Source organism: Rhinatrema bivittatum, chromosome 2 (assembly GCF_901001135.1).
Source record: "Rhinatrema bivittatum chromosome 2, aRhiBiv1.1, whole genome shotgun sequence".
NCBI lineage: Eukaryota > Metazoa > Chordata > Amphibia > Gymnophiona > Rhinatrematidae > Rhinatrema > Rhinatrema bivittatum.
The window spans coordinates 351,896,262-351,968,350 of NC_042616.1; the positions used below are offsets into that span (position 1 = coordinate 351,896,262).

The following is a 72,089-nucleotide window of genomic DNA, read 5'->3' on the forward strand; positions in this document are numbered from 1 at the left end:
CAGGTCTAGGAACGGAAGGCCCTAGCGATCCACAATCAGCTGAAATGCCTCGGCAGAAAACACCCACTCTCCTGTGTCCTGACTCTCCCTACTGAGAAAGTCCACTCTTATGTTGTCTTTTCCTGCAATGTGAGAGGCCGAGATAATCTGCAGATGACCTTCCACCCATTCTATTAGCTGGTCTATTTCCTGCAAAACTTGCTGGTTCCTAGTTCCTCACTAGCGATTGATACAGGCCACCGTTGTTGCGTGTCCGACATCACACGAACCGCTTGATTCCGCAGCCTGTGGCTGAACTGCAAGCATGCCAGCTGTACTGCCCATGCCTCCAGGTGATTATGTTTTAGTGGGACTCCAGCATTCCAGCGCCCCTTGGCCATTAACTCCAGACAGTGAGACCCCCCCCCCCCCCAACTATGGAGACTCACATCTGTCTTGAGTACCAACCAGGCCTGAGAGGACAAGGGAATTCCCTATCTCAGATGATCCTCCTGCAACCACCACTGGAGGCGGGAGAAGATTTCCATCAGCAAGGGGAGCCAAACTGCATAATCCTGAGACTGAGGGTTCCAACTAGATAGCAGAGAGCACTGAAGAGGATGCATATGAGCCCTTGCCCAGGGCACCACTTCCAGGGTAGCTGCCATCAAACCCAGTACCTGCAGGTAGGACCACATCATCAGGCATATGGTGTTCATCAACTGATGCACTTGAGACATCAATCACTGGATCCAAACATCTGGTAAGAAAACTCTGTCCTGTGTCGAACCAGACCCCCAGATACTCCAACAACCGGGATGGCTGAAGATGGCTCTTGGTCAGGTTCACTATCCAATTGAGCTCCTGCAATAAGGAGATCACCTTATGTGTCACCAGGCAGCTCTCTTCCTGAGACTTGGCTCGAATCAGCCTGTCGTCCAAAATATGGGTGCACCAGGATTCCTTCTTTTCGCAAGGTCAATGCTACCACCACCATAATCTTGGAAAGTGTTCAGGGAGCGGTGGCGAGACCAAAAGGCAGCACCCGAAACTGATAATGGTGCCCCAACCCCGCAAAACGTAGAAAGTGTTGGTCTTCCAATCAGAAGGTAAGCCTCTAACAGATCCAAGGAGGTAAAAAATTCCACCAACTGCACCACCATTATTACAGAGCATAAGGTTTCCATTCGAAAATGAGTCACCTTCAAGTGACGGTTGACCCTCTTGAGATCCAATATGGGACAAAAAGAGCCCTCCTTCTTGGGCACAACAAAATAAATAGAATACTTTCTTGAGACGTGGGCACCGGAACCACAGCCCTCAGTCTGAGGAGCTTTTGAAGTGTGAACTCCACTGCCTGCTTCTTCTGCAGGGAGTGGCAAGGGGACACCATGAACTCGTCCCAAGGAATACTGCGAAATTCCAGTGCATACTGCATATCACCTCCAGGACCCACTAGTCTGATGTGATCTCGACCCACCTCTGATAAAAGAGAGAGAGACATCCCCCTATTTTTGTTCCGGATGGTGGGTCAGCAAACCTTCACTGGGAACATTGGGAAGGTCCATCACCCAAGCCCGCTCCTCTCTTGGGCTGCCGGGGATGAAAGGACTAAGACCTACTGAAAGGCCAAGACAGCTGAAAGGTCGTCCCTCTGTAAGTACGAAAACGTCGGGAATCGACCCCTCCTACCAAAGGGGCACTGTAACTGTTTCTTATCCTCTGGCAACAGAGGCACCGGCGTCTCGTCCCACTTATGGCCAGTTTCTCCAACTCGCTCCCAAACAAGAGCAAGCATTTAAAGGGCAGCCTACCATGCAACTTGCAAGAAAAAAGCCTACGCGCAGGGCCTAATCCACCAGGGGCTGCTCAAGCCGCCAGGTTGCCTAGCTCCCCAATCCCAATTGGAGCAGAAACAAATGTTGTCACGGCGCACCAAGAACAGAGACTGGAGGAAGTCCTGAAACCCCTCTGTCTCTGATTCAAGTAAAATTTTCTTTTTCTTTTTTTTAAAACCTTACCTGAGCTTATTGGCTGAGTACAGAGATGGTCTCCGGCTGTGGGAGGAGAGGGCATTTGCCATCACTGCCGCGCTCAGCCTCCTGCACCTGCTGCCTTTCAGCTGAACTAACAGCTAAGTCCACGCCAGGAAACCTAGCTACCGGACCAAGGCACACCTCTGAGAGACCATGGAAATCGCCTCAGGAATTCTCAAGGGGGGGGAGGGGCCTTTTGATATCACTGCAGAAGAGTGGGGCTTTCTTTTCCTGAATTCAGAATTTCAGATTTTTCCTTTCAAAAAGCTCAAAGCAATCCCCACAGGGAGATGCACGTCCACCATCTGCTGGAGACGGAGAATACCGGCAGATTGGGATCACTGCTGAGTTATGTATACTGTGATGTCAGCTTGCTCCGTCTCCTTCTGCTGGCAAGGGAGCATAAACCCACTGGTCCTGAGTCCATCTGTCTACACACTAGGAAAATACAGAATGAGCTCTTGTCATCAGCAGTCTGATCTAGTTCTGGTTTTGACCCATGGCATCTATGGCAGGGTTTCCTAAACTTTTGGACAATGTGACCCCCAGATGGTGACCAAAATAAACTAGCCGAAGTGTGGTCACTCTCCAATAATCATGCCATCTGATCTTCTCTCAACGTCCACCCTCTCTAATTGCTCCTCCCTCTCAGTCACCATTCTCTCCAGAGGATCTCCTTTCTCAACCTCCAACCCCCCCCCCCCCCCCCCCCACACACACACACCAGCTGATCCCCTCTTACACCCCATCTCCTTTCACATCCCCAGCCCATCCCCTCTCACCCTCTTCAGCCTTTTTCACATCTAATCCTTTCCTTCTAACAGCTCTTTCTCCAAACATCCCCTGAGCCAGGCTCAGTGGCATTTTTCTTTGGGTCCTGGGCCAAAGGTGGATGACAACTGGTTAAACGAGAGGGCAAGCTGAACAGTGGTAACACTGCTCTGTTGAGTAGGTTCAGTGGTGGATGAGGTGAGAGAAGCTGTAGCAATCTTCACCAGCTTGTGCACAACTAGCCCTCCCTTCCTCTCAGGGCTGCTTCCAAAACAGAGAGTGACTGGCAATCAGCAGCACCATTAGTAATGAAAGTCGGCACGGGGTCTCTGAACCAGTGCAAGCTCTCAAGGCCTGTGGATGTGTGCGGGCTCACATGGCACATGCTACCTTTCACTACTAAATGCTGCTGCTTCTGGAGCCTGAAGCATACTGCCATTTGAAGTACTTGGGATCCCATTTGGGGTTCCGACCCAGTTTGGGAACCCCTGATCTATGGACTTACAGCCTTGCCTTTCCTATAGCAACTAGAACAAGTCTATTGGGCAAAACCAGAATAGGGCCAACCCATCAGGGATAAACTTGGGCAACTCATCAGGAGCATCCCATTGTTGAATTTCTATACAATATTTCATCTGAGTTGCCAAAAAATCCCTGTATTCTTGGGGGGAGACACAGGTCATACTCCTGGCTCCCGCTCCTGGAAGTGCACATCGGTGCCTGCAGAGCTGATTCCAAAAACAAACAGCAAATTACAAATAAAACAACCACTAAGAAGCAATTTAAAAATAAAATGGGTCAAAAAGCTTCCCCTCAGAACATGAGTCACTTCGCATCTGCGTGACCTCCTCCTGATCCTGCCTGCAGGACACCAGGGAGATATTGGAGATCTAAGGCCCCACCCTAATGAATTTTATTTTCCTTCATAGGAATCACCGTGAGACAACCAGTCACGCGCCCCCCACCCCACGTCGTTCCATTCCGTTGTTAGGTCCCTCGCCTTCAAAATTCCGTCCTTCGCCGGAAGCCCAGTCATGGGATTGCCAGACCCAAACGGGAAGGGGGTGTAGCGGAGAACATACTGGTCACGTCAGGCGGCACGTTCTTCCGCGCGTCAGCGTGCCTGTACGCAATGGGAACGTACCCCACGCGCTGTCTTCTATTTATAGAGGGAAGGGGCCCTTCTCTGTCTGTCAGTCACCTGCTCGCGGCTATAGGGTTGGGTTGCGTTAGGTGGAGGCGGTAATGATGATGATGCTATTTATATTTTCCGCCTTACACTATCTTTGCCTAAAAGAGCGCGGTTCAGCGGAAGAAAAGGCGTGGTCCAGAAGTAGATAGGGGAACACATGGGCTATGTTGTTAAAGGTCTCCTCCCACCCTCTAGTGATAAGCTGAGGCTGAGTGTAGTAAAAACAGGCGCGTACGCGCTCAATGTATCCGTTAACTGTTTATCTGAGGGTAGAAGTATTACTTGTGTCGCGTGATTGGGGGCTCGTGGTGCTAATACGCGATTTTTCCGCGAGCTTCGGCTCAGGGCAGCCTTTGCAAGTGCTGAGTTCCCTTTACGAGAGTGTCAGACCCGGCTGTATTATCACAGCAAAGGGATTTCCCCTTAAAATCATACTTGCTACTGCACTCATTGATACATTTCCTGTCCGCCGTTTCCGAATTTTTTTTTTATTCTAAAGTTTCTTTAGGTCTCTTTAATATAATCGTATTTTTATTCCCTTTGGTAGAATTTGCTTCTCTTATGTCGACTCTGTCATTAAACAGTTTCTTTCTCTGCACCTGTTTTTTTAACTATAATGTTGTGCTTCCTACCCTTTTTGTCTCTTTACGGTTCTGTGTTATAGGCAGAGTATGAATTTTGTCTGAGATTGAGAATAATCGGGGAGAGAGGGGAATCACCCTGCTACCTGAGTCCTCCTAGGTAGCATGAAACGGGACCTTTACTAAACCAGCAAAATTAAACCTCATTTAAAAAAGTGGATGAGTGCTTGGGACTATTGGGCACAGTAGTTTATTGGTTTCCTAGGTGCCTTATCTGATAGTGAACATGATTTTATGGCAACTCTTGTTCACACTAGAAGCAAAGAAGAAAAAGAGAAGCATACCATATAAGTAACAAATACCTAAATGTGCAGGATTTTGGAGTTCTCTCCAGTATTAAATTTGAGCACAAATGAACACTAATACACATCACACTAACACACAAATGAACACTAATACACCACCCCTGTTTAGGTGTGAAGCAGGGGTGGTTCTATAATGAGGCAGGGTGAGGCAGCCGCCTCAGGTTGCAAAATTTTGGAGCAGCAAAAAGGGCCCCCTAAACACCTGGCGACTGCTTCCAAAAGGGCACTAAAATCGTCAGAAAATGAGAAGCTGCATGCCGCCATCGGAGCCCAGGCCGGCGGGGGCCAAAAAAGAAAATGAGAAGCTGCGGGCCACTGTTGGAGCCCAGTCCAGCAGCGGCCAAAAAATAGAAAAGCTGTGGGCTGCTGGCCGCCATAAGAGCCCAGGCCGGCAGCGGCTGAATAAAAAATGAGGCTGTGTGTGAGAAGGAAACTGCTTTTGTGTATAGGTGTGTGTGAGAAGGAAACTGCTTTTGTGTGTAGGTGTGTGTGAATGTATGTGTGAGAATGAGCAGAAGCCTGCTTGTATGTGTGTGTGAGAAGTAATCTGCTTGCCTTTGTATGTGTGTGTGTGTGAGAGAAGGAGCTTGCTTGTGTGTTTGAAAGCAAGAACGAACCTGTGTGCGAGAGGAAGAGAAAGATAAGGAGCGTGCTTGTGTACATCTGTGTGTGTGAGAGAGAAGAGCCTGCTTGTGCGTACTGTATGAGAGAGAGAGAGAAGGAGCCTGCTTGTGGGGCCGATGCAATAATTTTCGCAGAAAGCAGGCACTGACTTTTCAGCGCCCGCTTTCTTAACTCATGCATGGCGCCCGCAAGGGGGGTGCCATGCAATATGTAAATTAGGGGGTCGTGCTAGGCAGGCGTTAACTGAGTGATAAATGTGTATCTATGAGACGCACATTTATCTTTTTGCATGCGGAGTGAATGAGTAATAGGCTCATTCACATGCATTTGCATGTGATGAGTGCTATTACATTCACTCCGCGTCTGACACAGGTTAAATAGGTGCTAATCCCTCTATTAGGGGGTGGATTAGCACCTATTTAACCCGCATCAGAGTGCGGGTGATACACTGTGCTGGCTGAGCACACTGTATTGCATCGGCGCGTGCATGTGTGTGTGAGTGTGAGAGAAGAGGAGGAGCCTGCTCGTATGTTAGAGAGTGGGAGTGAAGAAACCTGCTTGTGTGTGAGAGAGGGAGGGAGCTTGTTTATCTGTGTGAGGAAGGTGAAAGCTTGTACATCTCTCCTAATCCATGACATTCTTAGGATGACTGGAAATCAAACATTCCCAGGTATGGAGAGCATGGGATATTTTTTTATCCTTTTTAATTATTGGGTATTATTTGATGTGTCTACCAAACAAAGCCATTTGAAAACATTACTTTTTTAAAAATTTTGAGTGTTTATTTATTGGATACAAGCCGTTAAGCCCGTTAAAACGGGCTACATCCCTCTGTCTCTCACCTCCCCCTCATTCTCTCTCCCCTCACTCTTCACCACCCCCTACCTCCCTCCCTCTCACCCACTCCTCCCTCTCCTCTCACTCAGTCCCTCCCTCCCACTCAGTCTCACTCCCTCCCCCTCTCTCCCTCCCTCTCACTCACACTCAGTCCCACTCACTCTCCCTCAGTCCCACTCCCTCCCCCTCTCCCTCAGTCCCACTCCCTCTCTCTCAGTCCCACTCCCTCCCTCCCTCTCTCTCTCAGTCCCACTCCCTCTCTCTCTCAGTCCCACTCCCTCCCTCCTCTCTCTCCCCCCTCCCTCTCTCCCTCAGTCCCCCCCTCCCTCCCTCTCTCTCCCCCCCTCCCTCTCTCCCTCAGTCCCCCCCTCCCTCTCACTCAGTCCCCCACTCCCTCCCTCTCACTCAGTCCCACTCCCTCTCTCTCCTCCCCTCTCACTCAGTCCCTCCCTCTCTCTGTCAGTCCCTCCCTCTCTCTCTCCTCCCTCGCTGCCGCCGCCGCCGCTGCCACCCGACGCCGCCGCTGCCACCCGCCGCCACCGCCGCTGCCACCCGACGCCGCCGCTGCCACCGGACGCCGCCGCTGCCGCTCAACGCCGCCGCCGCCTCCCGACGCCGCCGCTGCCACTGGATGCCGCTGCCACTCGACGCCGCCATTTTTTTTCTTTTTTTCTGGCTCAGACCGACGTGCTCGCCCGCACATGCGCGGTAGAGCTGGTCTCTACTGCGCATTTGCGGCACGTCGGTCATCCTTCGTTTATTAGGTAGGATTCTGTTCATCGGTTGCTTTTAAATAAAGTATGGTTTTACTATTACATTTTATTTTTTGATGTTTTATGAGGAATAGTAATGTTTCTGTTTTTTTGTATATGGTGTCTAGCTTGTTGCTGTTTCCAGTTTAGTTTTTATCTGCACATTTCTGTTTATACTTTGATCTATTTTTATTCTGAATTTGGTGAGGGTGTGCCTGTGTTCTTCTGCCTGTCTCAGACAGAGGTGAAGTATTCTGTTATGGTGTTGCTGTGTAGGGATTTTTAGCAGCTTTGCTTCTTCTGTTTTCTTAATAGGAAATGTATTGATATTTTAGGGCTTGCAGTGTTGACTTTTCATAAGTAGGGTTGCTACTATTTGAGTGTTGGCAGTTAGTGCTGTGGTTTACTATATTATAATTGTAATTTATTTTACTCATGGCTTTCTGAGGACTAAGCCAAAACTCAATATGCATTAAAATAGGCCTAATACCATATGAGTTCCAAGTGTCTTTTTTAATTTTTTGCAGGGTTTTCTGGTTGGCACCACAGTAATGCATGCAAATATAGCATACATGTGATATTTTTACTTCAGAAGATTGTACTTTGTCTTTTTTTTCATGTTAAATTTTATTACAAATGCATAATTTTTAATTATATGGGTGTGTATGTACGGTGGGGCTGGGGGTTCCAAGGCTGTAAGCTTTGCCTAGGCTGCCTAATACTCTGGCACCAGGCCTAGCTCTACATTGTGGGAGAGCAGAATTTGATTTGGAGCTATTTTGTCATGGTCTAGGCTCTCCTCAGTCTTGGCTGCAGCAGTGATGCTTAGTATGTTGGCTTAATTTTCTTTTTCTTAAGTCCTGGAGAAAGGCAGAATGGATCGCTTCTAGTCTTCTCTTCCCCAGGAGTCAGTAAGCAGAGCAAAGTCTAGGGAACCATATAAGCAGCTGACTGTAGCACACAATCAATGAGAATGTGCTGGAGTGGGGAAGGCCCTGAGAAATGGAGCAAACTACTGTCAGAAAGGGAGAGGATGAGCAATGTCAGTGAGACTTTGTAAGGTCAGGCAGGTCCCGTACCTGCCTGGCCACTGTAATATGGTGCCAGGCTATTAGCTGGCATGCCGGGGGTTAAGAGCTGATGGGGGGAGGTGCAATGGCCTGAACCCGGGCTCGTGCCACGTGACGAGGCAGAGGGGGAGCGTCGGAGGTTATTTTCAAACCTCTGAGTTTTCTGGGAGCCTATTGGTTCCCTTCCAGCAGGGGCAGACAGGTATGGGAGGAGTCGGGGAGGGTCCTGGGGGTTCGGCAGGCATTTGAATTTACCTGCTGATTGCTGCCAATTCATCCAGAGTCTTTTCCGCTGCTGGGCTTCCGGTTCCAGGAATCTTTCTACTTTGACAAATGCCTGCCTATGGGGTGCTGTTCCTATTTTGAAACATTTAGTTCCTTTGTGCATTGGGTGGTGGCAGAGCGGGCCGGAGTGGATAACATCGTGCAATACTTGGACGATTTTCTTTTTGTGGGGGACTCATCTTTGTCGACGTGTTCGCATCTAATGAATTGTTTCCGGAGCACTGTGGCCGAATTCGGCATCCCGTTAGCTGAGGAAAAGACGGAAGGTCCCTGTACGCACATTACATTCTTGGACATCGAATTGGACTCGGTCGGGATGATCTCTCGCTTGCTGATGGATAAAGTGGAAGCAATGAGGGATTTGGTGGCCAGGGCATTGCGGGCCAGGAAGATGACACTATGTCAGATGCAATCCCTTGTGGGCAGCTTGAATTTCGCGTGCCGCGTGATGCCTATGGCTAGGGTATTTTTGAGAAGTACGATAGGCTTGCGGAAGAGTGGCCACTGTATTCGCGTTACGGAGCGGTTGAAGGAAGCTCTGCGGATTTGGGATCGTTTCCTGTTGGGTTTCAATGGTTCGTTACTGTGGCAAGATGATTCAGTGTCTAATCACGATTTAGAACTATTTACAGATGCAGCTGGGTCTGTCGGTTTCGGCGCCTATTTTCAGGGTGCTTGGTGTGCATCATCTTGGCCGGAGGATTGGAAAAGGACAGGGGTTACCAAGAACATTACGTTCCTCGAATTGTTCCCCATTGTGGTAGCGGTGTTCCTATGGGGATCACAGTTTCAAGACAGGAGAGTATTGTTTTGGTGTGACAACCAGGGGGTGTGACAACTAGGGGGTGGTGGATGTCACTAACAAGCGGTCTGTGGGAGTTCGTGCTGCGCTGTATGGAATTAAATATCACTGTATGGGCTAGACATGTTCCGGGTGTTTCTAATGTCATTGCTGATTCTCTTTCTCGTTGCAAGTGGTCCTTGTTTCAGGAGCTCGTACCGGAAGCGGATCATCAGGGAGCATCAGTGCCGCATTTCCTTTGGAGTCTCGGTTTCCAGAAGCATGGAAGCTGCTCTGGTCATTCCTAGCTCCGTCCACCTGGAGCAGTTATGTGGCATCTGCAAACAAGGTGGTGACCTTCCTGGCAGGTTTGGGTTGGCAGGGGGGGTCCCATATCGGACAAGCACATGGTACAGTTTATTGAACAAGCCAAGGAGAATGGGGTTTCCAGGGCATCAGTGGGCAGGCAGTTATCCGGATTCTCCTTCTTTATGAGGGCTCACGGCTGGGGCTTCCCTGTCGGGAGATTCCTGGTTTGTCGGTTGATGATGGGATGGGCCCGAGGGTCAGTAGTGGTTCCTGATAAACGGCTCCCGATTACTCATGAGATTTTGGGTAGGCTGTGGGAGACACTGCTTGTGATTTGTAATAGCAAATATGAGTGTTGTCTGTTTCGGCTCGCATTTGTGTCCGCCTTTTTTGCGCTTTTCGCATCAGTGAGTTGGTAGCACGAACTTTCCAGGGGTCCGAGGCTTCCAGCCTCTTGCTTAAGAATGTGAGCATACGGGAGGATTTGGTGACCTTGGTTATTCATAGGTCCAAAACTGATCAAGCAGGTAAGGGGTCGATGGTGGTGTTTCATCCGGTTCCGGGATTGCAGACTTATCCTATGGCGAACGCACTGGCTTTTGAGAGAATTCGACCAGAGGGAGGAATTCATTTGTTGGTGTACTGTGACCTGCGGCCTCTGACGAAGTTTCAGTTTGAGGCAGTTCTGCGGACGTGTTTGACTGCTCTGGGGTTGGATACCTCGCGGTTTGGGACTCATTCCTTCCGGATTGGGGCAGCAACGTCCGCAGCGAATGCAGGCTTGTCGGGGGAGGGGGGGGGGGATTCAGAGGATCAGTAGGTGGAAGTCGGATGCTTTCACTGGATATGTGCGGCCTGGTAATAATTAAGTCGTCCAAGATATTTATCCCTTTCTCTTTGCAGATGCAGCACAACGGGGGACGGTGGTGTGGATTGTAGGGCATTCTTACATTGCCTGGGCACATTCCCACGCTTGTGGGCGTCCAAACGGGCCAGACTTGGAAGGACGGGGGGTGAACAGTCGCTGGTTGGGGCAACGGGGAATGCGCTGGACGGAGTTGCTGCCTTGTTTACAAGAGGAGCTCAGCCGTCTCACCCCGCCGAATATCTTAATCATTCATCTGGGAGGGAACGACTGGGGTAAAATGTCGGATCGTAGGTTCATTGGCATGGTGCGCAAGGACCTGGCAACTGTCTCCTGTTTGTTCCCGAACGCTGTTCTTTGCTGGTCAGACATTATTCCACGTCCTGCCTTGCGAATAAGGTCTGGTGCCGTTGTCGGACCAAGGTGAACCAGCAGATCAGCTCCTGGTTGGCGGGTGTGGGGGGTTTTCATATCCGCCATGACTGGGTTTGGGGCCTGGAGCCAGGGTTCTTTAAGGGGGACTCATTTATCTTTCGTGGGTTTGGATATGTTTTTGAATGCGCTGCAGGAGGCCTTGGAATTGATACTGAATGTGGATCCTGGCCGCACCTTTGGGGGTCGCAGGTAATTTACCTGCGCCTGTGGTGTAACCCGAGCCGATTGGGGGATTATGCAGTGGGTATGAGTGTCTGACTTGACAGGTGTTAGGTTAGTGGTTCCTAACTAACAACTGGGTGCAGTTCTTCATGGTATGGCTCCTTGCTTGGGTGGTGGCGGGGGTCGAAGTGGTCAGCCCCTTGCTTGGTGGCGGCGGGAGTCGTGGGGGAAATGTTCATGATGTAACTGCATACAGGCTGGGATAGCCTCGGATTGCCCATCTTGCTGGCATGTGACTGGTGGGGGAGGGTTAATTGGTTGTTATGTTGAACCGGCTCAGGCACCAGGATGTTGTTAATAAAAGCTGCGGCCTGTTGATCCCAATCTGTGTTAAGTGTATTTACTGGCTGTAAAGGACGGGCGTGGGCACCATTTCATCCCTCGCCTCAGGCGGCAGATTGCCTTGAGCTGCCCCTGGTGCGAAAGATTGGTAAGCAGCAAAACTAATTAAGGAATAGGAAAGTATTCAATGTAAAAACAGAATTATAGAGGAGTCACGTGATGTGGTGAGTCGGGGTAGCAGCTCAACCCTGTGTTCCGGGTGCCTCCCCCCGAATAACCTTGAATGCCTTAAGATAATCCAGCATTTTTTCATTGCAGCACCTACCTGACAACTTTATTTATAGTGTGGCCCAATTTTTTCTCTTGACGGGGACTTTTAACCTGCAATGACCACACACCTTGCTAAAAAGGAAAGAGAAACTGTGAGAGCTGGAGGATAAGATGGCCACCGTTCCGGACCCGGCTCCCGTGCCTGCTATACCAGACTCAGTGCTCACTACCCTAACGTCTATGGTGGTTGCTGCTCTTAATTCGAGATTTGACGACCTCGCTGCTCAAATGGCCTAAGTTAAAGCCTCACTATCTGAGTATCATTCTCAAATGCAGTGGTTCTCAACCTTTTTCCCATCGTGACACACCGGACAGGCCACGCTCACATGTGTGACACACTGCTCATTACAATTCACGGCGGAAATAAAAAGTAAAGGTCCGGTAATTATTTTTATTGTTTAAAATGACACAAGGAAAAGATACATATTCTGTCTGAACAGAAATTGCATAAATAGTAAACATCCCACACCAAAACAGCACCAATTTCCAGCACTTAACAGTAACCACCTTACCTAAGAAAAGGCAACACTGAAATATTACACCAGGCCTTAAGACAACAATACATCTCCTATTAGGAAAACGGATCAAGTCAGGCTGCTATAGAGCCCTACACAGAAACCACACACCAGCAGAAAACCTCACCTGAGTCACATGTGCTGACCCTCACCTAACAAAGAATAAAGAGACCAAAACGCATAACTAGAAGCATGCAGAAAAAACTGAATTGGAAACTGCAACAAGCCAGAGTCTCTGTATGCAGTGTAATAAAGGAAAAAAGAAACATCACCCATCCTTATAAAACAAATCAAGAAATATAAAATCAGTAGCAGTAAAACCATACTAACAAAAAGAACAGATTATTTCGAAAAGCTGATGAGTGAAATATCCAATAATTAAAAACTCATAAAAAATTTCTAGATACCAATAAAATATTTCAAAATAGCAGACACAAAGATCCAGTAATGAAAAATAAGGATACAAAAATGTTTTTGCTCTGCATACCTGGAAACGTTTGATATCCAGGTGTCCTGAGATTGTTTTGAATTAGCAGAAGGGGTGGTTTGCTTGGAACTTTCTCCGCTCTCTCTCTCACACTGGCTCTCAATTACACACCTATACACACATGCTCTCAGTCACTCACATATACACATGCTTTTTCTCTCACTTATAGAGGCTCTTAATTACACATTTACACACATGCTGTCTATCTTTTCACGCTTACAAAAACAGGCTTTCAATCACACACATATATGCTGTCTTTTTCTCTCACACACAGACTCTCCTTCACATGCTTACAAACATGCTCTCTCTCTTTCTCTCATTTACACACAGGCTCTCAATCATATACTCATATGCTCCCTCACAACACACAGACACACATGCTCTCTCCCTTACTTATACACACAGGCTCTTAATCCTACATACACATGATCTCTCTCACACACAAAGGATCTCAATCATACACACATACTCTTTCACACAAACAGGTTTTCAATCACAAACTTACACATACAGGTTCCCAATCCTAAACTTACATTCATGCTCTCTCACAGGCAGGCTCTCGATCACAGACATTCTCTCTTTCACATATACAGGCTCTCAATCACACACAATCACACATGCTTGCTTGCTCATTCACACTCTCTCCCTCCCCCCGGAACTGGCGGCAGCAGCAGCCTCCTCCTAACCTCCTTCATTTTCATTTTCAGCCCTCGCGGAGGAGGAGTCCCATCGGCCGCGGGGGTTGACACTCTTCTTCATTTTCCTCCGAGCCGCGCTGCACATTCTTCAGACCGCGCCTCTCTTCTGTTCTTCAGTCCGATTCTGACCACATTAGCATGGTCTCTTCTTCCCGCGCATGCACCTGATGCTCACCACTTCCTCTTCCGGGCCGCGGGGGAGGGCGGCGGGAAGAAGAGACCATGCTGATGCCACTGGCTCCAGCTGTCCTGCCGCGTTCCGCCCGGGCTGACAGCATTTTAAGCCCGGGCGGAGGAGGACTGGGGAGCAGCTGGGTCAGCAGGGGACCGGGAAGTGTGGCGACACACCTACGTGTTCTTGGCGACACACTGGTGTGTCGCGACACACCAGTTGAGAACCGCTGCTCAAATGGACACTGTGGAAGGCCGGGTAAGTGTAGTGGAAGATGACACTATGGCCTTACAAGTAAAACTCGCTAAGCTGGAAAAGCTCGTGACCATCCAAGATGCTAAGATCGATGTTGAGAATAGATTGAGGCAGTCAAACCTGAGGTTTGTTGGCTTTATGGATTATATCTCAAACGTTAACTCGGACATTAAACTGCAAGATCTGATTGAAACATGGCTGCCTGTGGAACTGGGCCTCACAGATTTAGTAGGTCACTCAGAGTGGAGTGGGCACACCGCGTTGGAGCGCTGGTGGACGGGAAGAGTAAACCCTGCATGGTGATCATAAAAATCCTCAATTATGCGCATAAGGCTCTCCTACTGCAAGCATATCATTGCAAGAAAGAGCTTATGCATGAAGGGTGAAGTCTCAATTTTGTAAGACTTGTCACTCAGAGTTTCATCACTATGGAGAGAATTCTTGCCAGTCTACACTGAGCTTGTCAACTGTAAGTTCCAGGTTGCACTTTAGTACTCTGCTCACCTGAAAATTTGGGCCAAGGATGGAGTCCAGTTCTTTGAAGCGCCTAAGGCAGCGGCAGAGTTTGTGCATATGCTTCAGACCTCCATGACCTGAAAAATAGTTGGACTTTTCTGCAGGCTTCTTCAAATTGCTGGATCACCTGTACAGAGGGATCTCTGCAGTTCATTTTAAATGTTTCAATTGGACTTTCTTAGAGTCCCACATTTCTCGGGATGGTAGATAGGTAATGTATGAGAAACAGCTATGATGGTTTAGATATCTTTTAGGCATTAGTTTTTATAGCTGGAAAAATGGTGTTAGGGGGAGGCACCTGAGCGTATCAAGGTATCTTGAGCTCTCTGATACTAGAGAGCCTATATGTTGATGAGGAGGAGATAGCTATTAGGATAGATAGGGTGGGGGGAAGGGGAAAGAGGATGGGGGGACTTAGAAGGTGGGGACTAGATCGGGGTTTCAATCCTGGATTGATTATTTACTGGTTTCTGATTTACTTTTTCCTCAACTAAGAGGTTCTGACATTGAACCTATGGTGGTCTAGGATCACTGTCCGGTGTCCTATACTTTAAACAGATCTGGTGGTGTTCGTGATCTTTCCAATTGGCAGATGCCTTCTTGGTTTAGAGTTTAAAGATTTTTTATTATCTAAATGGCAAGCTTTTGAGATGCATAAAGCTAAACACGTTTGAGCCGATCCTCTTTTGGGAGACAGCTAAGGCGGTACTCTGGGGTGAAATCCTAGGTTATTCCATCTGCTGTAAAAAAAAAAAAAAAAAAAAAGAGCTGGATAGAGATATCTTAGATCTTACCAACTGGATCTGTGTAAATCTGCTCTTAACATTCATTCAACCCCGGGTCTGCAGCGGGAATTTTGCTATTTTTATGGAAAACTTGAAATGACAATTTGCATAAGAGAGCAATATCTTCTTTGTTTTCAATGAAACATAAATTCTTTTTATTTGGGAACCATTCTGGTAAGCTGTTGGCTAATTTGATGAAAGGGGAACGTAACAAGGTCTATGTTTCCAGTCTCCAGGATGCAGGAGGACATTTGGTTACTTCCATTACTGAGATAGTCAAAATATTTCGAAACTATTATCGACAGCTTTACATTGCTGACTTAGAAGATCTTGCTGCTCGTTCTCAATTTATGAAAAAAATCTCATTAGCTACTTTGACTTCTGAGCAGTTGGCTACTTTAAATATGCCCCCTCAGAGTGGAGGAAATCAGGTTAGTTATAAAGGAGCTCAAAAATTGTAAAGTGCCTGGTCCAGATGGACTGCCCTCTTTCTTTTATAAGACACTAAGTCCAGTAATATTGTAGAGCTTAAAGGGGTTGTTCGATGCTATAGTTGAACAGGGTGAGATGCCAGATGCTTCCTAAACCTGGGCGAGCCCCTGGAGCCCTCTGCCTATCAGCCAATCTTACTGCTTAATAAACTCTTGGCTAATTGTTTGGCCGATATCTTACCATCTCTGATTTCCCCAGGGCAAGCTGGTTTTGTCAAAGGCAGATGGTCCAGCATTAATATTCAGTATCTTTCCCTATTGCTGGATCTTTGTAAACAACAACAACTCATGTGAATCCCAATTATGATAAATACAGAAACTATGGCAAAAGTTCAAACATGATAATCCAAAATGCCAATAGTATGTCACAATCTAAAAAGACGCTTAGAAGTATTAATGACCTGTCATAATAGGCTTCATCTTATGCATAGATATGCTGGATGAGTGGCCTTATATTTAATCATAGGTCAAAGTCCAATTTTTTTATATATTTTTTTCTTGTGCAATGTGCAAAGCATGCAATTTGTATAAATTCGACAACTTAAGTTAAGAACTTCGTTGAAGCCAAGGACAGTAAACATGCCCGACATGGAACCATGTTTCGAACTCCCGTTGTTCTTTCTCAAGGGCTTAGTTCAGCGTTGTATTTGTAGTTCGTCTTGATTTAAACGCCATGGTTTAAATCTCAAATCTCTAAGGGTGCTGAAAATCCATTTCCCAGCATGTAGACAGATGGACTCAGGACACGTGGGTTATGCACCTCTACCATCAGATAGAGATGCAGCAAACTGATGTCATAGTATATATAATCCTGCAGTGACATCAGCCTACCAGTATTCTCCATCTCCAGCAGATGGTGGACGTGCATCTCCCTTCTGGGGATTGCTTCAAACTTTTAGAAGGAAAATTTTGAAAGGAAACTTGATTGCCCTGCTCTCCTGCAGTAATACTAGATGGGCCTTCCCCCAGTTGAGAATTCCTGAGGTGATTTCTGTGGTTCCTCAGATGTATGCCTTGGTCCGGTAGCTGGTTTTTCAGCCAGCGTGGACTTAGCTGATTGTACAGCATAAAGGCAGCAGGTGCAGGAAGCCAAGCGCAGCAGTGACAGCATATTCCCTCTTCCCCCGCAGGTGGAAACCGATTCTGTACTCAGCCAGGAAGGGCTAAGCTCACATTAAGTGTTAAAAAAAAACAAAAAAAACAGAGATAGTGAAGGTTGTTTTCAGGGATTCCCTTCTCCGGTGTCCAAGCTTGACGCGCCATTCTGACTTTCGTTCCAACCCGAGGGAGGTTCAGGGGCAGCCTGGCGGGTTGAGCAGCCTCTTTTGGCTAGGTCCTGCTTTGAGGCTTTTCTGCAACACGCTGTGTGGTAGGCAGCAACAGCATTTTCATGTGCTTTTGCATTTGCATTCAACTGCCCTCTTCTGGATGTCAGTTCCGCAAGGTTTCTGGCACTGTGCATCCAAGTTGTGCGTCCAGGTTTTTTGGACGCTTAATTTGGGCGTCCAAGTTGTGGCGACATCCGGTTTGGACGTGCACTTATTCTGGGTGCACTTATTGGCTATTTGTGTTCTCTTAGGTTGGGACACCTAATATTGCAGCACCTAACCCTTAAATGCCTAAAATTTGGACCCCTAAATTTTAAAAGCATTTAAAAAAAAAAATATATATATATATATATATATATATATGGCGCCTATATCTAAGAAACCTAAGTGTCTTGCCCTGTGTGCTGCCTGTCATATACGGGTGTCTCAGCCTGGCATGCCCTCTAACTTGTGCCAGGTCTTTGTTGGACACTCCCCTCGACTTGATTGACAGATTTTTTGGCACGTTCTTCAGTCTATTTAAAAAGCCTTCACGGCGTCTTAGTGCTACAAAGGTTTTATGTTCTTGAGCAGGAGACCGTGCACTTTCATATCGGCATTTAAGTAAGTAATTGTTTTCGAGAATAAGAACTATAGGTGTTTGCGAAACAGCATGTTTTCGGCTCTATTTCATGTCTTTATTCGGGTTGGATAGATCGGGATAAGATTAATTGTGGCAGTATGGTTTTTAACATCAAGCCACAGTTTAATTAAATAATACAAATGAGGTACTGTATATTGCAAATTAAATACAAAACAATTTTCTCTTTGGTATTAGTAAAATACACAATAATGTGCTATATAATGTTGTATAGAGTTACTATCAGACTTTTTAAAAAATATGCCGGCATAACATAAAGCCCGATGTTATTCTTTCTTTTTTCTTCTTCATAGTCATTATGTAGTCTTAGTTAGTTCACATTTGTGCAGAAGAGCATGACTTTTTGACACTAAATGTGTGTCCACATTGACCATGTATTTAAGAATTTGCCGCGATATATTGTCCTTTGTATTTACCCACACCAGGTTTTGGTTTTATAACGCTACTGCATCATTATTTTTAAATCTTCGTATTTAAAATTATTATAGTAATACGGTACACACATTTTGAGAGTGTCTATTATAAAAGGGGCTTTTCCTCTCATAGTTTGTTGGCGCGATCCACAGCCGATTTAAAAAGCTATCACGGCGGCTACACGTTTCAATGTTTTACGCAGTTGAGCAGAAACCGTGCAAGCATATATCGTTTTTTAAGCAAGTGTTGTTTTTTTAAGAAACACGAATAGCCTCTTAGATAAAATATGTCATTGTAAGATCGGGTTATGAAGATTGGCAGCAACCGAGACAAGTTACAGTTGACGCTATAAGAAAATTTTTTTTGACATGTGTGGTATATTAATCATGTGGTTATTCAGGTTTTGATAATGTTATACAAATATTAAAAAGTGCTTAAATAACGCATGTGGCGGATACAGTTTGGCTTCAGTTCAAACACAGTAATATTATGCCATATTTTTAGTCCTTAGCCACAATTGTTGTTGTTTAAATTAAATATGCCAACATAAAGTCCTTTTGATTGGCTTACAAAACTTACTTTTACATCCGTTATGCGGTCCCGGTTGTTCACAATTTGACAGAAAACACGCGGACTAACTTCAGTTTTTGTGCCTACCAGTGATCATGAATTTGAGTTTTTTGCGTCAATACATTGGGAAACCAGTATCATTGCTTTTATATTTGGGTCTAAATTACTATATTAACATGGTACATATATTCAAAGTGTCTCGTTGGTGGATTTGATTTTTAATAGATGCATGTTTCCATTAGCTATTTAAAAGGGAGCATAATATTTGGTAATTTTTTTTAAAAACCTATGAGGTGCTCTCAAATTATAATATGCTTTTGCCCGTAAGACATAAATTATGTTTTATCTGTTGCCCATACAATTATAGACATTTTTGTTTATCTTTGTTCCATTATTTTATGTACAATATCATTGCATTTGCCTGCTATAAAAAATTTTTTTTCTGTTCATTTATTTCCAGACTATCATATAATTGACGTTTAATATAAGAATATCTTTTATTACTTAAGAGGACACCTTCACACAGGTACAAACATTTTTGCTAAGGATATCATATCTTTTAAAGTATATAATTTTTTAATAATTTATTTTGTATTTACTTTTGTTCTGTGGTACCTTTATATGATTTTTCAATTTTAATTTGTATTTGAATTATTTATGTATGTATGTGTATTTATATGTTGTATTTGTTATTCTAGCCCCTGAGGCAGCCCCAAGTGGGGCGAAACTCGACCCGAGTCGGGCGTTTGTATGAATTCCTGTCTCCACTCAAATAAAGATACGTTTGGACTATCCTTGGTGTCTAATCCATACTTTTGCCCACACGGCGTTCTTAGACAACCTACCCTCTTGCTTCATCAGTTCTCTTAGGTTGGGACACCTAATATTGCAGCGCCTAACCCTTAAATGTCTAAAATTTGGACCCCTAAATTTTAAACGCACAAAAATATATATATATATATGGCGCCTATATCTAAGAAACCTAAGTGTCTTGCCCTGTGTGCTGCCTGTCATATACGGGTGTCTCAGCCTGGCATGCCCTCTAACTTATGCCAGCGCTGTTTATAGGCTCAGGGAGAATTACCTTCCTCTGATTTTACTAAGCCTAGTTGTTCTGAGCTTGATGATATTATGGGTAAAGATGTGTCCAGAGCAACGCCTAATACTGGAACTCTGGCTCCTCAGCAGGAGATGGCAGCTCAGTGGGCGTCGCACAAGTGCCTCCTGGATCATTCTACCTTTTCTTGGGCAGACGTTTTTCAGGGATTACAATCCTTCAGGCGCAGACTTCAGCCCCGTCCAATCCTGTCAGATCAAATCCTTAGACGGTGGCCTCTCCCTCCTCCAGTACTATGTTTAAGCACCGAAGTACACATCTAGCTGCAAGTGTTCCTGACAGGAATCTGGAGGGCACTGATGATGAGGCAGTTCCTGACTCTCTGGAGGATAGGGAAATCCCCCCCCCCCCCCCCCCCCCCAGGATTGGAACTGTATAGGACTATGTTGCGGTTCTTTCATAGAGATGAACTGCCAGCCCTGATCTCCTGTACATTGAAGATGCTGGGAGTCTTGGTGCAGATTCCATGTTTGAACCAAAGAAAAATCCCATTTTGGGGTTTTTTTTCCATAAAGCCTCTTGTTTGTTTCCAGTTATGGAGGCCATTCAAGAGTTGATTGATCTTGAATGGAATGCCCCAGAAGCAAGTTTTAAAGGGTTTTGGACCTTGGAAGGCCTACATCCCCTGGATCCAGTGGTGAGAGAGCGCCTGCATTTTTCAAAAGTGGATGCACTTGTCTGTGCCATTTCTAAACGGATGACTATCCCTGTGGAGGGAGGAGTGGCCTTGAAGGATGTGCCTGATAGGAGAATTGAGGCCATCCTTAAACAAGCATTTGAAGTAGTGGCAATGACATTGCAGATAGCTTCTGTTAGGAGTAGAGCGGGATGCCACTTACCTGCAGTGATCCCGCGGTGCGGCAATGACGGTCAGCAACAGCTGCCTCCCAGAGGAGCGTGGCTCCGCCCCGCCCCCCCCCCCCCCCCCCCAATCATGCTGGACGTCCTGGCTGGAAGTTCCCACAGTAAGAGCGGGAACAATAGGCATTTAAACGCCATTCCTGCCTTACTTCTCTGCCTCGGCAACAGGCTGCTTTTGAGTTGGTTTCACTGTCGGTGTTCTTCTTGCTCTGCCTTGACCCTTGGATTTTGGATTGTATGGTCTGCTGCCTGCCTCAACCCCTCGCTGAATTCTGGATTTGCCTTGTCTGCTGCCTGCCCTGACCCCGGACTGGACTTTGGTTTGCCTCATCTGTTGCCTGCCTCGACCTCTCATGGGACTTTGGATTTGGCTTATCTGTTGCTTGTATCGATCCTTGATTGGACATGGACTGGTTGCCCGCCACTGCTTTGTGTTCCACGGATTGGGGTTGGAACTTCTCTTCAAGCACTATTTGGTCTACGATTAAGGTAAGGCTGTTACCTCCTTCCTTGGATCCACACTTCATAACAGCTTCCTGTTGTTCCCTGGTGGCTCGCTCTTGTTTGCTTCTCTCACAGGAGGTTGATGACTCTGGATTGAATTCCAGGGCAGTTATGGAACCTGCCGCCACCTTTTTAGCTGCAATTTGGTCTGCACTTCGGCCAGATGAGTGGCTTCATAATAGCAGCCAGACACCAGTTATGGCTGAGGAATTGGTCGGCCGATGCATCCTCAAAGGCTAACATTACGAAATTGCCCTTTAAAGGCTCGCGCTTGTTTGGAAGTGAGTTGGAGAAGCTGGCCAGTAAGTGGGGCGAATCTCCGGTTCCTCGGTTGCCGGAAAATAAACAGTTACAGCGTCCCTTTGGTATGAGGGGTCGTCTAAGAGGTTATAAGCATTTTCGTCCCTCCAGAGGAATCACCTTTCAGAGGACACGGCCTTTTGGTAGGTCTCAGTCCTTTCATCCCAGACAGCACAAGCGGGGCGGGGGCTCGGGTAGTGGATCCTCCTGAGCTTCCCAATGAAAGTTTGCAGACCCACCCCCCAGGAACAGCAGACCAGAGGATGCTTCTCTCTCTTTTATCAGATGTAGGTTGAGTTCATATTGGACTAGTGGATCCTGGAAGTGATACAAGAAGGATATGCGCCGGAATTTGAAGTGTTCCTGGTCTTGCCCTGCAGAAGAAGCAGGCAGTGGAGTCTACATCATCAAGGCTCCTTAGTCTGAGGGCTGTGGTTCCAGTACCCATACAGGGCGATGGCGATTAATTTTGTTATGCCCAAGAAGGAGGGCTCCTTTCGTCCCATCCTGGATCTCAAAGGGGTCAACCGTCATTTGTGGGTGACTCATTTTCACATGGAAACATTGTGCTTAATGATAATGTCCGTACAGTCAGGGGAATTCCTGGATTACATAGTAACATAGTAACGATGGCAGAAAAAGACCAAATGGTCCATCCAGTCTGCCCAGCAAACTTCCCACGGCAGTAAATGCCGCTCCGTGCAGGTCACCACCATGATTTTGTTAAGGGTAGCAACAGCCGCTCCGTATAGGTTACCCCCAGACCCACTACCCCCATGCTTTTTTCATTCCCATCCTCTAGCCTTTAGTGATCCACAGTGTTTATCCCATACCCCTTTGAAATCCTTCACGGTTTTAGTCTTCACCACTTCCTCCGGAAGGTCATTCCAGGCTTCCACCACTTTCTCCTTGAAGAAATATTTTCTGACATTGGTTCTAAGTCTTTGTCCCTGGAGTTTCAAATCGTGACCCCTAGATCTACTAAATTGTTTCCTATGGAAAAGGTCTGTTGTTCACCATAGATCATTAAAACCTTTCAAATATCTGAAGGTCTGTATCACATCATATCTGCCCCTCCTCTTGTCCAGGCTATACATATTTAGATTCTTCAACCTCTCCTCATAAGGCATTCAATGGAGAACACCCACCATTTTGGTCGCCCTTCTCTGGACCGCCTTCATCCTGTCTCTGTCCCTTTTGAGATACGGTCGCCAGAACTGAACACAGTACTCCAGGTGAGGACTCACCAAGGATCTGTACAAGGGAATTATCACTTCCCTTTTCTTACTAGATATTCCTCTCTCTATACAGCCCAGCATTCTTCTGGCTTTAACTATCACCCTGTCGCATTGCTTTGCCGACTTCAGGTCATTAGACACTATCACCCCAAGGTCTCTCTCCTGATCTGTGCACATCAGCCTTTCATCCCCAAAACATACAGTTCTTTTGGATTACCACACCCCAGATGCATGATTCTGCACTTCTTGGCATTGAATCTCAGCCTCCCTATCTTCGACCACTCTTCCAGCTTCCTTAAATCCCGTCTCATTCTCTCTACTCCTTCCGGCATGTCCACTCTGTTGCAGATCTTAGTATTATTCACAAATAGACAAACTTTACCTTCTATCCCTTCCGCAATGTCACTTACAAAGATGTTGAACCGAACTGGTCCCAACACCGATCCCTGCGGCACTCCACTTAACACCATTCTCTCTTCAGAGTAGGTTCCATTTATCATTACACTTTGTCTTCTATCCATCAACCAGTTTCTAATCCACGCCACCACTCTGGAGCTCACCCCCAAGATTCTCATTTTGTTGATGAGTCTTCTATGTGGGACCGTATCAAAAGCTTTACTAAAATCCAAGTAAATTACATCGAGCGCTCTTCCCTGATCCAGCTCTCTAGTCATCCAATCAAAGAAATCAGATTTGTCTGAGAGGACCTTCCTCTGGTGAAACCATGTTGTCTCTAGTCCAGCAATCCTCCTGACTGTAGATAATTCACTATCCTTTCCTTCAGCAGGGTCTCCATTAATTTTCACACCACCGAGGTGATGCTAACTGCCCTGTAGTTTCCAGCCTCTTCTCTGCTCCCACTCTTGTGTAGCAGGACCACCACCAGTCTTCTCCAGTCACTAGGCACCACACACTTATCCCAAGGATCTATTGAACAGGTGACACAGCGGACCCTCCAGCACATGTCTGAGCTCCCTCATTATTCTGGGATGAACTTCATCAGGCCCCATGGCTTTATCCATTTTCAGTTTTACTAGCTCTTCCCATACATTCTCTTCTGTAAATGAAGTTTTGTCTACTCCACTTCCTTCCCAGCAGAGCCCACCCCGAGCCTAAAACGCGGCCTACTTTCACTGACCCGACGATCGGAACGCCCCCTCGGCCGACATCACATCCGGTCCAGGAGGACCTTTAAATGTAAGGAACTCACCCGGAGCCGTCCTTTCTGCCGCGCTGCCCGCTCACTGCTCTGACCCCAGCCAGCTCGATGTAATTGGCGCAGGAGACCTATCAAGGCCCGAGCCCAGCAGAGCCCACCCCAGGCCTAAAACGCAGCCTACTCGCACTGACCCGACGATCGGGACGCCCCTTCGGCCGACATCACATCCGGTCCAGGAGGACCTTTAAAAATAACGATCCCACCCTACGGCGTCTCGCGCCGGGCATTTCGTGACAAAGGAGAGCAACTAAGGGGCCTGCCCCTTAGTGTGCCCCTTTGTGCCAACCTTGTGCCCACCCTTATTTTCACAGGTTCCTCCTCCCCCTTAACCTTGCCTCTCTCTATTTTTACCCTGCAACTTATCCACCTCTATCTTACCACTCATCCAGTACACCACACCTGCTGAGCTAATACGCCCACCCGCGCATATCCACACTGCTCCCCCTCTTCCTACCCCCAACAGTTGCCCTCCCTCTCCAGTACCCCCTTACCTCCTAGCCCACATCCCACCTCCCTGCTCTCCAACAACTCTGTAATATACATTCCACAAAATGTAGCCTCTCCCTAGTCCCATCCTGAAACACTATACCACCCCCATCTGTGCGCCACAGCCCACTACCCCCCATGACCACCGCAGATCCCTCCTCCCTATCATGACCTCCCCTCTCACCCAACTAATTGGCCTCACAACCATTACAATCCTCCTACTAAATGCCCAATCTATTGTTAAAAAAGCCAGCTTACTTAATGATATCCTCACCGATGATTGCCCTGACATCTGCGCCATTACCGAAACATGGCTAAAGAACTCAGACACAGTTCTCATAAACCAACTTCCAACCGACCAATACAACATATTCTCCATTCCCAGAATCAAAAAAAGAGGAGGAGGCCTCCTGCTCGCCACCAAAAAGAAATTCAATCTATCCCTCCAACCCGTCACCTCCCCCCACAGACTCGAAATTGGGCTTTTTAAATCACCCACCCTCCAAATCTGCCTAATTTATGCCCCACCTGGGCTCCTTGAAAGCGACCTATCTCCTCTGATCGAACACATCACCAAAAACCTGGACATAATCTCCCCTACCATTATTCTCGGAGATCTTAACCTCCATGTTGACAATATTCCCCTCACTTCCTCATGTGACTCCCTTCTCATATCCTTGGATGCACTAGGCCTCAAGCAGATCATCTCCAATCCAACCCACAAGGCAGGCCACACCCTGGACCTCATCTTTACCAATTCCCTGATCCAGCCCGACCCCCCCCCCTCCCCCCCACATGCCAACCCATCCCCTGGTCAGACCACTTCCGCATTGAAACCACCTGCTCCATTAAATGCACTCCCCCACCCACTCCCTCAAAAACTATTCACTTCCGAAAACCCTGCAAAACAGAGGACCTCATTGCAGCCCTCACCGACGAACTCACAAAACTAGATCTCTCTGATGCCGAATCCGCACTCTCCTCATGGCATCAGCTCACCAACACCAGAGTTAACACGTTCTGCCCGGAACAATCCAGAGAAATTAACCTTGCTTATACCAAAAAGAAACCCTGGGACACCTCTGAGCTCAAAACAATGAAACATCACCTCAGGAAACTCAAAAAAAGATGGCACAGAGAACAATCCCCTGCCCTCCAATCCACTTTTCGATCCTACCTCCATTCCTATAAGGAATCCATAGACAAAGCAAAAAGGGACTTCCACGCCCATAGGATCCACCATCTTCAATTCAACGCTCGGGCCCTCTTCGAATTTGTCGCCTCACTCACTAAAACCACTACCATACCCCCCCCCGACACAGACCACAAATCCAAATGCGAAGAGCTCGCCCTTTATTTTCACAAGAAAATAGAAACCATTATGTCACTTTTCCCCCCCTCCCCCCCAAGCACCCATTACCCCACCACAAAACCGACTGTCCCCTCACACACAAACCCTTTCGCAACCCCATACACTCTCACCACAGCACAGTCAGCCAATACCTCCGCAACACTCAACTCATTTGAGACCACCACACATACCGAGATAGAATCCATTCTGAAGAAAATCAACCCTGCAACTCACCCCACAGACACCATCCCCACCAAAACCCTCCTTTCTATTCCCAACACTATCTCCAAACCAATTGCCAACATCATTAACAGCTCTATCTCATCAGGCACAGTACCCAGCCTACTCAAACAAGCCATAATTAAACCCATTCTAAAAAAACCCACACTCGATCCAACAGACCCAGCCAATTACCGCCCAATCTCCAACCTTCCCTTTATCTCTAAAATATTAGAAAAAATTATCAATAGGCAGCTAACCACCTATCTAGATGACCACCACATCCTCTTCCCATCGCAATACGGTTTCCGCCGACATCACAGCACTGAAACCCTCCTCCTCTCCCTCCCTGACCACATCCTGAAGGCCCTCGACAAAGGCCAAACATATATCTTTGCCCTCTTGGACATATCCTCCGCATTTGACACAGTCAATCACAACATTTTAACTGAACGTCTAAGAGAAATTGGAATATCCGGCCCCACACTCTGTTGGTTGCAATCATATCTATCCAACAGACAATACCGAGTTAAAAGTGGGCACTGCGAATCCAAACCTATCAATCTGTTGCAGGGTGTTCCCCAAGGCTCCTCTCTTTCCTCCACCCTATTCAATATATATCTCCTTCCCCTCTGTCAACTCCTATCCCGACTTGGACTCCCGCACTTTATTTACACGGATGATGTTCAAGTCCTCATTCCTGTAACTGATACCATACCCAAGGCATTGAAAACATGGGAATATGCCCTCGCATCCATCAGCTCCCTGCTTGCCGACAACTACCTTGCCCTTAACACATCCAAAACGGAGCTCCTATTCATCTCACCCCCCCATAACAACCTTAACCCCACAGCCAATCCTCCTCTCCCCACCACCTCCTTTGCTCAACACACTCGCAGCCTTGGTGTCATCCTAGATAACCACCTCAACCTGAAAAAATGTATCAATTCCACATTGAAAGGCGGCTTTTTCAAGCTCCACATGCTAAAAAAACTGAAACCCCTGCTCCACATTAATGATTTCCGCACAGTCCTCCAAGCCACCATATTATCCAAACTTGATTATTGCAATGCCATCCTCCTAGGCCTCCCTAAATGTGCCCTCCGGCCCCTTCAGATGCTCCAAAACTCTGCCGCACGCATCCTCACCAATGTCCATCTTGGCAACCACATCACCCCGGTCCTCAAGCACTTACACTGGCTGCCCATCAACTCCCGGATCATTTACAAATCGCTAACCATCATCCACAAAGCCATATACAACCAAGACATGCCCTGGTTCAAAGAACACCTCCAACTCCATACCCACGACCGACCCACCAGAGCTCAACACCTCGCCACGCTGCACACGCCCTCACCTAAACTGGCCAGACTTAAATCCACCAAAGAACGTGCCCTCTCCCTCGCCGGACCCACCCTCTGGAACAAGATGCCCCCTAGTCTTCGCCAAAAATCGTGCCCTAAAAGATTCAAACTGAACCTCAAGACCTGGCTCTTTAAACAGGCTTACAACTGATCCTGAGCTTCCCGCTATTACCCCCCCTGCACCCTCCCTCCTCTAAATATGCCAAGCTTAAATATCGTTGTAATTATGACCCAGATATATGCCTTGTAATCCCCCTGCAAATTCCCTCCTTTCACAGTCAACCTAATCATTACTGTATATAAGCCTCTTAAATGCCTTTTGTAAATATGACTCATATATATGCCTTGTAATCCCCTCTATAATTCCCTTCTCTTTCACAGTTAATACAATCATTACTGTATATATGCCTAGTAATTCCCCCTTTATACTCCCTCCCCTTTCACAGTTAATCTTCTCCTTATACATATTGTTATCTGTTTTTTGTAAAGCTCCTTGCTGCATCAAGTTATCTTTGTTATCTGTTCATTGTAAAGCTCCTTGCTGCATTAAGTTAACTGTAAACCGAGATGATGTTCCCAACGTATTCCGGTATATAAAAACCCTTAAATAAATAAATACAGTTATGTTAACAAGTGACAGTCCTTCTCCAGGGTCTTCCTTAGTGAACACTGAACTGAAGTATTTGTTTAGTATTTCTGCCATGTCTTCATCTCTCTCCACCCATTGATCTTTATCATCTTTCAATTTCACTATACCGCTATGGACCTTTCTCCTATCTCTGATCTTGGATCGGTCTGAGGCATACCTCCATATTCCTATCTGATTGGAAAACCAGCGTGTTCTCAGGCACTGCCTCTTGGCCTAGCCACCACTCCCAGAACCTTTCCAAGGCTATGGTGGTAGTGGCGGCAGAGCTGAGAAAGGATGGGATCCTAGTACACCCGTATTTAGACGACTGTTTGATTCGGGCCAAGACTCTCGAAGACAGCCATCTGGTGTCCCACAAGGTTATATCCCTGTTGCAGAACCTTGACTGGGTGGTGAACCTGGTCAAGAACAGTCTTCAGCCATCTCAGTCACTGAAGTATCTGGGTGTGCAGTTCGACACAAAGCAGGGCAAAGTTTTTCTTCCAGAAGTTCGTATTCAGATGTTGATGTCCCAGGTACGTCTCTTGGTGAACACTATATGCCCGACAGTATGGTCCTATCTACAGGTGCTCAGTTTGATGGCGGCTACCCTGGAAGTGTTTCCGTGGACGAGGGTGCATATGCATCCATTTCAGCGCTCTCTGTTGTCTCATTGGAACCTGCTGTTATGTTTGAACTTGGTTTGTGGGCCTTTGGTCATGGAGAGAGCTGACTCCATCCACAGGGAGGAGCCCTGTGGGGACTCTCCACGACAGGCGGGGTGTCAGCAGTGATGGACACCAGGAATCAGAGAATATTTATTATACAGCAAAGAGAAACCCGAGGAGCGGATTATTAAACCTGGAGTAGGAAGACCTAGGATGGATTCTCCATATCCCGCAGAGCAGGGTAACCCAGGGAATACTTGCTTCTGGCAGCCCTTGTGCGAGGTAGCTCCGGTAGTGGTCCACAGCGCGGGGTAGGCTGGAGATAGATGTTGGCAACTGGCATAAGACAGCGTGGATCCGGTAGTGGTCCACAGAGCGGGGTAACCCGAGGATCCACACAGCAAGATGGAAGCCGTAGTGTCGATGATGCAGAAGAGAATATGTAGTAGCAGCAGTGGAGACCCGAAGCAGGAACATTGAAGGGTCGTCCGAGGAAGCAGCGAGAGGAACTCAGCTGGAAAAGGTGAGACAGGCAGATAATGCTCTTCGAGGAGCGGATAGCCCTGAGTGTAGTAAGGCTCCCGAGGAGCGGGTATCTGAGTCACTCAGTCAGGAACACAGGAACAGTGAGGCGAAGCATCTCAGAGGAAGTACTTGAGCAAGATGGAATCCTTGCTAACTCGTAGGTAGGAAAGTCCGGTAAGCTTAAATACACGAAGGCAGTGATGTCATGCAGAGGAGATGCCTCCGAGGTTCCTGCCATGACGTGCATAAGAAGGAGGCAGGCGCGCGCATGCCCTTGGTCACACCAGATTCAAGATGGCGACTGGGATCGCCCACGCCATCCTGGGAATGCCAAGGAGGTCGCAAGCAGAGGCGGCCATCTTAGCCAGAATCGGAGCTACTGGGCAAATTAAGGTGAGCAGCAAAGGTCGCAGCCATCTGCGACCGGGCGCAACAGTACCCCCCCCCCCCTTCTTAGGGCCCCTCCCAGGGGGTTTCGCTTTCCTTGGGTGAGTTAGATGGAAACGATGTAACATGTCTTTGTCTAGGATGTTGATAGCAGGTTCCCAGCTGTTTTCTTCAGGGCTGTATCCTTCCCATGAAATTAGGTATTCCCAAAGCTTTCCTCTTTTATGTACGTCCAAGATGTCATCCACTTTGTTTGCGATGTCCTCTTCAGCATCCAGAGGCTGTGGATCTGGAGTCTTGCGAGAGAATTCTGAGAGGATGGGAGGCTTCAGCAGTGAAACGTGGAAAACATTGTGTATTTTCATGGACGATGGTAACTTCAGGCTGTAGGTCAAGGGACAGAGAAGGGTCCAATGTAGCATGGAGCAAATCTGACTGATGGCAGCTTGAGGCGGAGGTACTTGGTACTGAGCCATACCTTGTCTCCTGGCTTAAACTGAGGTGCTGCTCTGTGATGAGAGTCGTATTGCTTTTTGGCCCATTGTCCTGCTTTGTGCAGAAGGTCTTTAGTTTGAGTCCAGAGTTGATGAATCTCTTCTGCTGTAGCCTGAGCCACTGGTGATGTACCTGACAAAGGTATTGGAAGTGGTGGCAATGGTTGGCGACCATATACAATCTGGAATGGATCCAGTGGCAGAAGCAGGATGAGAGTTCAAGGCGAACTCAGCCCAGGGTAAAAGTTCTGACCAATCACTCTACCTAGTGTTGACATAGGCACGAATGAAATGTTTGAGAGTCCGATTCATTCTCTCTGCTTGCCCATTTGATTGGGGGTGATACTCTGATGTCAGATCTAATGCAATGTCAAATTTACGACAGAGCGCCCTCCAGAACTTGGCAGTGAATTGAACACCTCTTTCAGAAACAATGTGCTTCGGCATCCCGTGCAGGCGGAATATATGTTGTATGAACTGTTTGGCAAGTTCTGGAGCAGATGGTAGTCCGGGTAAAGCCACAAAGTGTGCTATTTTTGCGAAGCGATCCACTGTGACCCATATAGTATCAACGACGAAATCAGTCGTGATGTGCATCCATGGTTCATCTGGAACTGGTAATGGCTGTAGGAGACCCCAAGGGCGACCGGCAGGAGGCTTTTGTCTGGTGCAGGTAGCGCAGGATTCAATGTATGCTTGGACGTCCTTTTTCATAGAAAGCCACCAATAAAAGCTTTGAAGGGTGGCAAGTGTATGGGCCTGTCCTGAATGACCAGCTAACTGGGAGTCATGAGCCCAGTTCAGAAGTTTCTTCCGAAGAGTTTGAAGAACCACTGTTTTCCCGCTGGTACAGAATGGGTAGCAGCCAAAACTATCTTCTTTGGATTGATGATGTGACGGGGTACGTCAGGAACATCTTCAGGTGTAAAGGAGCATGAGAGGGCATCTGCCCAGACGTTTTTATCAGCAGGACGGTATTTGAGCAAGAAATCAAATCGGTTGAAGTATAATGACCATCGAGCTTGGCGATGGTTGAGTCTCTGTGCATGACATAAATATTCCAGGTTCTTGTGATCAGTGAACCCTTATCTGGTGTTGAGCACCTTCTAGCCAGGGACACCATTCCTCAAATGCAAGCTTGATAGCGAACAACTCTTTGTCGCCGATGCCATAATTTCTCTCGGCTGGCGAAAAACGTCTTGAAAAAAATGAGCAGGGATGAAGAGTATGCGTATCACTGTGCTGACTGAGCACGGCCCCTACGCTGACATCAGAGACGTCGACCTCGACGATGAATGGCCGATGAGGGTCAGGATGACGTAAACAAGGTTTCTTGAGGAATGCCTCCTTGAGAGCTTGAAAGGCAGAGACGGCTTCCGGAGACCACTGTGATGGGTTGGCTCCTTTTTTAGTCATGGCTGTAAGTGGCACTGTTAAGGTGGAGTAATTCTTGATGAATGTGCGATAATAATTAGTGAAGCCCAGGAAGCGACGGAGAGCTTTAATACCGGTAGGCTAAGGCCAGTCTTGTATGCTTTTTGTCTTCTGGGGATCCATCTGAAAGCCTTTGTTGGACACAATGTATCTGAGGAAGGGAACAGACTCCTGATGGAATGCACACTTCTCGAGCTTGGTGCATAGACGATTATCCTGCAGCCTCTACAAGACTTTGATGACATCTGCTTGATGGCTCTGGACATCATTAGAAAAGATAAGGATGTCATCCAAATATACGACCACACACTGGTATAGCAAGTCTTGCAGGATGTTGTTCATCATATTTTGAAAAATGACCGGGGTGTTGCACAGGCCAAATGGAATCACTAAATACTCGAAGTGGCCATCACGAGTATTAAAGGCCATTTTCCACTCGTCCCCTTGAATGCGAACAAGGTTGTAAGCGCCCCTTAAATCTAACTTTGTGAAGATCTTAGCGCCTTGAAGCCAATCAAACAACTCTGAAATTAATGGTAACAGATATCAATACTTGATGGTAATTTTGTTCAGACTTCTATAGTCAATACAAGGGTGAAGGGATCCATCCTTCTTGCCGACAAAAAAGAATCCGGCTGCTGCCGGCAACTTAGATGGTCTAATGAATCCTTTCTGTAGATTTTCTTGCATGTAGGCCGACATTGCCTCAGTCTCTGATAGTGAGAGTGAATAAACTCTTCCTCTGGGTGGCTCAGTGTCTGGTTTCAGGATAATTGCACAGTCAAATGGTCTGTGTGGTGGAAGTACATCAGCTGCTTGTTTAGAAAATACATCTTGGAATGAGGCATACTGCGGCGGTAGACCAGGGAGAGCAGTAGTAGTGGCCAAGCATGGCAATGGGGTTACCTTTTTCAAGCATCTGTCATGGCAGGTCAGACCCCATTGTGATATTTCCATTGAAGACCAGTTGAACTGGGGAGAATGGTCTTGCAGCCATGGAATGCCCAGCACTATGGGATGGATAGGTTTCTCGAAGATCAGAACCATGATGGTCTTGGTATGCAGGGACCCAGTGCCTAGGCAAATGGGTTGTGTGGTGAGTGAGATGTCTCCTGGCAACGGCTCGCCATGTCTGGGTGAGAGAAGCAACGGTGTGGGTACTAGTTCGGTAGGAATTTGTAGATGTTCTACCAATCTTTTCAGAATAAAATTGCCACCTGCACTGGAATCGACTAGTGCTTGTGTGGTGAATTTGAGAGACCCAGAGATGATAGAGACCGGGAGAGTCAGTGGAGGAGATGGTGCAGTCAGACCTAGGAAGAGTCCTCCGGCAGATCCTAGGTCTGCATGTTTCCCAGACAGATGGGACAGGTTTGGACTGCATGGCCAGTCTTCCTGCAGTACATGCAGAGGCCCATCTTCTTGCGAAAGCACCTCTCTTTGGCGGTTAAATGGCTACGGCCTAATTGCATAGGTTCGTCTTCTTCTTCAGGATTGGGTAATGCCTGGACCGGAGCTGAAGGCGAAGGCGATTACCTCCGGAGGAGTGTCTCTTGGGAGGTTTTACCTCAACAGATCTCTCTCAAATACGGCGGTCAATCCTTCCAGCGAGGTCAATAAGAGAACTTAGAGTGTCAGGCAACTCATGTGCGGCAAGTTCATCTTTTATACGGGAGTTGAGGTCTTCTAAGAATATGGCTCGTAAACAACCCGAATCCCAAAGGAGTTCTGAAGACAGGGTTTTAAATTTGATTATGTAGTCCGGGAGTGGCTTAGTCCCTTGTTGGAGGTGTAGGAATGCTGAACCAGCTACAGAATGGCATGCAGGGTCATCAAATACAGATTTGAAGAGAGTCAGAAAGCCAGGCAAGTCATTCAGGACTGGATCATTGCGTTCCCATAATGGTGAAGCCCAAGCCAGGGCTTTTCCATCCAACAAGGACAAGATATACATCTTGGTAATCGCAGTAGGGAAGTACAGTGGTTGTAAGGAGAAGTGCATACAGCACTGATTTAGAAAGCCCATACACAACAGGGAGTCTCCTGAGAAACGAGTAGGAGCAGGCAAAGGAACTGTAGTATGCCCCGTAACCACCGGGGGTGATGCATTCTGGTCAGGAATTGAAGAAGCATTCAGTCTGGTGTTCAGCCGATTAAAGGCAGTAGTCAACGACTCCAAGGTTTTCTGTTGCTCTGAAATCCGTTGGGCCGGACCAGAGATGGCCTGTAAGGCTGAGAGCTGAGCTGGATCCATGGAGTTAGCAATCTGTTATGGCTGAACTTGGTTTGTGGGCCCTTGGGCTGTGGAGCGAGCTGACTTCACCCACAGGGAGGAGCCCTATGGGGTCTCTCCACAACAGACGGGGTCTCAGCAGTGATGGATACAGGAGTCAGAGAATATGTATTATATAGCAAAGAGAAACCCGAGGAGCGGGTTATTAAACTCAGTCCTGGAGTAGGAAGACCTGGGATGGATTCTCTGGTAGTGGTCCGCAGAGCGGGGTAACCCAGGGAATACTTGCTTCTCGCAGGCCTTTTGCGAGATAGCTCCAGTAGTGGTCCACAACACGGGGTAGGCCAGAGATATATGTTGGCAACTGGCACAAGACAGCGTAGATCCGGTAATGGTCCGCAGAGCGGGGTAACCCAAGGATCCACACAGGAAGATGGAAGCCGTAGTGTAGAAGAGGTCTGTACTCATTCCATAGAAACATAGAAATGACGGTAAAAAAAGACTAAACAGCCCATCCAGTCTGCCCAGCAAGCTTTCACACTTTTTTTTGTTTCTCATACTTATCTGTTACTCTTGGCCCCCATCAGCAACCCCATAGTTCCACTTTACCTACACCCCTGCCATCGATGTAGAGAGCAGCGCTGGAGCTGCATCCAAGCGAAGCATCCAGCTCAATTGGTCAGGGGTAGCAACTGCTGCAATAAGCAAGTTACTCCCATGCTTATTTGTTTACCCAGCCTGTGCCATTCAGTCCTTGATGTTGTCTGAATATAATTCCTCTTTTCTTCATTCCCCCTGCCGTTGAAGCAGTGCGTTGCGCTGGATATGTATTCCCAGTGAAGTATCAGGCTTAATTGATTCAGGGTAGTAACTAGGGATGTGAATAGGGCTTCTGACAATTGAAAATATCGTACGATATTTTCAAAATCGTCAGAAATCGGGGGCTCCCCAAAACCGATAGGAAAACCCACGAAATTGTTCGTGGGGGTTCTCTTATTGTTTTGGGGGAGGACGGGAAAAACGGCACACAAAACTAACCTCTAAACCCACCCCGACCCTTTAAAACTAATCCCTTAGCTTCCCCCACCCTCCCGACCCCCCCCAAAACTTTTTACAGGTAGCTGGTGGTCCAGTGGGGGTCCCGGGAGCGATCTCCCGCTCCCGGGCCGTCGGCTGCCACTAATCAAAATGGTGCCGATGGCCCTTTGCCCTTACCATGTGACAGGGTATCCGTGCCATTGGCCGGCCCCTGTCACATGGAGGGAGCACTGGATGGCCGGCGCCATCTTTAAAAATGGCACGGGCCATCCAGTGCTCCTACCATGTGACAGGAGCCGGCCAATGGCACGGATACCCTGTCACATGGTAAGGGCAAAGGCCATCGGCGCCATTTTTATTAGTGGCAGCTGACGGCCCGAGAGCGGGAGATCGCTCCCGGGACCCCCACTAGACCACCAGGTACCTGTAAAAAGTTTTTTTGGGGGGGTCAGGAGGGTGGGGGAAGCTAAGGGATTAGTTTTAAAGGGTCGGGGTGGGTTTTTTGTTTATCGGCTCGGGCGCAGCCCATAAAAAAAACCCAATCAGGCCGGACAAAAAAAAAACACGATGTGAATCGGAACCGGAATCAGAACCGATTCCGGTTCTGATTCACATCTCTAGTAGTAACCGCCATAACAAGCAAGCTACTCCCATAATTATTTGCTTGCCCAGACTATGAAATTCATTCCTTGTTGGTTGTTGCCTGAATATAAATCCTCTTTTCCTCTTCCCCCCTACCGTTGAAGCAGAGAGTTATGCTGGATATGCACTGAAAGTGAAGTAGCAGTCTTTCCCCCCTGCCGTTGAAGGAGAGAGCTATCCTGGATATGCATTGAAGTGAAGTATCAGACTTATTTGGTTTGGGGTAGTAACCGCCGCAACAAGCAAGCTACTCCCTGGTTTTTTTGTGAATGCAAATCCTTTTTTTCCACATTTCCTCTTGCTATTGAAGCTTAGAGCAATGCTGGAGTTGCATTGACAGTGAGTATGTTTATTGAATAAGGGTATTAATCTCCAGGTAGTAGCCATAATTCCCACAAACTACCCCCATGCCTCTTCTCTTCATTCACATTCTTTAGAATTTATGGATCCACAGTATTTATCCCACGCCCCTTTGAAGTCCTTCACAGTTTTGGTCTTCACCACTTCCTCCGGAAGGGCGTTCCAGGCATCCACCACCCTCTCCGTGAAGAAATACTTCCTGACATTTCTTTTTTTCTTTCTTTCTTTCTTTCTTTCTTTCTTTAAGTGTTTTTTTATACCGAAGTATAGCTAGATGCCTTCACTCCGGTTTACATGTATAACAACTTAGTACATTTAACAGTAACTGAAACCACAAAACTACTTAATACATTTCAGCTCTACTTCTATAAACAGGAATATTTTGATTAAACCATGTATATGGTGTTATCAAGCCTGGGAAATGCTCCATAAATTTTCAAACAGTTTAATTTACAGCGTTCAATGTAGAAGTCTGAGAATAAATTTTCAGACAGTTTAATTTACAGCGTTCAATGTAGAAGTCTGAGGCTTGATCTTGCATACCTGTGATGATTATGCTTTAGATATTTTATGTGATGTTAACCAATACCATCCTTAAACGTTTGGCTGAATATCCATGTTTTGAGCTCTTTTTTAAATGATTTAATATTGCTTTGTGAGCTCAGATGTTCTGGTAGTGCATTCCATAATTTCGGACCAGCGATGGAAATGGCTCTGTTTCTAGTGGAGGATAGCTTGGCTAATGGAAGTGATGGTATAACTAGATGTAGTTTACTTGCGGTTCTTGTCGTACGTTGTGATCTGTGTATATGTATGACATTGGTTCTGAGTCTTCCTCCCTGGAGTTTCAAATCGTGATCCCTGGTTCTGCTGATTTTTTTCCAATGGAAAAGGTTTGTCATTGTCTTTAGATCATTAAAACCTTTCAAGTATCTGAAAGTCTGTATCATATCACCTCTGCTCCTCCTTTCCTCCAGGGTGTACATATTTAGATTCTTCAATCTTTCCTCGTAAGTCATTCGATGAAGACCCTCCACCTTTTTGGTCGCCCTTCTCTGGACCGCTTCCATCCTGTCTCTGTCCCTTCGGAGATACGGTCTCCAGAACTGAGCACAGTACTCTAGATGAGGCCTCACCAAGGACCTGTACAAGGGGATAATCACTTCCCTTTTCTTGCTCGATATTCCTCTCTCTATTCAGCCCAGCATCCTTCTGGCTTTAGCTATTGCCTTGTCACATTGTTTCGCCAACTTCAGATCGTTAGACACTATCACCCCAAGGTCTCTCTCCTGCTCCGTGCACACCAGCCCTCCCCCCCCCCCCCCCCCCCACACACACCCCAAATGCATGACTGCACTTCTTGGCATTGAATCTCAGCTGCCATATCTTCGACCACTCTTCCAACTTCCTTAAATCCCGTCTCATTCTCTCCACTCCTTCCGGCGTGTCCACTCTGTTGCAGATCTTAGTGTCATCCGCACAAAGACAAACCTTACCTTCTATCCCATCTGGAATGTTGCTCACAAAGATATTGAACAGGACCGGTCCTAACACCGATCCTAGCGGCACTCCACTTAACACCGCTCTCTCTTTAGAGTAAGTTCCATTTACCGTCACACATTGTCCTCTGTCCATCAACCAGTTTGCAATCCAGGCTACCACCTTGGCACTCACTCCTAAGCTTCTCATTTTATTCACCAGCCTCCTGTATGGGACCATATTAAAAGCTTTGCTAAAATCCAAGTAGATGACATCGAGTGCTCTTCCTGAATCCAATTCCTTAGTCACTCAATGAAAAATGTCGGTCAGATTTGTCTGACAGGACCTTCCCTTGGTGAAACCATGCTGCCTCTGATCCATCAATTCTGCTGCTTGTAGATAGTTCACAATTCTTTCCTTCAGCAGTGACTCCAATATCTTTCCCACCACCGAGGTGAGGCTAACTGGCCTGTAGTTTTCAGCCTCTTGTCTGCTCCCACTCTTGCAGGAGCAGACAAGATGATTTCTTTTGATTTTACTGGATAGATCAGCAGCGTTTGATACACTTGATCACAAGATTTTATTATCCAGACTTCAAATGATCGGTATACAAGCCACGGTACTAAATTGGTTCAGTAGCTATCTTGCTAATCGCCGTTATCAAATAAACTTTAAAGGCAAATCCTCACAAATCTATACTCAAACCACTGGGGTCCCGCAAGGGTCCTCCTTGTCACCAGTTCTGTTTAATATCTATCTTCTCCCATTGTGTCATATTTTAGCTACATTGGATGTTCAATTTAAGATCTACGCGGATGACATCCAAATCTATGTTCCTTACAAATCTTCCTGGGTCGAGACTATATCATTGTGCAATCTTTATGTAAGGACAATTGAACAATGGTTAAGCCATAGTCGGCTTAAACTTAATGCTAAAAAAACAGAATTGCTCTTTTTGAGTGTGATAAACAACCCCACAAATTGTCCACTGCTATCGGTTACATTAGGTAGCGAGGTAATCGAAGTTAAAAAAGTCGCCCGCAATTTAGGAATACAAGTAGATACGAATTTATCCTTAACACAACACGTTTCCCTTTTAGTAAAGAATTCCGTTTTTAAGTTACATACCTTAAAAAGATTAAAAACATTACTTTTCAAAACCGATTTTCAAACAGTCCTTCAATCTCTTATTTTTGCCGGTTTAGATTATTGTAATAGCTTATTTTTAGGGCTTCCAGATTCCACCATAAAACTGTTGCAACAGATACAGAATTCTGCGGCCCGATTGTTAACAGGTTCGCCTATGAGACATCACATTTCTCCCATTTTGTCCAATTTACATTGGCTCCCTATTAAATTTCGTGTAAAATACAAAGTTCTGTCTCTAATTCATTCCTTAATACACGACCCAGACTCAACATGGCTCTGTACCTCATTACGGTTATACAAACCGGTCAGACATCTTAGATCCGCTAATAAATATCTGCTTGATGTTCCTACAGTTAGATTGGCGAGATTGAATATAACCAGAGAAAGAGCCTTTTCAGTGGCAGGACCCTTGTTGTGGAACTCACTTCCCAATACTTTAAAGCAAATTACCAGCCATAAAGAATTCAAGAAGGCAGTAAAAACTTATCTATTCAAGATAGCTTTCGGAGACCTTGATAGTTTGAATACCTAACCCCAATAAGGTATATACCACCTTTTCATATTGACAGCTTAATTACTCATTTCTTAGGGTTCTGGTTTCTATGAAACATAGGGGGTCATTTTTCAAAATGCGGTAAGGCGTTTTCGCATGCGTTAAGGGCTTATCGCATGCGAAAAGCCTCGTTTTCGCATGCGATACGTCTTTAACGCATGCGATAAGTGCTTTTCGCATGCGAAAAGGCCCGTACCGCACATCGCGATGCAAATTTTGAAAAGGGGAGGAATAGGGGAGGAGTTGGGGGAGGTCCAATGTAAAGTAGGTCCTCATATCGCAGTTTGCGATAGATTTTGGGCAGTATCGCAGCCCTTTAACGCAGAAAATAACTACACCTTTTTTTTTGGCGGTAAGGACAGATCGCATGCGATATCGCGTTTCGCGATATTTATCGCAGAGTACACCGCATGCGAAAAAACCTGTAAACAGCTCCACAGCGTATCTGGACCAATAAAAAGGCTTGTTTTTAGTAGGTGAGCTGTCAGGAGACCATATGCTCACTGCCAGGTGTATATATACACGGCTACCACATGCCTCGCCAGTCCCGTCGCAGACCACAGCATGTGGAAGCAGGACACCATGAAGAACAGGCCAGGTCACATCGACGAGAGCACAGGGAGTTACCAGCAGTGCAGGCAGAGCCTGCACTCCCGCAGGGTCACAAGCCTGGTCAGGGCAGGCCACATGCCAGGGCCCAGGCGAGGATAAATAGGGACAGGGCCGGTGCAAGGGGATTTGGCGCCCTAGGCGAGCCTTCTCCCTTGCGCCCCCCCCCTGGTTGCGCCGCCCCCCCCCCCCCGGTCTTGGCCCCGACTCCTACCTCATTCTCGATCACGCCCGCTGACTGGGGTTTTCTGGGTCGCGAGATGGTTGGGCACTGCTCTTGGCCCGCCAAATCTCCACTCCTCTTTGCCCTCGCTTGATGCCCCATATGGCTCGCACCCAGTAGCGCACCAAGGGTCTCCGGCGCCCGGGGGCCAATGCATTTCTGTGCCTCTCCTGCATCCCCCCCCCCCCCCCGTAATCCTTCTTGTACTAATGCTTAAGGTCACAGAAAATCAGTGGTGTCTCCAGACAGAAGAATTTGGGGGGGGGGGGGGGAGCCAAAATGACATTTCTTCATCACACCCACCTCTATAGCATGGATCCTGCTTTAAAATTGGTTACAAAAGAAAAGTGTTAATAAAAAAGTCCAAAGGTTCCTCTGCATTATTTTAAAAAGCTGGCCAGTTTCACATTTCTAGTAAAACTACTATAAATTATTTGATAGCCTCATTCAACTAATTCTACATGGCTATGAGAGTGAAGTCTGGAATATATAGGAAGTAGGGATGTGAATCGTTTTTTGACGATTTAAAATATCGTCCGATATATTTTAAATCGTCAAAAATCGTTAGGGCCACGATACAATACCAATTCCCCCGATTTATCGTTAAAAAATCGTAAATCGGGGGAAGGGGGAGGGCAGGAAAACCGGCACACTAAAACCCCCTAAAACCCATCCCCGACCCTTTAAATTAAATCCCCCACCCTCCCGAACCCCCCCCCAAATGCTTTAAATTACCTGGGGATCCAGCGGTGGTCCAGAACGGCGGCGGTCCGGAACGGCCCCCTCAATTGAATCCTTTTGTCTTCAGCCGGCGCCATTTTGCAAAATGGCCGCCGCAAAATGGCGGCGGCCATAGACAAAAACGATTCGACGCAGGAGGTCGTTCCGGACCCCCGCTGGACTTTTGGCAAGTCTTGTGGGGGTCAGGAGGCCCCCCAAGCTGGCCAAAAGTTTCTGGGAGTCCAGCGGGGTTCAGGAAGCGATTTCTTGCCGCAAATCGTTTTCCGTACGGAAAATGGCGCCGGCAGGAGATCGACTGCAGGAGGTCGTTCAGCGGGGGTTCCAGACCGCCGCTGAACGACCTCCTGCAGTCGATCTCCTGCCGGCGCCATTTTCCGTACGGAAAACGATTCGCGGCAAGAAATCGCTTCCTGAACCCCGCTGGACTCCCAGAAACTTTTGGCCAGCTTGGGGGGGCCTCCTGACCCCCACAAGACTTGCCAAAAGTCCAGCGGGGGTCCGGAACGAACTCCTGCGTCGAATCGTTTTTGTCTATGGCCGCCGCCATTTTGCGGTGGCCATTTTGCAAAATGGCGCCGGCTGAAGACAAAAGGATTCAATTGAGGGGGCCGTTCCGGACCGCCGCCGTTCTAGACCACCAGGTAATTTAAAGCATTTGGGGGGGTTCGGGAGGGTGGGGGATTTAATTTAAAGGGTCGGGGGTGGGTTTTAGGGGGTTGGCTCACGATTTTAACGATTTTTCACGATATTTTTAAAACCCAAACGGCAACAATACGATTCCCTCCCCCTCCCAGCCGAAATCGATCGTTAAGACGATCGAGGACACGATTCACATCTCTAATAGGAAGGGATAGAATGTCAATATAAATCCTGCACCTCCAGTTCTCTAACTCTGGGCATCCACTGAAATTCCCCCAAACAATGGAGCTTGGATGTTTCCCTTACAGCTCATCATACTAAAAGATATTTTCAAATTCTGGTGTCACTTCACAATAACAGCAGCACAAACACCTTCCACTGCCAGACACATTGTGAACTAACACAAAACACCACAAAAAAGACACTCAAAATCTATACTGCAATCCCATTATAACATAACAGTAATAACACCAAGGACTCAAACAACAATAACCCTCCCTGTGAATAAGCAATGGTAAATATTACACTGGGTCCTAGAATACTAATACTCCACCTACTGAGGAAACAAAACAAACCCGATTGCTATAGATCTCTATACAGACACTATATGATAGCAGAATCTCTCATCATGGTCACACACACAGAGCAGAGACAGACCCTCACCAAATACAGAATACAAAATAAAGGAGCACAAATTAGAAAAAACTGAAATGGAAACCCCAAGAAGCCAGACTCTGTGTATTAACAATGGAAAAACAGAACCACCATTCCTCATAAAACAAATAAAATCAAGAAACATAAAGCATCAGTTATAATAGTAAAACCATACTAATAAAATAATATTTTAAAACTACTGATAAATAGAATTTCTATTAATTAAAATCATATACATTTTTTACAATTTCCCAAAACCAATAAAATATTTCAAAACAGTACATATATCAAATAACACCCAATAATTAAAACTAATAAGGATTTTAAAAAGCCCCTGCTGTCCATACATGGGAGCTCTTGATTGAGGTTACCCTCTCTCTCTCACACATACTCACATGTCCATTCTCTCTCACACATACACTGTCACATACATACACATTCATGCTCTTATACCCAACCATAACCTCTCGCTCTCACAAACACTGACAACACTCAGGCTCTAAGGCACTCTCTCCCCCTCCACACAACCCCCCACACAAAATCTTACTCCCCTGGATTTTCTCATACACACTCATGCTCTCACTGGCTCCCTTACATACACACAAACACACACTCCCAGGCAAGCTTCCAATCGTTCTCACACAAACACACACACACACAGGCAAGCTCCCAGTCATTCTCACACTGACCCCCAGGCGGGCTCCCATTCATTTTCACACCATTCCCTCCCCATCCCCCAGGCACAAACACATTCATTCTCACACCCATACCCCCAGGCAGGCACCAATTTATTCTCACACACACACATACAGCACAAACAGGCAGGCACCTATTCTAACACATACAAACCCCAGGAAGACACCCATTCATTCTCATACACAGACACACCCTCAGGCAGGCACCCATGCATTCGCACACATACACCGCCAGGCAGACTCCCATTCATACACATGCACACACTAAAGGCAGAGACCCCCTCTCTTTCTTTTGCCAGCAACTTCAGAGCCTCTCTCATTCTTCTGCTGCCACTGTCACTGCTGCTGTATGGCTATTGCGGAGGTGCTGATTGCTGCTATTGGCACTGAAGCCCATTCTGCTGCCTCCTCTGTGCAGGCCCCATGGGCTTCCAGTCCCTCTATGCTGATCTCGTACATTGTGAGATCCGCATAGAGAAAGTGCTACTCTTGCACATTCCCAAAGATTACACGTGCCAATCAGTAAAAAATAATTTATTTTTTTTAAATTTGCTGTCTGATCTTAGTTTTCTAATCGGTTGGTCACAGGCTTTTTTTTCCCACCTTCCCTTTCTTATTTTTTTGCCAATTCCTTTTATAACATATTTCTTTTCTCTCCATCTGTCTTCTTCCCTCAAACACACAGGTTCTCATTCTCACATGCTTTCTCTCTCTCACAACACACATACACAGGCACTCACTCTCACATGCTCTCTCTCATACAATCATTTATACACAGTCTCTCTCTTGCACATGCTGTCTAACTCTCACTCCCACATGCTGTCTAACTCTCACTCCCACATGCTGTCTTGCTCAAGCAAAGGCTCTCATTGTCACATGCTCTCTCTCATACAATCATTCATACACACAGTTTCTCACTGGCACATGCTGTCTGACTCTCGCACACAGGCTCTCTCTCACTCCCACAGGCTGTCTTGCTCAAGCACAGGCTCTCACTGTCACATGCTGTCTCTCTCACACACACAGTGGCTCTCACATGCTCTCTGCAAACATTCAGGTCCTCACTCCCACGCACAGTCTCTCAACTCATCTCATACACGCACACATACACACTGTACAAACCCTCAGTCTCTCTCTCTCACCTCTGGGCCTCCTCTTCTCGGACCGCTGCAGGATGGGCTCTGCAGCGGCCCCGGTCTTCTCGAGCCACGCTGCTCCTCTTCTGCACGCGGCTGATGCTCCTCCTCTTTCCTGCCCGCGCGGCTCCGGCAACATTTTTCTTCCGGGGCCACGTGGGCAGGAAGGAGGAGAGGCTCCTGCATTGGCTGATGCTCCTCCTCCTTCCTGCCCGCGCGGCTCCGGCAACATTTTTCTTCCGGGGCCGCGCGAGCAGGAAGGAGCTGGAGCACCAGCATGTTTAGACGCGATTGTTTTCTTCAGGCCGTGGTGACTTGAGCTCCACCACGGCCCCGCCGATCTTCTTGCTGTGTGTATCCGGCACACAGCATAGCAGTAGTTCACCGCTCAGCCGCTATTGGGATGACGTCCACCGGCGGCCATTGGCCATTAGCGGCTCGGCGCCCCCTAATGCTCAGCGCCCTAGGCGATCGCCTAGTTCGCCTAGTGCTTCCACCGGCCCTGAATAGGGACCGTATATTCCCTCCACGTACGTCCTTGGACGGCATGCCTGAGGACACAGTGGTGAGCAGGTATCGCCTTAGCACTCAGGCTATACATGAGTTATATGAGGACATGCGGGTTGATCTGGATCCTGCGACCACAAGGTCCCATGCCATCCCTGGCATGACCAAGCTGCTGGCTGCACTCCATTTCACTACCAGCAGCTCTTTCCAAACCACAGTAGGAGTTGTGGGAGGAATGTCTCAGAGCACATTTTCACGCTGCCTGGATCAGGTCATTGAAGCAGTCATGGCCCGCATACATCGATACATATACTTTCCTCGCAACAGGCAGGGCTTGAGGGACTTGAAGAGAGCCTTTTATGCCTTGGCACACTTCCCCAATGTTATTGGAGCTATCGACTGCACCCATGTGGCCATCATTCCACCATGTGAAAGGGAGGCAGGTTACCGCAACAGGAAGCTATTCCACTCCCTCAATGTGCAAATGGTCTGTGATGCAGGAATGCATATTCTGGACGCGGTGGCCAGGTACCCGGGCGGAACCCATGATTCCTTCATCCTAAGGCAATCGGGCCTTTTCGACAACTTTGAGGCAGGCGTATACGGTGATGCTTGGCTTGTAGGTAAAAGACGACATGTTTTTTCTATTCCATATCTATATTATATTGTTGAGGCAAACATTTGTGGCCTTGCCATGGCCATGTTGAGTGTTGCAACCCAGTATACATGGTGTGTCAGTGGTCATGAGCAAGTGATAAGCGTAATGTATGCCTTTAGCAAATCCTTCTTCACTGTCCTGCTGCTGGTCTCAGGTGACAGGGGTCAGTAATTGTGTGACATATGAAGCTGTATCTAGGTTGCTACTACGGAGCATCTATATGTCCCTTTTCCTATGAGTCCTGTGGTGGCGTTCCAATGTCTGCACACTGCACACTGATGGCATACACCCTGTATGTGTGATTATATACCGAGCCATCTTGCCCCTTTGCAGCCAGTGTATATGTGTACACGTGCCCTCCTGTACAGCAAGTATTGTACCCTGCATGTTACTGGCCCCTGGGATGGGCTTGATAGCCTTTTGTGCCACTTTCGGCCACACAGCACAGCCTGCACTCCTGCAATGCACAATCACCATAACAATGTAACCAATGTCAATCCTTTCACTGCAGGTCCCACAGCTGTAATGTTGGTGTGTGCAGTTGTGTGGCAGCTACACCTATGTATAGCATTGGAACGAGCAGTTAGCCCACATGCAATGCTGTACTGAGGGACATAGTAGCTGCATAGCATAATAGGTGACAACTCCTAAGTATACTGCAGTCACACAACAGGAATGAGCCTTTAAGGTCCAGCTATCTTGCACTGTATAAGTGGATGTTGCTATCTTGCACTGTATAAGTGGATGTTGTGGGTACCCTGTCACATCAGGCTATAACCTAGCTTACACTAATGTGTTTCTTATGTCATTGGTGCAGGGGATTTAGGATATGGTTGCCGGCCATGGCTTCTGACCCCCATACACATGCTGAATACGCCTGCAGAGATGAGGTACAACGACGCTTTATGTGCTACCCGCACAGTAATTGAACGCACCTTTGGCCTTCTTAAAAGCCGCTTTCGCTGTTTGGACAAGACGGGGGGAGCCTTAATGTATGCCCCAGACAAAGCTGGCAGAATTGTCCTACTGTGTTGTGTGTTCCATAATGTGGCAGTACGTCATGGAATACCAATGGATATATGTCCCGACCTCCCACAGGATCCCGCATGTGTGAATGCCCGAGCCCAGGAGACCCTAGCGACTGGCAGACAGATTCGGCAGAACCTTATCGCTTCACACTTTTCCTGATGGGTCGGGCCAATGGAATGTGTGTGGGAATGGCATTGATGGGTTTGGCCGAAGAATAAGTGCCACGCTTTCAGTCCAAAGTAGTACATTGCTATGATGTGCAAGCCTACGTATGTGCCCTATTTCAATTACTGTCTGTATTTTGGACCCTTGCATTGGCACTGGAATAAAAGGTGTGCTGCCAAGTTTCAGTTGTGAACATGGTGTAGGCAACCTCGGGTCTGCGTGCATGACACAGTACAAGAGGCTGGTCTGTTAAGACAGTGTGTTTGACCTACCTAGAACCATGTGGGGTGCCTAGCAGGGTGGAGCTCTCACACTTCTTGATATGTGCATGTCACAGCTTTCTAACAGTCGAAATTGGCCAAATATGTAGGCACCATGCACAGTGGTTCAACATTGTTTGCGTGTCTGTGTGTATGTACAAGGACATTCCCAGGTAAATTTGAAACCTGGCCATCCTCACATGACCTTTAATCTGTCACATGCATGATGATCTGCATAACACTTCGCTGTGTACATACAAGTACACAGCCGCTTCCGTACATGTCTACAGGGGTACAAAGTGAGGATGTGTGTCACCTTCAGGTGACACTGCTTCATGTACCTTGGAATTGTGTACCATGGGTGCCCACAATCCCGCACACATCCCACAGCAGAACCCTCTCACCCTTCCTTATAAGCTGGCTGAACATCTTCCTGATATGACTGTCAAGTGTCACAATGTGCATAGCTTTTGCAAACCAGCCTTTGGCCTTTCCCAAAGTGATTTAAACTGTGTACATGGTCGCTAGGTCACACCATTGGCTGTGGTCGTATAATGCAATATGACACGTGTCCCCTCATATGAACATGTGAATATCCACTTGCTGGACTGTGAAGGCACATGACAGGATGACTTACAGTCATCCTGCTCTCTCAGGTACCACGTCCATATATACCTATCATGCACACCAAGGGTTTACCATCCCATCAGCAGTCTTTCACATGACAGCCACCTATAATTTCCATATGGGTGCCTTACTTGCGGCCCGACTCCTTACACTGTTTCAGCTCTTATACTGCTTTAACAAGCAGCACTTCAGTTTGTTCCCTCATGATAACCATTTACAGGACTGGCACACAAACTGAAGTGTAAAGGCCATGTGGTATGTGTGATGCCCTGCACAGCATATAGTCCCGCACACAAAACATATTGTACTACAAACCACGTAATGCACAAGCGTTGCAGGCATACATCAGGTGTACCGTCAGCTCCTCCACATGTGTGTGGACATCTGTGAACAGCACCAACAGTGAGCAGTGCTTGTGCTGTTACCTTTCACCATTTGTAGGATGTTCGACCTGTCCTTTGGTCGTATCCCATCCATGATGGGTGGCGTCCAAGGCTGTTTCAGCAGCCTACCTTTGGGGACGTGAACATGAACGTTTCCGCAGCCCTTTGCAGCTGCACTGTATACTCATTTGGGTGGTGAACTCCAAACACAGAGGTTAGGTGTACAAGATGGTAGATTATGTCCTTTACATGTTGGCATTGTGGCAAGCTGCCCTGTACAGTATGTTACAGCAGTCTGTGGCACTTAAGCGAATGACCCATGAATGTGATGTGAATATTAGATGTTGGTGTACTGCTTTCAGAATGTAGCTATACTTACTGTTGTGGAGGCGGGAGGTTAGATGGTTCAGAAGCAGGTACAGTTACTTTTCTATGAGCCCCTACATCCATGGGTTCAGGCGTGCCATTCACAGAGTACTGTTGTACCAATTGTCTGTGAATGGACAGCATTGTGTACGGTGTTGGCATAACATACATGTGTGTGATACGTATGTTACGCAGTTCTCAGTGGACCATGCTCACTCGGACACTTGTAGTGTGCGGTCCCTGCTGCTTTACGCACGTCTGCCTGTATGTGTATTGGACATAAGGGTATAGCAGGTAATGGGGGGGCAGGTTTGTTCTAACCTACAGTTTAGTGTGCTTTAAGATGGCAGAAGGTGTGTGTAGGGCAGGGCCCCCAAACACTGTACCAGTATGTACTAGGGTCACTATGGTTTCATATATTACCCTTCCATTTCTACAACTTATGACAGCACTCGGTGAATGTGCTGTTCATGCAGGTGCACAGATGGGGCCGTGACCAGTGTTATGTAATGATTTGGTACTCACCATCTGGTATATGGCCTGAGCTTGCACCAACCATCACAGCAAGGGTTGGTCCGCAACTGTTCGTACGTAGTCAAATCATTCACATACCTTAGCTATTCATGCTGGCGGTTTCGATAATGATCTGGGTGGCACCTGCCTATCAGCATGTGGGCCAGGCTGGAGAGTGTCAGTACACAATGATTAGTTTCAGCATTCACTCAAACTATTTGTACTAGCTGTCTTCCCAGCATTCATATAGATAGAAAGATGGCTGGTTCCCTTTCTTTGTGTATGAATGGGCATGCAATGACACCCCACACACCGTGATTGGCCTACAGCTGCCGCTGGGCATATGTATGTGTGAGGGTATGGCCATAGCATACACCACAGGACCACTCATATTAGACGCCCTCACATAATCCACGTACACCAGCTCTGTATGGTGCATATGATATAGGGAGCCTTTATAGTGTCATGGTACAGGTACCCTAGGTAATGTTGTAGGGGACACCTGTATGTCCTGTTTACACAATCTGTGTATGGTATATCATACCTTATACCACCATTGTGTTCTAGTTAGCTGTGGTTGACGTGAGTGTTCTTACACTGTATAAAATGCCTTTCCAGACATGGAGACCAGGCCTACATCACTACTGTGTGGATCAGCATCTGCTGAGGTGGCAAGTAGCAAAGTGGTGTTGGCCTGTGTATCAGGAACACCTGTACACTCAGACTCCCATGCCTGTGCTGTCCTCCCTTGTGGGTGTGTAACGTATTTGGTTAATAAGGCTTCCCTTATACCTACTGTACAGACTTCCAAAGAAACATTGTATGCAGATGGCCAGAACCATGATGGATAATATGGAACGTAAGGCAGTAAACTGACCACTGCTATTAATAGTGGTGCGGATCTGCAAAATATCACCGGAATGGGCTTTAAGTGTTGCTAAACGTAAGGTCAACATGAATACGTTGTGACCTTTATGTCAGGTTACAGCCTAATAGCATAGCAGGTTGTCAGTAAACAGCTATGTATTGGACAGAAACAGATACTGGTACTACATGCAGTGTAAGGGCATATTGTACAGCCATGTGGATCAGCATAGCCGCCATGTACCTTGTGTACTGGGTCGTAAACAGACAGTTCATGTGCTGTAACTTCCACTGTCATACGAACATTGAGATGACACACTCCCATGGGTAGACGGTATGTACGGGAACATTGGCTTGCTGTTAAATAGATGTTTGTACTGCTCAAAACTGCCTTGTACTATCACTAGCAAGGTATATATTTGTCTATGCCCCCTCTTTGTCACACTGTGTCTGGCAGTGTACAAAGCTTGCAATGCTGTGTCACACACAGCATGGCTTTTTACTAGCACTCACTGTTACCTACAGTACTTGTATTTACAACAACATGACGTGTATTTTGTGACATACCCTTGTATTTTCCAATTACAACCTTACACATTGTATAGAGTACCCTTCTTGACAGTCCTTTCTCACTGCCTTGAACGGCCAGCAGGTGACTGCACACTATATGAATAGTTGGCATGCTACATACACAGTTATGTCACACTGGATGTTGAAGGCACCATAATCATTAAGTTCAGCATGTGCAACCCTTAAGAATCATGACCCACAAGCAGAGCATAGACACATGATGGAACAGTTGTCAAGGTGTGTGCATTTTATTATCAGATTGTAATATTCATCTGCTGACATACACGCCAATGTCTTTGGTTATACAAATTGCCAAGGCCATGTGATGCCACATCTTACAATAATGCCTGTTGACTGAACAGCACTGTCATTATGAACCTGCACATAATAGTTATGGAAACAGCTGAATGACATATACAGGCATAGCAGTGTAGACATGTAGCAGATTCATGGTTACACACAGGACATGTAGAAACTGGAAGTGGCATCCCTGCTACAGTAGTGATGTTAACAGAGAAGGCCATGGTGCTGTACTATGTGATTAAAGGCAAAGGGCCCAAACTGTCCATGTTGAAAGAGTGCACTGAAAGAGGACAGCCAGAGCAGCAGAGTTCCAGCAAAGGGCCCAAACTGTCCATGTTGAAAGAGTGCACTGAAAGAGGACAGCCAGAGCAGCAGAGTTCCAGCAAAGGGCCCAAACTGTCCATGTTGAAAGAGTGCACTGAAAGAGGACAGCCAGAGCAGCAGAGTTCCAGCAAAGGGCCCAAACTGTCCATGTTGAAAGAGTGCACTGAAAGAGGACAGCCAGAGCAGCAGAGTTCCAGCAAAGGGCCCAAACTGTCCATGTTGAAAGAGTGCACTGAAAGAGGACAGCCAGACAGCCAGAGCAGCAGAGTTCCAGCAAAGGGCCCAAACTGTCCATGTTGAAAGAGTGCACTGAAAGAGGACAGCCAGAGCAGCAGAGTTCCAGCAGGAGAACAAGCACAAGGTCCAGCTGCAGCAGTGATGGAACGGTGGAGACACAGCAGCATGGGAGCAAGAGACCCAGGAAGAGACACCCCACAGCAGCCAGCCACATCTTGGAGCAGATGAGAAGAGACACCCCACAGCAGCCAGCCACATCTTGGAGCAGATGAGAAGAGGAGACACCCCACAGCAGCCAGCCACATCTTGGAGCAGATGAGGAGACACCTCACAGCAGCCAGCCACATCTTGGAGCAGATGAGAAGAGGAGACACCCCACAGCAGCCAGCCACATCTTGGAGCAGATGAGGAGACACCTCACAGCAGCCAGCCACATCTTGGAGCAGATGAGAAGAGGAGACACCCCACAGCAGCCAGCCACATCTTGGAGCTGATGAGAAGAGGTTAGCGCACATTGATTCGTTCCCTTCCATCTAGACAGGACAGGGAGTCTGTGGAGGGCCCACACAGTGTAACTGGAGGGAAGGGGTTATTTGAGCATGGGATAGAATTTATGGCCCTTTGCCATGTGGGCCCTTGCCTCTTGGAGGTGGCATTGTTTTTGATGGACGACCCCTGCGCCCTCGTCCACGTCCGGGACTGCTGTGGGGGGTTGACGCCTGTGATGAGGATTCCGATGGCTGGTAGGGCATGCGCTCCAGGATGTGGCTCAGTACGTTGGTCAGGGTGGCGACCGAAGCTGCTATGGTACTCGCATTCTGGGAACTGGAACCTATCCCATGCTGCAGGATCCTGTTCTGTCTCTGCATTACCCGACGCAGGTATCGCATTTCTGCTTCCAAGCGCAGGCCCTGTGAGGCTGTCATGGGCTGATCGAGTCCTGCTGCCGGTGGAGCTTCCTGTGGTGCTGCAGGGGGGGGCTACAGGGGGTGGTGCCAGTGGTGCTGCAGGGGGGGGGGGGTGCAAGTGGTGGTGCCAGTGGTGCTGCAAGGGGGGCTGCAGGGGGTGGTGAATATGTTGGTGTGGGCTGGCTAGATGGGGTTGATATCCCATGGGGCCTCAGCACTGGCATCCCCTCACTGCCTGAGGAGTGGGTAGGGCTGCTGGTTCGTCCTCTCCAGGCACCTGTGTCCTGGATGAAGGTCTCAATGTCCAGGGAGACATTCAGGATGGTGAATGGTGGGGACTCCTGTGGGGGTATCAGCTCCTCCTGCTCCACCTGTGTCTCGGCATCGAGCTGTAAGGGAAGCTGCATGAGAGGGATGGGCTGGTTGACAGATGGCCCTTGCCAGCTGGGTCCTGGCAATTCCTGGCTGGGACCCGGGCGTTCCTGAAGGCAAGCTGTAGAAACAGAAGAGACAAGAAAACATCATAAGTATATATGGCATAACAAGCTGTCCAGCTGTTTGTCATGTGTGAGTTTACAGAGTGATCATCTAATGCCATTTCTATGTGGCATTCACTACTGTGTTTGGGTCATTCCATGTGAATGGCAAAAACACATAGTCTTTCACACATTAGGTGGATTGTGTTGCTGGGTGGGCCTTTATGGACCATGGGAACTTACCTGCCGCGACTCGTGAGGTGTCCAGCCGTGGCTCCAAACCTTCAAAGACGTCCAGGCCTAGCCGATCCAGCAACCTCTGCTCCATTGGTGTAATAGCTGTTGGACAGGGTGCCCCTCCACCTGTCTGCTGCTGGTATCTCCTCCGTGTGGCTAACTTCCCTTTCAGCTGCGCCTTTACATCGTGGTATCGGTGTGATACCTGCTCCCATGTGCGTGGTATGCCACTGTGCTGGGTGATGGTGTGACCTATGGCTTTCCAGAGCTTGACCTTGGCTGCCTTGCTGGTCTTCGCTGCTCTGTTTCCAAACAAGCAGGCAAAGTGCTCCAGCACACCGGCTATCAGCAGCTCGGTCTCCTGGCTGCTGAAGCGAATGGCCCGCAGTCTCTGGCGTGGTGCTGCCTGGCTGCTTGAAGGGGGTTCCACTTCCAGTCCTGGAGGGGTGTCTTCCCTGCCCTCACTCTCCGTCCCGCTCTCATCTCCCCTCCCTTCATCCCCCCCAACTCATCCTGCCCTGGCCTATCCCTTCCCCTCTCTCCTGTGTCTCTGACTTCTTCCCCTCCTCCCACCTCTCTTACCGGACTAACCCCTTCCCCCTCCCCCCCCCCCCCCCCCTCCTATCCCTTCCCTCCTGCCTGTCCCTGCTGCTAGCCTGGCCCCTACTTCGACTCCTACTTCTCAGTCCCCTTCCACCCCTCTCCTCCCGCTCCCTCTCACTCCTCCTCCCTCTACTATCCTCGCTCCTCTTCTCACCTCTCTTCCCACTTCTCTCACTCTCCATCCTCTTCCACGCCTCCTCCGCTCTACTCTCCCACCACTCCTCCAACACTCCACCACTCCTCCAACACTCCTCCACTCCTCCAACACTCCTCCACTCCTCCACCAACACTCCCCCTCCACCACTCCTCCACCACTCCTCCTCCGCTCCTCCACACAAATAGACACACGTAACAAACAACACTTGCACTCCAACAATTGTGACAGAAGACTCAAGGTTGGGGGACACAAGGGACAACAAAGAAACAGTACAACTCACTCAGATATCGATTATCGCCTCTCCAATAAACTGCACTCCTCTCCTACACCTCCAACTGCTAACACACCCTCAAAGGGGACGGTGCAGGAAGTGTGGTTTTATACTGGAAACATTATCGCAGAACGCGATGATGTTTTCGCAGAACGCGATGACGTTTTCGTGTTGTGCGACATAACTTCGCGAATAGCGAAGTTTCTTCGCCATGCGCGAATTGAGTTCGCTCATTGCGAACCGTATCGCAAGTTGCGAACCGTTTCGCGAATTGCGAATTCTTTCCTTGGGAAGTAGAACGAGCCTTCATTACCATAGACACGCCCATTTTCCGATCGCATGCGTTATTGCTGCGATGTTTTTCGCTTTTTGATAAATCCAGGCCATAGTCTCTAGGATATCCTACTTTTATTTTTTCTGGCTTTTTACTTGTTTTTGTAAAAATAGTTTAGTTATGTTTAAAGGATTAGGGTTTATAAAGATATATTGTATTTTTTTCCTCCTACTAATTTACTTTATTTGTTATTTTTGGTTTTATTTCATTTAAAAATAATTTTTTAGTTACTTATTTCTGATGTTTTTTCTTTACAATCTAATTTTGTAAACCGTTTTGGTCAAACTTTGTTTGTAAAGACGGTATAGAAATATTTTTAAATAAATAAATTTAAATAAATAAATGCAGAAGAGAATACGTAGTAGCAGCAGCGGAGACCCGAAGCAGGAACAGTGAAGGGTCATCCGAGGAAGCAGCAAGAGGAACTCACTTAGCTGGAGAAGGTGAGACAGGCAGATAAGGTTCTCCAAGGAGCGGATAGCCCTGAGTGCAGTAAGGCCCCCGAGGAGAGGGTACCTGAGTCACTCAGTCAGGAATGCAAGAACAGCGAGGCGAGGCGTCTCAGAGGAAGGAATTGATCAAGATGGAATCCTTGCTAACTCAGAGGTAGGAAAGTCCGGTAGACTTAAATACACGTAGGCAGTGACATCATGCGGAGGGGATGCCCCCGAAGTTCCCGCCATGACGTGCATAAGATTAAAAATGGCGACCAGGATCACCCACGCTGTCCCAGGAATGCCAGGGAGGTCGGCAAGCAGAGGCAGCCATCTTAGCCAGAATTGGAGCTACTGGGCAAATTGAGGTGAGCAGCAAAGGTCACAGCCGTCTGCGACCGGGCGCTACACCCGCAGTCTCAGGACTATTCAATTCAGATTCACCTGCCAATAGAAGTCTGCTCACACTTTCATTGGTGGTTGCAAGCAGATCACCTGAGAAAGGGAGTCTCCCTGACATCGCTGGGTTGGTTGGTGCTCACAACAGATGCGAGCATCCAATGTTGGGGAGCTCACTGTCAGGAACTATCAGCGCAAGGGTGCTGGAATACAGAGAACTCTCTCTGGAATATCAATTGCCTGGAAGCCTGGGCAGTCCAGCTGGTGCGCTTGCAGTTCAGCAACAGGTTACAGGGTCGAGTGGACTGGGTAGTGTCAGACAACGCAACAACAGTGGCTTACATCAATCAGCAGGGAGGAACCAAGAGCCAGCAAGTGTCACAAGAAATAAACCATCTTATGGATTAGGCGGAAATCCATCTTCAGGACATTTCAACATCGCACATTGCAGGAAAAGACAATGTAAGAGCAGACTTTCTCAGCAGAAGAGAGTCTGGACCCTGGAGAATGGGTATTGTCAGGCGAGGCATTTCAGCTGATAGCGGATCGCTAGGGCCTTCCCTTTCTAGACGTGCTGGCAACTTCTCACAATGCGAAAGTTCATCCGAAGTCCCTGGGTATCAGTGCTCTCGTGCAGACCTGGCTAGAAAACAAACTGCTGTATGTCTTTCCCCATGGCCCATGTTGAGCAGAATAGTTCGAAGGGTGGAAGGCCACAGGGGGACGGTGCTCTTGGTGGTACTAAATTTGCAGATTTACGAAGACTCCTAATAGACTCCCCCAACCATCTTCCACTGCATAGGAATCTGTTGCAGCAGGGGCCTGTCCTTCACGAAGTTCTGACTCTGTTTTGTCTTATGGTATGGCCCATGAGAGGACTCGCTTGTTGAAGCGTGGATATTCTTCTGCAGTGACTGCCAACTTACTTCGAGCGTGAAAGTTCTCCACTTCCTTAGCCTATGTGTGGGTTTGATGTATGTTTGAGGCTTGGTGTGAAGATCGAGGTGCTTTCTCGTTCAGTTAAGATCCCGCTCATTTTGGAATTCCTGCAGGATGGGTTGAATAAAGGATTGGCCCTTAATTCCTTGAAGGCACAGGAAGCAGCTCTTGCCTGCTTCAGGGGCCAGGTGAATGGTGAATCCTTATCGTCTCATCCTCATGTGGCCCGCTTCTTGAGGGGAGTGAAACATCTTCCTCCTCCCTTGTGGTTTCCAGTTCCTTTGTGGAGTCTTAATCTGGTGTTGGATTTCTTGGCGGGCCCTACGTTTCAGCTATTATGGGGCTTTTCATTGCGGTTACGGACCTTGAAAATGGTGTTTCTTGTGGTGATATGTTCTGCGCTCGAATTGCTGAGCTGCAGGCCTTGTCTTGCCGGGAGCCGTTCCTCCAGGTGATTCCAGGAGTGATACAGCTGTGTACTGATCCTTTGTTTTTGCCTAAGGTGGTCTCAGATTTTCACTTGAATCAATCCATTTCCTTGCCATCCTTGGAAAAGGAAAGAGTTGCAGAGGAATATCGCCTGTTGCGTTCCTTGGATGTTAAGAGTCATGTCATGAGGTATCGGGAGGTTTTTAAACCTTTCTGAAAGATGGATTGCCTATTTGTCCTTCATGGTGTAAAGAGGTGGTCACAGCTGTGTATGTGGCTGCTGAAAAGCTGTTGCCTACTCAGATTAGGGCTCATGCCACTAGAGCTCAGGCAGTGTCATGGGCAGAACTTAGATTGTTGTCTCCTGTCGACATTTGCCGAGCTGCGACGTGGTCCTTCTTACTTTTTCCAGATATTATCTGGATGTGCAGGCCTGGGAGAACGCAGTCTTTACACATGTGGTGTTGACTGGATTGCTGGCAGCTCCCACCCTATTCGGGAGTAGCTTGGGTATATCTCACTGGTCCATCTATCTACATGTTAAGAAAGGAGAAATTACTACTTACCTGATAATTTCGTTTTCCTTAATGTAGACAGATGGACTCAGCTTCCCGCCCTTGGCTGCCGAATAATTGTGTTATAGAGATGTGAATCGGAACGGGAATCGGTTTTGATTCTGGTTCCGATTCACATCGTGTTTTTTTTTTCGTCTGGCCCGAGCCGATAAACAAAAAACGTACCCCGACCCTTTAAAACTAATCCCTTAGCTTCCCCCCACCCTCCCGACCCCCCCAAAAAACATTTTACAGGTACCTGGTGGTCCAGTGGTGGTCCTGGGAGCGATCTCCCGCTCCCGGGCCGTCGGCTGCCATTAATCAAAATGGCGCCGATGGCCTTTGCCCTTACCATGTGACAGGGTATCCGGGCCATTGGCCGGCCCCTGTCACATGGAGGGAGCACTGGATGGCCGGCGCCATCTTTAAAAATGGCGCGAGCGATCCAGTGCAATATAGGCTCGGCACGCGCATGGACAGATTTTCTCGGGTTATGCACGTAGCCTTTGAAAATCTGCCCCTCAGTGTTCTCTATAGGTTATAAGCAAGAGTGACTGATTGTTAATAATCATTTCAAGTATAATCAGTTTTACTTTTCCAGAGAATACTGGTGGACTGATGTCAAGGCAGAGCTATATATCCGTGACATCAGCTTTTACTCCGTCTCCATCTGCTGGGAGAGGTGCATAACCCACTTGTGGGGATTGGCATGCCTTTCTTAAATCAGGTAAATAGTAATTTCTCCTTTGTCATCTCACATTACCTCTTTGGTGATCCTTTATTCCACTCAAGCTTTTGCGCCCTGATTTATTTCCTCCTCTCTTTCAGCTTCATCAGATATTCTTCCCTATGTTTCTCTTTTTGAGTTCTTTTGTACTTTTTGAATGCTGATCTTTATGCCTTTATTTTTTCAGCCACCTCTTTGGAGAACCATATTGGTTTGTTTTTATTTACTTTTCTTACATAAAGATTTTTTGCCTTTATAATAGCTTCTTTTTAATTTTGCCTATTGTAATTCCACTTCACCCACTTTCACCCAGTGTTCGAGCTCCTCCTCATGGTACCTCCCAATTTAACAAAGTCTGTATTTTTGAAATCCAGGACTTTGATGATCTTGTGACTTCTCTCTGTCTTGGCTGCTATTTCAAACCATACCGTCTGATTATCACTGGCGCTCAGGTGGGCACTTATCCAGTATTGCTCCTCCCCTCATGGATTCCAACACCATTTGTTTAGGCAAAAGACCTTGAAGGGCATCCACAATCTCTCTACTTCTTATAGATTCTGCAGCAGGGATATTCCAATTCACATCTGGCAGATTAAAATCTCCAGTGAGCAACACCAGTCCCTTCTTTCCTACCTTTTGGATGTCTTCAACCAGATCCCTGTCTATTTCTTCTGCCTGTAGATCACACCAGTCTAAATGGTTGTGACCAGGACTTCATTTGTAGACAAAAAGGAAGTAGAACTGTGAAGAGGGGTGAGATGAGTGGGGACAGGGACAAGTGTGACCTGTGCAAAGGGGCAGGACCAGGGCCAGGTGTTAACTTTCTTTCTCACACTCACATACCCCAGCACATTTTTCACATTCTTAACATGCTTGATCACTGGTAAGTAAAGGATAACTGGGGGGTTGGGGATGCAGGATCATTGGGATATAGAGGAGAAGGCACATAGAGAGAAAGGGGCTGTTTCTCTAATTCCCTTCTCCTTTCTGCCCTGGTAATCATCCTCTATCTCCAGCCCTACCCATAAATTCCCTAGGGGTCCTTGTCCTCCCCTCCCTCCAGTGGTCCTAAAGTCCTTAAGTCTAACCTCTTATCCCTAGTGATCCTCGAATCCCTCCTCTCCCTGGAAAATCACTCTCTGCAGTAACTCTCCCTTCTTGGAGAGTAAAGAACAGGCCTCTTCTTCAAACCAGAATCAGCTGGCTCACCTCTGTTTTTGGGAACAGAAGCAGATTGATGTGCATTGTCTGCTGTTCTCAGTCTCCTTGGACATAGGTGTGGGACCTGGAATTCAAAACTATGGCCTGCTCTTTCTCTCCTTGGGGGTAGAAGGAAGGGAGCAACACCACATGCTCTTCTCTCTCCCTCCCCCATCACACCCAATTTTTTCTCTACCCCTTCCAATCACTTCACTCATAGACTGCCCCAGTTTTGATCATCCCACTCACATCTCATAGTCCCTCCAATTCCCTCATTCACCCCCATTCAGCACATTTGATCCCCTGACTCACTGTTTCTCCCTCTTCCCACACATCCACCTCTCCAATCAGTATTTTGCCCTCTAACATCACATCACTCACTCTCCTTCCCCTTCCTATCTCTTCATTCATTCTCTTGGTCCTTGCATCTTCACCAGTGTGATCACCAAAAGTAGAGGTGGCAAGGCCTGGGATAGCGGCATGATAAGCTAGAAGTCAACCCACCCAGGAGTGGCAGAATCAATGGAGCTGACAGGCACTCACCCCATGTCTTTTGTATCCCTTGTGTTCCTGGCCATTCCCCCACAAATTAAACCCTGGTTATGACCACTTGCACAGAGTGGTCATCACAACCCTTAACAGCAGTAATGTGATTGCATCAGTCTTTCAAGAAAGTCTCCTTATGATTTATAAAGATAAGGCAGGAAATTAAGTTTGCAGGAACAAAATGAAATGAACACGGGGAGGCCAGATAATTTTTCTATGTTTTATTTCATTTATTTAAGAAATCCTCACTTACCTTGTTGGTAGTGGGCATTATTACAAATGTTGGTAATAAGACATAAAAGAGGCTCTTCATGTTGACTTAAGTACTAGTCTTGTAAGAATCAAAGTTGAAAATGGCAAGCCCTGAAATGGGTTATCAGTGCTGGTAGTGGAGGCCATCGCTACAATGGCTTTTGGGCATGCTTGGGATGAGTACAGAGGGCAGTAGTAGTAAAAGGATTAAAGAGGTCAAGTAAAAGACATGACAGATGGGGGCAGTTGTAGTTAGGTTGCATATGATAATTTATATGCGCATCTACCCAATTTATGTGGATGAATCTCAACTGGGCAGATGGGATGGGCCATTGTGGTCTTTATCTCTTATTTCATTCATTTACTATATGATAAAGGTATTTACATTCCTCAAAGGTATAAACTGTGTGCAAGAAGCAAAACTTTTCAGAGGAAAGAATGCTCAAGAACGAGAGGTCACAGTATTAGGCTCCAGTATGTGTAGATTCAAGAGCAACATCTGAAAATATTTCTTCACAGAAAGTGGTGGATGCATAGAACTGACTCCCAGAGGAGCTATTGGAGACAAAAGTGTTAATGGAATTCAAAACAGCATGGGATAAGCACTGAAGATCCTTAGTTGTGAAGAAGTGAAAATAATCAGAGATTAACTAAGATCTATGGTATTGTAGATAGATGGATCTACCGATCCTTATCTGCTCTCATATTCTATGACATAAAAACAGGATTAAGATGTTACAGTACTGCAAATAACTTACATTTCTCTCCTTCAAGAGCAAAAGTGATAAGAACAAAACAAAAAGCAGAGAAAGGAAGCATGACTTAACAATATTATAGGCCATGGGGTTAGTACCAACAGATTACAACTCCTCAGATACTAACTAGGTCAGAGCCAGCTGGTTGGAGGTGGCCAGATCCTGGCCACCACCAACCTAAGAAGGTCAGATATTAAGGCAACAGCCTCACTAACAGGGTGGCCGAGGTGCGGTGCCTAGGGCAGGTCAGGTTGGTGCCATTTTGTAAAATATTTACTGACATTCCTGAGTCAACTCCTTTGGAGTTTCATACCATGACCCCTAATTCTACAGCTTCCTTTTCATCAGAAAAGGTTTGATTCTTGTGTATTATTAATACCTTTCAGGTATTTAAATGGTCTTTCAATCTCTTTTGGCGTAGACCCCACACTGTTTTGGTGGCTTTTTTTCTGGATGGCTTCTATCCTATCTATCCTTTCTGAGAAACTTTCTCTAAAACGGAACATAGTACTCCAGATGAGGCCTCACCAATGACTCTGTCCAGGAGCATTATCACCTCCTTTTTCCTGCTGGTTGTGCCTCTCTCTATGCAATCTAGCATCCCTCTGGTGTTAGCCACTACCTTGTTGTGTTGTTTCACTATCTTCAGATCATTAGACACGTATTACCCCTGAGACTCTCTCCCAATCCATGCACCAGTCTTTTGCCCCAACACATTTAACTCCTTTGGATTACTGCACTCCAAATCCATGACTGCACTTCTTGGCATTGAATCCTAGCTGTCAAACCTTTAACTACTCCTCAAGCTTTCTTAAATCACTTCTCTCATTCTGTCCTTCAGGGGGATACACTCTGTTGCAGATTTTAGTGTTATTCGGAAAAAGACAAACCTTTCCTTTTAATCCTTCTGCAATACCACTCACAAAAAATATAATTTAGGAAGCAGCACCAGATCTGCATATTTAGAAGGAGAGATTCTATATATCTCAGAGTGTTGCAGTGCTGACTTTTTCACCCCTCATACTCTCAGAGGCAGAATGTTAAATCTATCTTTAGGAGCAGGGGTGGAGAATAAAATACATTTTTTTAAATCAAATTTAAATAGATACTCCAGGAGCCTTCCGGTTTCACATCCTTGTTTTAAGCATTCTGGATTTGGAATGCTGTGATGAAACAGCCCATCCAAGCCATCTGTTTTAATCCATGCCACAAAACGTGTGACTCAGGAAAACAGCCTTCACAGTAGCAATAGCTCTGTAACGTCACTATGACAATGAAAACTAAACCAAAACAGCAGCATAAGGAATCAATTTAAGCTGGGGGTGGATGGGGGATGAGATTTCTATAAATTCATAGGTGACAGAGTACATAATGGTTGATTTTTAATGCATGCTCATAAGTGAAGTTATTCCCATAATGAAACTTGTAGCTGTGTCATGCGGAGGTTAAGGCTTCTCTTCTTGCATATGTTTTTGCCTTGTTGCTGGTAACAACCCTGTGCCTAATTACCTTGCAGAGGTGTTCCTGGGTCCAAAACCAGCCTGGTAAAAGCCCCCCTCATGCAAGCTCTGTCAGGTCTTGGGTGCTTGGCACCAGGTGCCACTATCTGGGGAAGAAGGTGTTGATGGGTGAGATTTTACCACCCTTTACACCAGAAAAATTAACAAAACAAATTGAACCATAAACAGAGTTTGTATGTACAAGTTATATTAGATTACACAACTACACATTTTCATAAGATATCAAACAGCTCATTTAGCTACTTGGGAGGATTAGTCCCTAGAAGGTATCATCATGCAGAAATGGTCCATTATACTTAATCTCCCCCTTTTCTGTTCTCAATGACCCCAAGTCTCACCCATGTGTAGAAATGCAACTGGGCTTGTAGGTACTGCCAGTCAGAAAGGGAGGATCAGTTGCATCCAGATTCTCCTGTTTCACCTCTGCTCTGCTATTGAGCCCACTATTTTCCTAAGGAAACCAAAGCTCCCCCTCCCAATCAGCCACTGGTTCCATGCCCTCCTGTGGACCATACACCACTTCCCAATCCGCCACTGGATCTACCCCCCTGGACCAAAGCTCTACTGCTGAATGGCCAAAGCCTTGTGGTGTCTTCCTTGCTGGGAGGAGATTCCATTAGCAGAGTTTATAGCTTAGCTAGGCTGATGACTTGTCTATTGCTCAATTATTATAAGCTAAGTCCATGGTCTGCTAGCCAATATTCCCCAACTAGGAGGGACCTCTCCTTTTTCAGTCACAAGGCCATGAGCCAGGCACAGAATATGGAGAAAAAGAGTACATGCTCTCCTATCTTGCCTAACCCTTTTTTCTGCTCTGCAAACAAGACTACCCTTTGTCATTCGGTGTGATGATCCATCTGCTCAACAAAATTGTCTTTCGATACATTCCCAACATAAATTTCATTTTATATCAAAAGCTCTGAAATCTAGGACTTTGCCATTTATTGTGAAGTGATATTTGATTGTAATTCAGCAATAAGGGACATCCCTAGCCTAAAAATCTGACTAATATCTCTACAGTAGGAGTCTGATTACCATTTCAATCATGTGACTTTCCCCAGCTCATATTACACTGCCTAATATAGTTCATTTCAAAGGCAACATGCAGTTCATTTCAATGGCAACATGCATTCTCACCTATATCCAAATTATTTGTATCATAGGATGTTGGTAAGCTAGCCGTTCTAGTAATGTATTTCAAGGGTGATAATTCAGATGAACTGAACCAAATCATGGTGAAACTGGAAAATGTAGGCCAGATTGACAAACTGAAGAGTACTAAATCACCCAGACAAGATGATATACACGCCAGGGTTCTAAAAGAACTGTAAGAAATATCAGATCTATTACTAGTAATTTTTAAGTTATCATTAAAATTGTCCATTGTATCTGAAGACTGGAGGGTGGCTAAAGCAACCCTGATATTAAAAAGGGCTCCAGAGGGGATCTGGGAAACTATATACTGGTGAGCTTGACTTCAGTACAGGGGAAAATCATAGAAACTATTTTAAAGAAAAAAATCACAGAAAATATATGTTTTAATGGGACACAGCCAGCATGGATTTACCCAAGGGAAGTCTTACCTTACAAATCTGCTACAGTTTTTTGAAGGAATTGTTAAACATGTAGATAAAGGTGAGCCGGTAGATATAGTATATTTGGATTTTCAGAAGGAATTAATTTAAGAAAGTTCCCCATGAGAGATTCTTAAGAAAATTAAAAAATGATGGGATAGGATTGGAAACAGATTGTAGGATTAACTGGTCAGTTTTCTCAATGGAAAAAAATAAACTGGTGTGCTTCAGAGATCTGTACTTGGACTGGTACTTTTAAATGTATTTATAAATGATCTGGAAAGGGAAAGGACGAATGATAACATCAAAATTGAAGATGACACAAAATTCTTCAGAGTAGTTTAATCGCAAGTGAATTGTGATAAATTGCAAGAGTACCTTGCGAGGCTAGAAGACTGGGCTTTCAAATGACAGACGAAATTTAATGTGGACAAGTGCAAATGTATATAGGGAAAAATAATCCATGCTGTGGTTACAAGATGTTAGGTTCCATATTAGTTACCACCCAGGAAAAAGATATAGGTGTCATAGTGGACAATACATTGAAATTGTCAGCTCAGTGTGCTGCAGTGGTAAAAAAGCAAACAATGTTAGGAATTATTAGGAAAGGAATGGTGAATAAAATGGAGAATGTCATAATGCCTCTGTATTGCTCCATGGTTAGACTGTACCTTGAGTACTGTGTGCAATTCTGGTCACTGCATCTTAAAAAATACTGTATATAGTTGCACTAGAAAAGGTCTAGAGAAAGGCAATCAAAATGATAAAGGGTTTTGAATGGCTCCCCTATGAAGAAAGGCTAAAGAGGTTAGGGCTGTTTAGCTTGGAGAAGAGACGGCTGAAAGGGGATATGATGGAGGTCTATAAAATCATGAGAGCACTAGAATGGGTAAATGTAAATCAGTTATTTATTCTTTAGTCCTGGGGGAATTCTGCACTACTGCAGAGCACAGAATTCCCCTCCTTCGCAGCTGCATAGAAATTCCATTTTCTGTACAGAATTTGGTAGGCCCCTGGCAAGCCGAGAGCAGGGCCCGTCCCGCTAGTAGCGAAGATGAAGCGGGCCTCGGTATGTGATGAGCAAAGGCCATCACGCTCATGGCAAAGAAGGAGTAGGCCCCGGCATACTGCGAGTGGAGCCCATCCTGCTTGCAGTGAAGATGAAGCAGGCCCAGGCTTGCTGTGAGCCGAGGCCGTCCCACTCGTGGCAAAGAAGGAGCAGGCCCTGGCATGCTGCAAGTGGAGGCTGTCCCATTTGCAGCAAAGATGGAGCAGGCCCTGGTGAGCACAAATCTGTGTATGTATAAGAATGGGAGCCTGAGGAGTGAGAGAGAGAGCATGTATAAGTATGCATGAGTGTGGGTGCCAGAGAGAGGGAACCTATGTGAGGAGACTGTGGAAGAGTGTGTATATGTGTGAGAGATTGGGAGTTGGTGTGTGTGAAAAAGGGATTGTGTGTGAGGTGCTTGTTTGTTGGAGAGGGAATCTGAGTGAGGGTGTGTGTATGTGTGAGAAAGCCTATGTGAACAGATGTGTTTATGTGTGAGAGAGAGCCTGTGTGAAGGGATGTGTGTGTGTGTGTGAGAGAGAGAGGGAACCTATTTGTAGGGAGGGGAGTGAGAGACATAGATATCCTATATAGGTGTATACTGAGAAAGAAAGGGAGACTGTATGGGTGTGTATGCAAGAGAGAGATAGAGAACCTGTTTAAGAGGGTGTGTATGTGTACTAGAGAGAGTGAGCCTGTTTGAGGGGATGTGTGTGTGTGTGTGTGTGAGAGAGAGAGGGAGTCTTTATGAGGGGATGTGTGTGCGAGAAGGGAACCTACATGAGGAGGTGTGTATGCACTAGAGAGAGGGAGCCTATGTGTGTGTGTTTGAGAGAGGGACAGAGGGAGCCTGTGTGAGGGGCAGCACTGAGGGGTCAAACTCTGGGAGTGGAGATAAAGTGGAAGTGCTTGAGCCTAGAGGGGGAGGGGAGAGATAGTGGCAGGTGGAGGAGTTTGGGACTGAGAGGGCAAAGTGAAAGGAGACTGGCCAGAGGAGTAGAGAGAGAGGGTGGAAGAGACACAGTGAACTTCTAGGGAAATTTTGTTTACAATATTTAAAACTCTGCATCTTTAATAAATTTTTTCTGATTTACATTTTAAATTAATTACTTAAACACTGTCATGTATATTGTGTTATTTTGACCAATATAAAGTATGCAGAATTTTAAGTTTTTGTATGCAGAATTTTAAATTTTTGTGCACAGAATATTCATTTCTTTTGCACAGAATTCCGCCAGTAGTAACTTTCAGTGTTGCGCTCAGCGGCCGGTCCCACTCACCTCTCCCTTCCATCCACAAGCTCTGGGCTTACCTCCTCTGCTGCCGCAGCTAGTTCGCAACTTCCCCGCTCACCACCTCCGACGCCGGCCTCACAACGGAGCTCCCGTAGAGGCTCCGCGTCTTCCTGCTCCTCGGCCCCGCGCCGAGGAGCATGCGCGCGGCCGACGTCGCCCTATTTAAAGGGCCAAGCGCAGGAAACCTGAACCTGGCGCTCCCTGATGACATCACACAACCCTGCTATATAAGGCAAGGCCCGTTCCCCTGAACAGTGCCTTGGCAATCGGGTCGTACACTCCGGTGTGTCTCGTTTACCTTTCAGCGTCTCTTCTTCTATTGTCTCTTGTTCCAGCATCTCCTGTTCCTTCGTCTCTCCATCCCTGGTAGTACCCTTTGGACTGATCTCACGGTACTGACCATTGCTTGCTCCTGACTACTCTTAATTGCTGCCTGGACCTGACCTCTGCCTGTTCTCCGACTACTCCTGATCGCTGCCTGGAACCAACCTCTGCCTGACCACTGACTACTCTTGATTGCTGCCTGGAACCGACCTCTGCCTGACCTGACTACTTCCGGATTGACTACAGGTACTGACCCCTGCTTTGGCTGACCATTCTGAACTATTACTCTGGCCTTGATCCTCGCTATCCACTCGGACTCTCTGTTCTGGCCTCCTGTGACCTCTGGACATTCTGGTTTGGACATCAACCACGCACCCTTGATCATGGTGGGCACTCCTCTGCACTTCCTCTCTAGGAGATCCTGCGAGGCCCACCTAAGACCAGGCAGCCCGGGTAACCAAGGGCTCAACCTGAGAGAACCCTGGGTTGCTATTGGTGAAGCTCCAGCTAGCCTCTCCTCCTGTGCTCCACCTCCTGGTGGCAGGTGCTCTCCGGGTCCGACCGGAGGGCTGTACCAACCCTGCACCAGGCCAAGGGTCCACCTCGAGCGCAACAGGTTGCCAAGGCCATGGACTCGGCAGAGTCTCCCATCTTGCAGGCCATCCCTGGCTTAGCCGCCCATGTCCGAGAACAACAGAGAACCATTGAAGCGTTGACTTAATCCATGGAGAGACTACGGTCTCAGCTTCAGGATTCTGTCATGGCTAATTCGGGGGGGGGGGGGGGTTGGGCTCAAACCCCGCCTCCATGGGCATCTCTGGCCTTTCCAGCTCCACCTCGTTTCAACAGGAACTGAAGCTTCTGCCGAGGCTTCATCAATCAGTGCTTTATGCAATTTGCACTGCAGCCTGCATTGTTTCCAATTGAGACCACCAAGATTTCCTTCATCATCTCACACCTTGCATGGGCTTCCCCACTCTGGGAACGTTCAGATGATATTCTCCATCACCTCTCCCTCTTCATGACCGTTTTCAAATGGACCTTTGAAGAGCCCAGCCGACAGGCGGTTGCAGGTCATCAGCTTCTTCACCTCCGTCAAGGCTCACATTCGCTCACCAAATTCACAGTGAAATTATGGACACTAGCCACAGAACTGGGGTGGCAAGAGGACTGCCTTAGGGCAATCTATCTGGAAGGCTTGTCTCCTGCCCTCAAGGACGAACTGGCTGCTTGCGAGATTTCTACATCTCTGGAGGACATGATTTCCCTGGTTGGCAAGATTGACCATCGCCTACGTCAGCGACACCAGGAGGTAAAGGTCTCCTGGCTACCAGCCTCACGCCCAGTCTGTGCTACCAGTCCTCAGTTGAAGGCCTTACCGGCACCTCCTCCATCATCAGAAGAGCCAATGCAGATCAATCGCGGACACTTGTCTCCTGAGGAGCGTCTTCGTCGCAAGAAGTGGTTCTGGACACCTCTGACAATCCTGTCCTGTACGTCCGAGAAACTGCAGAGCCTGAGCCCGGCGGGGGTCCTGAGCTTGGGCGCTACTATTACTGGCCTCAATTGCTGCTTCCGGTGTCACGCTCCTTTGCCACAACCACACTCGTGGATACTGGCGCAAGTGGTAACTTCATCCTGGATGATATTGTCTCCCTGCTCCAGATTCCTCATCAGCCTTTGGAGGTGCCCCTTCGCATCGCGTCTATCTAGGGAGAACATCTTCCTGGACGCATCACTCATCGCACCATGGCCTTCCACCTCTCCTTGGGAACTCTCCATGAAGAGGAGATCTCCCTGTACGTTTTAAAGCGTTCTACGCATCCGATAATCCTAGGACTTCCTTGGCTCCAGGTCCACGGACCCCAATTCGACTGGCAATCCCGGCAGCTGATTCAGTGGGGATTCTAGTGCCAGAACCGCTGTCTGTGACAGATGGCTCCAGCTGTCACCCTCCTGAACTCTACAACCCTTACCGGGTTACCGGTCCAAAATTCTGACTTTCAAGCTGTGTTCTCCAAACAAAATGCAGATATCCTGCCTCCACTTCATAAATTAAATTGCCCCATTGAGCTCCTACCAGGTACCATGCCTCCCAAGGGCAGAGCCTACCCTCTCTCACTGCCAGAAACTCAAGCAATGTCTGAGTACATTAAGGAGAACCTGAATAAAGGTTTCATAAGACCCTCCGATTCCCAGGCAGGAGCCGGATTCTTCTTCGTGAAAAAGAAGGATGGCAGTTTACATCCTTGCATCGACTACCGTGGGCTAACTTCCATGACCCGCAAGGACCATTACCCTCTGCCACTCATTAGCGAACTCTGTGATCGCCTCCAAGGAGCCCAGATCTTTACAAAGTTAGATCTCCGAGGGGCATACAATCTGGTGTAGATGCAGCTCAAAGATATTGGAAGACCGTTTTCAATACTAGGGACGGCCACTACGAGTAAGTAGTAGTGCCTTTCGGACTTTGTAACGCCCCTGCGGTCTTTCAGCGCTTGATGAATGAGATCTTCCGGGACCTACTCTATTCATTCATCGTGGTATATCTAGACGATATACTGATCTTTTCCAAGGACCTGCAGTCCCACCGTTCACACGTTCAGACAGTCCTCCAACGTCTCAGAGACAATCATCTCTATGCAAAATTAGAGAAGTGTATCTTCGAAAGACTCGTCTTCCATTTCTGGGCTACATTATCTCCAATCGTGGTTTCACCATGGATCCTGAGAAACTCCAAGGAATTCGAGATTGGCCCCAGTCAGTAGGCCTCCGCGCCAAGATATTCTTTGGATTTACAAACTTGGATTTACAAACTATTACAGGAACTTCATCGCTAACTACTCCACGGCTAGCTGCTCCACTCACGGCCATTTACCAGGAAAGGTAGTAACTTTTGAGTTTGGAGTCCCAAGGCTAAATCTGCTTTTTACGCCTTGAAAGAGGCCTTCTACACCGGACCTTGTCTACATCACCCAGATCCTAACCGTCCCTTCGTCGTCAAAGTCGATGCCTCCGCCATTGGGGCAGGGGCAGTCCTGAGCCAATATTACTTCAAGGGGTTCTTAGCACCCTGCTCCTTCTACTCTCACAAGTTTTAGCCCGCAGAGCAATACTACATGATTGGTGACCGTGAGCTCTTAGCTGTGAAATTGGCTCTTCAAGAGTGGCACTCCTGGTTAGGAGCCCAACATAAATTCACTATCTTTACAGACCACAAGAACCTCGAACACTTAAAGGAGGCTCAACTATTGAACCACAGACAGGCCCGTTGGGCGCTGTTCTTTGAACGTTTTAAATTTGAACTCCGCTACCGCCCCGCAGCAAAGAACACCCAAGCGGATGCTCTCTCTCGCTCTCTTGAACCAGAAGATTCGCCTGAAACTCCCAAGCATATCATTGATCCAGCCTGTATAACCCTCGCGGTTACCCACGTGGTGCCAGCTAGGAAGACGATGGTCCCACGCCGTCTCTTAGAGCGCATCCTCTGCTGGGCCCATGACTCAAAGTTGGCTGGCCATCCCGGCCGAGCTCGGACCCTTGAGATGTTAAGAAGATATTACTGGTGGCCCAGCATGTTTAAGGACTCCCGCAGTTATGTAGATTCCTGCCCTATCTGCGCACAGCAGCAGCCTCCAACCGGCCGCCCTTGGGGACTCCTCCAGCCTCTTCCAGCTCCCACCGAACCCTGGTCAAGCATCTCTACTGACTTCATCGTCGATCTGCCCCCATCAAAAGGCAATACGGTCATCTGGGTTACTTTCAACCGCTTTTCAAAAATGGCCCACTTCGTTCCACTACAGAGCCTCCCTTCGGCTCCCGAATTGGTAAAACTCTTCCTGCATCATGTATTCCGAATACATGGATTACCCATGGAGATCGTTTCTGATTGTGGACCACAATTCGCAGCCAAGTACTGGAAGTCTCTGTGCACAAAGTATAACATCACCCTGAACCTGACGTCGGCCTATCACCCTCAAGTGAACAGCCAAGCCGAGAGGACAAACCGCTCATTAAAGTCCTTCCTGAGATCCTACATAAACGATCAACAGGACAACTGGGCCGACCTCTTGCCCTGGGCCGAGTTGTCCCACAATACTCATCTCGCCTCTGCCACCGACGTCTCTTTCTTCTCCGTGGTATTCGGTCACCAGCCATGCTTACCTCTTCCAGTACCACTCTCCGTACCCTTACCTGCAGCCCAGTCCACAGCACAGATGATTCGCCGTCTCTGGAACCAGGTCAAGGACAGACTGGGTCAGGCAGCCGAGAAAGCCAAACACTTTACCGATGTCCACAGTCGCACTGCACCTCTGTTCCAACCAGGCCTAAAAGTTTGGCTCAGCACAAAACACATCAAGTTACGTCTGCCATCTCAGCGATTGGCTCCCAGGTTCATTGGACCATTTCCAATCATCCGAAGAATAGGAGCAGTTACTTATCAGCTGCAGCTGCCTACGCCATGGGAATCCACAACACATTCCATGTCTCCTTATTGAAATCTTTGGTCTTGAACTGGCCTTCTCGCAGGCCTCCTGCTCCATCGCAGCTCACCGCTGAACCTGAGGACGTCCTCCAGGTAAAGGAGGTTTTAGACGTCTGGTGAAAGAAAGGTCATTGGGAATACCTCCTGTTGTGGGAGGGCTTTGGTCCGGACGAGAACTCCTGGGAGCCCTCCCATCACATATATGACAAGAATTTCCTCACGGAGTTCCACAGGACCCATCCTGACAAGTCCAAGCCGGTAAGGGGGAGGCCTAGAAGGGGGGGTACTGTTGCGCTTCCCGGCCGCATCCACTCCGCAGCCAGTCCCTCTCACTTCTCCCTTCCATCCACAAGCTCTGGGTTTACCTCCTCTGCTGCCGCAGCTAGTTTGCAGCATCCCCAACTCCCTTGCTCACCATCTCTGACGCCGGCCTCACAATGGAGCTCCCGTAGAGGCTCCGCTTCTTCCTGCTCCTCGGCCCCACCCCTAGGCGTGTGCATGGCTGACATCGCCCTATTTAAAGGGCCAAGCGTGGGAAACCCAAACCCGGTGCTCCCTGATGACATTACACAATCCTGCTATATAAGGCAAGGCCTGTTCCCCTGAACGGTGCCTTGGCAATTGGGTCATACACTCTGGTGTGTCTAGTTTGCCTTCCAGCGTCTCCTGTTCCAATGTCTCCTGGTAGTATCCTGTTCCAATGTCCCTGGTAGTATCCTTCGGACTGATCTCACGATACTGACCATTGCTTGCTGCCTGGACCTGACCTCCGCCTGTTCTCCGACTACTCCTGATCGCTGCCTGGAATGTGACCTCTGCCTGACCTACTTCCGGATTGACTACAGGTACTCACCCCTGCTTCGGCTGACCATTCTGAACTATTACTCTGGCCTTGATCCTCGCTATCCACTCAGACTCTCTGTTCTGGCCTCCTGTGACCTCTGGACACTCTGGTTTGGACATCGACCGCGCATCCTTGTTCGTGGTGGGCACTCCTCTGCACTTCCTCTCTAGGAGATTCTGCGGGCCCTCCTAAGACCAGGCGGCCCGGGTAACCAAGGGCTCAACCTGAGGGAATCCAGGGTTGCTATTGGTGAAGCTCCAGCTAGCCTCTGTCTCCTCCTGTGCTCCGCCTCCTGGTGGCAGGCGCTCTCCGGGTCTGACCGGAGGGCCATACCAACCCTGCACCAGGCCAAGGGTCCACTTCCAGCACAACATTCAGATAATACCAGGACTAGGGGGCATTCCATGAAATTAGCAAGTAGTACATTTAAAACAAATCAGAAAAAATTCTTTTTAACTCAACATACAATTAAGCTCTGGATTTCATTGCCAGAAGATGTAAACACAGCTTAACTGAGTTTAAAAATGGTTTTGATAAATTCCTGAAGGAGAAGGCCATAAACTGCTATTAATCACGTTGACCTAAGGAATTACACATTTATTTAATGTTTGGGTGCTTGCCAGGTACTTGTATCCTGGATTCGCACTGCTAGAAACAGGATGTTGGGCTTGATGGACCCTCGATCTGACCCAGTATTTTAACTTCTTATGGCTTCATGTAGATAAATATAACTAGTAATACCAGTTTTTGTCAAATACCACCTATGTATGTCACTTGGCATAAGACATTTAGAAGTCTTATGTTAACTTCTGTTTCAGTATGCAGCTTTCCATAAGCACAGGTGCTAGAAAACTAATACCTATAAACATAATAACATAAGAAATGCCATGTTGAGTCAGGCGAAGTCAAGCCTAGCATTCTGTCTCTAAAGTGGCCAATCCAGATCACAAGTACCTGGCAGATCCCATAAACTATGGTAGAAGTATTTCCTATTACTCATTCCTAGGGATAGCAATAGCTTTACTTAGTCCACTTGGCTAATAATATGTCATGGACTTTTTCTCTTGGAACACATTCAAACCTCTTTTAAACCTCGCTATGCTAGTCACTTTGACCACATCCTCTGGCAACAGATTCCTTTGTTTAATTGTGCACTGAGTGAAAAAGTACTTTCTATTATTTCGTTTAAATATACTGGCTGCTAGTATCAAGGAGTGTCCCCTTCTTTTAGTATTTTTTTGAAAGGATAAATAACCATACTTTACTATTTCATCCCATTCATGATTTTATAAACCTTTATCATGTCCCTTCTTGGCTGTCTCTTTCCTAAGCTGAAGGGCCCTAGCCTGCATTGCCTCTCAACATAAGATAGCCATTCCATCCCCTTTATAATTTTTGTCTCCTTCTGCACTTTTTCCAGTTCTGCTATGCAGTGGCA

General features: G+C 47.3%; 1 long non-coding RNA gene across 1 annotated transcript; it reads left to right on the plus strand.

The window, feature by feature from the left end:
• Window positions 1-3,962: 3,962 nt before the first annotated feature.
• LOC115086135 lies at window positions 3,963-46,071 on the plus strand. Its single transcript, XR_003855098.1, has 3 exons — window positions 3,963-4,028; window positions 19,048-19,113; window positions 45,516-46,071. It is a non-coding gene; the product is annotated as an uncharacterized LOC115086135 (long non-coding RNA).
• The last annotated feature ends 26,018 nt before the right edge of the window (window positions 46,072-72,089 follow it).